The 70,837-nt window shown below is 39.3% G+C and overlaps 5 protein-coding genes and 3 long non-coding RNA genes across 9 annotated transcripts in view; 2 read left to right on the top strand and 6 right to left on the bottom strand.

The window, feature by feature from the left end:
• The window catches only part of LOC120296194 (probable LRR receptor-like serine/threonine-protein kinase At3g47570), a 2,155-nt gene extending 722 nt beyond the window's left edge, over positions 1–1,433 (bottom strand). The window contains exon 1 of the mRNA XM_039317887.1: positions 941–1,433. Coding sequence (XP_039173821.1) covers positions 941–1,433 — 493 coding nt within the window. The remainder of the gene's footprint in view (positions 1–940) is intronic.
• Positions 1,434–21,194: 19,761 nt separating this feature from the next.
• On the top strand, positions 21,195–22,157 carry LOC120295333. The gene is made up of 3 exons (XR_005552672.1): positions 21,195–21,340; positions 21,540–21,632; positions 22,112–22,157. It is a non-coding gene; the product is annotated as an uncharacterized LOC120295333 (long non-coding RNA).
• Positions 22,158–22,314: 157 nt separating this feature from the next.
• On the top strand, positions 22,315–25,266 carry LOC104453040. Of its 2 annotated transcripts, XM_039316705.1 has the most exons (6): positions 22,315–22,361; positions 22,450–22,555; positions 23,154–23,290; positions 23,640–23,953; positions 24,368–24,510; positions 24,600–25,266. In XM_039316705.1, exons 1-4 carry the CDS (start codon positions 22,321–22,323, stop codon positions 23,863–23,865), a joined length of 510 nt encoding a protein of 169 aa, XP_039172639.1. In that variant the 5' UTR covers positions 22,315–22,320; the 3' UTR covers positions 23,866–23,953; positions 24,368–24,510; positions 24,600–25,266. The 2 variants fall into 2 exon arrangements, with proteins under 2 accessions (XP_039172639.1, XP_039172640.1); XM_039316706.1 differs by lacking the exons at positions 24,368–24,510; positions 24,600–25,266 and adding an exon at positions 23,434–23,475 and having other exon boundaries at positions 23,640–24,240.
• A 2,739-nt stretch (positions 25,267–28,005) lies between these two features.
• Positions 28,006–31,843, bottom strand: LOC108954120 (CRM-domain containing factor CFM3B, chloroplastic-like). The gene is made up of 4 exons (XM_039317886.1): positions 31,667–31,843; positions 29,450–29,626; positions 29,195–29,351; positions 28,006–28,466 (listed from the first exon to the last, which is right to left on the bottom strand). Exons 1-4 carry the CDS (start codon positions 31,841–31,843, stop codon positions 28,405–28,407), a joined length of 573 nt encoding a protein of 190 aa, XP_039173820.1. The 3' UTR covers positions 28,006–28,404.
• An 827-nt stretch (positions 31,844–32,670) lies between these two features.
• LOC104455209 lies at positions 32,671–39,362 on the bottom strand. Its single transcript, XR_005553003.1, has 9 exons — positions 39,260–39,362; positions 39,129–39,184; positions 38,866–38,908; positions 38,689–38,772; positions 36,184–38,407; positions 35,509–35,679; positions 34,997–35,056; positions 34,397–34,561; positions 32,671–34,313 (listed from the first exon to the last, which is right to left on the bottom strand). It is a non-coding gene; the product is annotated as an uncharacterized LOC104455209 (long non-coding RNA).
• Positions 39,363–39,503: 141 nt separating this feature from the next.
• LOC120286111 lies at positions 39,504–40,560 on the bottom strand. Its single transcript, XR_005552860.1, has 3 exons — positions 40,490–40,560; positions 39,661–40,401; positions 39,504–39,569 (listed from the first exon to the last, which is right to left on the bottom strand). It is a non-coding gene; the product is annotated as an uncharacterized LOC120286111 (long non-coding RNA).
• Positions 40,561–40,653: 93 nt separating this feature from the next.
• LOC104455208 (putative receptor-like protein kinase At3g47110) lies at positions 40,654–51,971 on the bottom strand. Its single transcript, XM_039317885.1, has 7 exons — positions 49,258–51,971; positions 47,631–47,736; positions 47,380–47,565; positions 45,858–46,116; positions 45,017–45,105; positions 40,821–40,892; positions 40,654–40,732 (listed from the first exon to the last, which is right to left on the bottom strand). Exons 1-3 carry the CDS (start codon positions 51,941–51,943, stop codon positions 47,547–47,549), a joined length of 2,811 nt encoding a protein of 936 aa, XP_039173819.1. The 5' UTR covers positions 51,944–51,971; the 3' UTR covers positions 40,654–40,732; positions 40,821–40,892; positions 45,017–45,105; positions 45,858–46,116; positions 47,380–47,546.
• A 9,230-nt stretch (positions 51,972–61,201) lies between these two features.
• LOC104453039 (pathogenesis-related protein 1) lies at positions 61,202–61,734 on the bottom strand. Its single transcript, XM_010067541.3, has one exon. It carries the CDS (start codon positions 61,697–61,699, stop codon positions 61,202–61,204), a length of 498 nt encoding a protein of 165 aa, XP_010065843.1. The 5' UTR covers positions 61,700–61,734.
• Positions 61,735–70,837: the final 9,103 nt, after the last annotated feature.

The following is a 70,837-nucleotide window of genomic DNA, read 5'->3' as shown; positions in this document are numbered from 1 at the left end:
GGTGAAAACAAAAAAAGAAGAAAATATGTTGGGTGAAGGCCTTAGCAGAAGTTTATGTGTTAACTTAATTCGAATGGTTGGTCTTTTGACTGGAAACATATGGGATCAACATGAGGCTCGTCATTTTCATGATATAAATTATGTTTAATACCTATACCACACTTTCTTTTAGAAGAACAGGCAAAAAATGAACATAGTGGGGGAAAAAGAAGAGACATAGAATGATTTGTTGACGGTGATGGATTTATACTTGTAAATGCGTAAATTTATCTTAATATGCTCTAACCAAGAAGTTCAGGGAAAGTGAAAGTTGGATAGAGCCCATCATGTTGTGAATTAGTGTATTCTCCAACGGTTTCTGGTGTAAATGTCATGTCATCTAGTATATTCTTCAAATATAAAATTATTGGTCATGAAAGGGTCTGCCGTAAAGGAAAAATTACTTATAGTCAAGACCTTAAGTCATGACATACCAAAAGAGAATCGCAATCCTTTTTAATGGCATGAACGTGATATGAGACAAAATACAAATTATAAAAAGAAAATATAAATATGAGATGACACAATATGCTTAATCTATTATGGATTCACAAGTTTTGTCCAAAAGTTTCCAGTCATTGATCAAAATTACGATGGTTTATTCTCATCTTAATTTCAATTACAATTAGAACGAGCCACTATTAATCTTTTCGTACAAAAGATACATGTTTTCTTTTTATGCGGAAGTTATTAATAAGGGAAAGAGGAATTGCGTCTTGAGAGAGAATTGTCGGAGCATACAAAGCATAACATAACATCAAATCATTGTTTATTCAAACTTTTGACTTTCTCTCATATTACTATCGCAATCAACCAAAAACTAATCGAGAAAAATATGACAGTTTCATATCGGGAGGCACATAGCCAATGGATCCTCCGATTGCGGTTGAAGTTGAACCACCTTGGTCCGGAACTCTTGTGGTTTCAATAGACATTGTTGAAATGATCTTTGCAAGCCCGAAATCTCCAACTCGAGCCACCTTGTCAATGTCCAAAAGCACATTACTTGGCTTCAAATCTCCATGAACGATTGCTGGATAACAATCCTTATGGAGATATTCGATTGCAGTAGCTATGTCGATGGCAATGTTTAACCTCTGCACTAGTCTAAGATTTCTTGATTTGCTACACTCATCATCTTGTCCTATAGTCCTAGGGTGCAGCCACCGCTCCAAGCTCTCATTAGCCATGAACTCATAAATTAGAGCTTTGAAGTCATTTCCTCGAAAGTCCACGCTCGAACGTACACTTAGTATCTTTACGAGGTTTCGGTGTCTAATGGTTCCTAGAGTTCGACATTCGGAGATAAAGCTCCTCGAAGCACCTCTTTGCGTTAGATTGAGCACCTTCGTCGCCACCATGGCACCACCATCAAGAATCCCCTTATAAACCATGCCGTATCTCCCTTTACCAATCAAATTGGTCTCGGAGAATCTCGGTCGCCCTCGAGTTCTTCATAAGAAATCCTCAAGAATTGGTTCTCGAAAGATAATGAAGTGGAGGCATTGGTTGTCGTTTGCTTCTTTTTGCGGTAGTAGATAGACAGACATAGAAGCAACAAAGCTAAACATAACAAACTGCCAACTACCACATATATTACTCTGGCCTTGGTTGAAGAAGACTTCTTAGAGCTTGGTGATTTGCAAAGAGGAAGCTTCAGACCGAGAACACCTCCACAAAGTTTCGTATTTCCATAAATCGATACAGAACTTGCATTAAGAAAAACTCCACCCTCTGAACTTGTCCTTCTAGTTGATTGAAGGACAAATTCAAGTACATGAGTAGTGAGAGCCCTGCGAGAAAGATCGGGATTGGACCAGAAAAATTATTATTGGAAAGGTCCAGCTCTAGTAAACCCCGTAATGGACGTAAAGCTTCGGGGATTTGACCATGAAAAGAATTAGCTTCTAAGTGAAGTCGTTCCAATACCAAGCACTCGCCAATGGACGCGGAATTAAGCCGGTCAATCTATTGTAAGACAGATCTAATATGCCAAGATTCTTTAAAGATCCAACTTGCAATGGAAGAGATCCACTTAAATTATTATTTGCTAAACTGAAGGCGATCGACAAGGAAGAAAGACCCATGATTTCGACAGGAACTGAGCCAATTAGGTTATTGTTCGAAAGATCAAGCCCAATTAGTTGCTTGCAGTTGCCGAGACTCTGCGGTATGTAGCCTTGGAAAATGTTATAGGAAAGGTCAAGGATACCCAACGACGTAATGTTACCAATCGAAGATGGTATCTCTCCCAGAAACATGTTCCCATCCAAATAAAGTTGCTGCAAGTTGGAAAGTGCTCCGATGGAATGAGGAATACAATCAGTTAGAAAATTATTACGTAAACACAAGAAAGACAAGTTGAAGAGATTTCCGAGGGCTAAAGGAATAGATCCTTGGATCCGATTGTCTGACATAGAAATTCGATCAATGCTGGGGAGAGATTGAAGAAGGATCTCGGCAACGATCCGTGAATCAAGTTCTCCATCATCCCGAGAGTTTCTAAGTTGGAACAATTAACTAAAGAAGAAATGAAACTCAAGTCATCCTGCAAGTGGTTACCAGACATTGTAATCAAGTAAAGGCCCTTTAGCCTTCCCAGATTTTTGGTATTGGCCCATGGAAATTGTTGTAGGAAAGGCCAAGTGACTCGAGACTGTGGCATTCGTTAACATTGACGGAATCATACCGGTGAACAAGTTACCACCGGCGCTAAGTAAACGGAGAGAAGAAGTGGTGCCAACATCATTGAGAAAGCTTCCCGACAACTGGTTCAACCTAACATCGAATATTATAATGTCGAGATGTTTAAAATCCCTGCTGGAACCTCACCGGTTAGTTTGTTGGAAGATAGTTGGAAAAGTATCAATCTCTTGAGTCTGGACAATTCCTCAGGTATTTCTCCGCTTAACGCATTTTCTCCCAGCGAGAGCTCTCGTAGCAACGAGAGGTTTCCAATCGAACGAGGAATAGGACCTACAAGACTGTTCAAACAAGCCCAAGCCTTTGAGTCTTGTTAAAGAACCAAGATCGGAATGAATTCCCCCCACAAGCTGGTTATTTATGAGATTCAGTTTCTCGAGGTTCGAGCAGCGGGAAAGATTGGAGGGTATCAGCCCACCAAATGAGTTGTTACTAAGAACAAGAACACTGAGTCGAAGCAAATTGCCAATTTGTGGTGGGATTTCGCCATGAAACCTGTTGTTCTGCAGAAATATGACCCTCATAAAAGAGAGGTTACCTATGTGAGGAGATAGAAAGTCATCCAAGCCTTGTGATCTCAGGACCAGAGATGTGACCCTCCCGGGATGTCTTTTGCTGCACAAAACACCTTGCCACTCACAATGATGGGTAGAATCATTCCAAGAGTTCAAGACTCCAAATGGGTCTTTGTATATTGCATTTTGAAGGAGGCTAACGCGAGCCAATCTGTTTGGTTTTGCGAGTATGCTCCAGAGATTGTGATTGAACTCCACCACCACAAGAGAATAGAGCTGAGAATAAGAAATAGCTGCTTCCCCATCTCGTCCAATGATCCACTTTCAGTTTGAGCTAAATTTATAAACCTACTCTCTCTATGCACAAATCAATTATTGACTAACTCCATCATGCGAAGTTCCGTAAACTTTCTCTCTCTTGAAGACTGAAGACTGAAGATTGAATAAATTATTATAAAATAATGTGGAAACTAACCAAAATTTGTAATTAATTAATGCAAAATCACCGAGAAAATAAATGAGACACAATGAAAAAAACCTGAGATTTCCGTGGTTCAGTCCAAAAATCGATATCTATGCAGCTGGAAGAGTAAGCACCTATAATCCACTAAAAATCAGAGAAAAATAGAGTTACAATTACTTACAAGTTCGAGTGTTTTCCATGCCTTGATTACATATAAACTCACAGTGTTTATTAATAGAACGACTCATTATGCGACTTGCGTCACAAAATCCACCGATTGTAGAACTCCGTGCGATCGAAGAAAGCGTTACTGGTGCGTCCCCTTTTCTTCTTCGCTAAAGAGAGAGTCCTCTCGTGCGGGGATATAAAATAGAGACTTCAGCAGTACGTCTTCTTTAGGACATTAGAAAAGGCCTAAACTGGACGCGTTGAGTGGAGTCCGACTAATGTTTGCTCCCTCGGTTAAACTTGGATATCTATCTTCAACAGAACCAAACCTTCAATACATTTAATAGTTAAGTAGCACCGCCCAACAAATCAAAATATGATACTGATTAAAAAGGAACACCATATTTTGAACAAATCAAAATCCTTTAAATGAGTTGGGTCTCGTACCTACTTCAAACTCAAGCCACAACTTAATAATTGGTGCCTCATATTTCCCATCAATTTAATAACGATTGGGAAGAGGAATAGGATAGGGACATCTAACTTATTTCAACAGAAATAGCATGTAATTGACGAAAATTACCCCATAGGAAAAATAAAAAAGAGAAATGGAATAAGCTAACAATGCATATAACCATAAAACAAGAGGAAGACTAATGAAATTTGGGGCATGTATGTTATCCTAGGATGCATGCCCTTTCCTCTTAGTCCTTAAATGGAACTGCTTGATGCTCTCCAAAATATCATTAGTCTTCAACCAAAGGCTTCATGGCCTCGGAAAAGCTTTCTCATACGTAGGATTTGAATAACAAATAGAGAGCAGACTTGTTGAACCAACTCATCTTATACGATCAAAATTGCAATTTTATCCTTCCAATGTCACTAGACCTAGAAGAGAAAGATTTCTAAGAAATCAAGGAGAACAGAGCGGAGGTTTGGGAATATTTCCCTTCTTCCGACTTTCCCTTTTATTCAAACGTCACCTTGCCTCATGTAGCTGATGTTAAGGGTTATACAGGCATTTTCATTATCAGTATGGCCAATAAGTATAGCCAATAAAGCATATTACAGATTGCACGAAATATTAGAGGGCTGGCAAAATTTCCTTTTATTTTTTTTCCAGAAAATTTCCTTTAATAGAACTTGCCCCATTTATCACTTTTCCCCTTTTTACAAACTAACGCCGATCCCACTCTTATTTGACGACATGCTGTACAGCACATAGTGCACCATTTCATTTACCGAGAAACTCAAGTAAAGTCTTAGTACATGTAGTGCTACTCTTATTTTAGTGTCTTGCTAGCTTTCAATTTTACCATAAAAATAAAAACAAAGAAATGTCAGATACTAAAATTGTTTTATGAATTTGACGTGACATATTGTTATTAGTTATCGAATATGACTTATAGTACACTCATAGTCTGCTGTGCGGTTTAGTATACTAATATTAACATATAGTATAGCATCATCTAATGGGAAACACCATAAAAAAGTTGAGAGCAATAACAAAGAAGAAAGGGAGGACAAAACCAAATAAAGGACAAATTAGTGCTTCGTGTTCCCTGTCAACTACGGGAGGATTGAGAAGTCCAAGGAGACAAAGACTGAACATTCCATCGAATGCATTTTATTACGTTCTTCTCATTGGGCCCCAACTCATTATTACATCCAGTGTCTTCAATCGATCTCATTCAATTGAAAAACACACCCAACTATACTACTTACAAATCACAAATATTCTCTTCAAGCGGCAAGTTCATGAGATTTTATCTATTAGGGGAAAAATTCAGATAGAAAGTGCTCCTTACAAGGTGTTATGTACTACCGAAATTCTAGCTACAATCTACCTACAAACACGCTACTACTATGAATAAGCCAAAGTTCCAACAAAGGAAAGAGGCCCAAATTTTCAATGCATTCACACTTACAATATGTTTAGCATCTACTATTATTACATGTAGAAAAATGTCATCAAATGACGAAAGTATCGTGATTTTTAAGGAGGACATTGGGCATATCACCCTCATGGAGTTCGTTTCACCCTTCCTTCATGGTACTTATTCACAATCAGTCAAATGTGAATATGTGCAAGGATGAGAAGTCTTTGTGTCTTGAAAGAAGATCTACAAGGATGTTCTTCTCTACTTTAGTGTGCTTGATTTCAAAAGAGTATTTTGAAAATCATAATAACCATTGAACAAATTGAGGATAAGTGTGACATCCAGATTTTCGGGTTCTAATTTCGACTGGATAAATGGGCCGTTTTCGTTAAGTTGAAGCCGAGGATTGTGAAATTGAGGAGTATGAGGGATTCTTGGATAAAGAAAATAATCAATTTGATAAGTAAGATATCAATTGATTTTGAGAGTCATTTGAGAGAAATTCAAGAGGGAAATTGGATGCAATTGCAAGTGGGGATCAAGAACTCTAAGTTGGAAAATCCTTTTGAGAATCTATGAGCTTATTTAAAAGAAATTGGGATTAGGATTTTCTATTTGAGGAAATCCTTTTATTTTTGTGATATTCCCATTTCTTTTCCCTTTTTAGCCAAACACTCCTTTTTCTCTTTTCTCTCTCTCTTTCCTTCTTTCTTTTCTTTTTCTTTTCTCTCTTCTCCCTCTCTTTTCTTTCCCATCGTGCGAAACCCCCACCGACTCCCTCTGCCGGTTCCAACTTTGCTTCCCACCTTTTTGACTTTTCAAACTTATCCTCTCTCTCTCTCTCTCTTATCCTTATCTCTCTCCCTCATCCACTCGACATCTCTCTTCCTCTCCTTCTCGGGTGGTTCGAGCGAGTAGAAGCAGAAAATAGAGACAGCAGCTTGCCGTCGCTACTCCACCCCGCCTCACGCCGCAAGCCGTCCTCGCCGGCGCATCACCAGCTCCACCGCTCTGTCGTTCGTCTCCACCTCTCCCTCACCCATCCCAGCCGCCATTGGCACCTCTGTCTTCCCCTCCGTTCGCTGCTCGGGGTCCCAGTTTGGGAGGACACCGGTGGAGCAAGCAGCTGGCGTTGATGGACCGGAGCTACGGTTGTCGCCGGTCGCCCGTCCCCGCGCGAGCGCGCGTGCAGCCGTGCTTGGCCGCGCCTCTCACCGCCCCGCCATGCAACCCCAGCTCCCAACCGCCTCTGTTCAGCTCCGTTTTGGCCAGCTCAGGCCACGATTCAGCCATCTCCGGCCACCATGCGCCGCCACGTCGACCCGCCGGAGCTCCACCCGACCCTAGCTGCCCTTGGCCGCCTCAATCGACCCCGGAACGGCCCCAACTAGCAGCGCACAGAGTGCAGAAAATGGGTATTATAGCAACTGTTTGGCCCGTTTTGGCCGCCTTCTCGAGCTCGGATGCTCGGCCCGCTTGAGGAAAGTCGATCCTCGCGTCGAGCCCATCGTTTTGAGTGAGTTTTACTCACTAATGCCTTCTTAGTGCGCTAATTATACTTAAAGGTTGATTAGTGTTAATTAAGTGTAATTAGGTTGTTAGATTAGAATTAATTAGTGATTATTAGTTAATTGCTTTGCAATTAGTTGTGTGATTAGTGTAATTAGATAGAGAATTGCCTGTAGTATTTATTGGATGCTTCTTGGGATTTTTTCCGTCCCTTATCGGGTGTTAATTAGGCGATTCGGGCCTAGGTGGAATTTTAGGAATTAAATATTAATTTTTGAAATTAATTATTAATTATTTATTTATTTATTTATTTCCCGGAAATTCAACTGGGATGGCTAGTGACCGGGATTTTATGCGATGATCGTGGTGCGACCGCCGTTTATTTAATTGAGCTTCATATTGTGATAAATTGGAATTATTGTGTTTATTTATTTATTTTTGGAATTAAATTAATTATTTATTTATTTTTCCGAAAATTCAACTTGGATGGCCAGTGACCGGAATTTTATGCTGATTGTCGTGGTGTAGTCCGTTTATTTAATTGAGCTTTATTTTGTGCGGAAATGATTTATTTGTGAATTTAGGATTTATTCCTAATTTAAATAATCTTGGAAAATTAATTGAAATTATCCGGCATCGTTAATGATGCCAAAAATGTTTTAGTGGACTACAGAAAATGGTAGGATTTATAAAAAGGAAATTATTATATTTTGGGTAGGGCCGATCGTGTACCACACACGACATTTTATCGGAAATGATAAAATCGGTTATTTGATTGTTTGCTTGGAATGGCATGTATACCGGCTCGATGACTCTACGGAGCATCTGAAGACAGTACGGTATGATAAATTGTGTGTATACCGGCTCGATGACTCCACAGAGCATCTTGAGACAAGACAGTATGATCTACCGGCTCGATGACTCTGGAGCATCTGGAGAGAGTACGATATGATAGATTGTGTGTATACCGGCTCGATGACTCCACGGAGCATCTTGAGACAGGACGGTATGATCTACCGGCTCGGTGACTCTACAGATTATCTTGAGACAGTACGGTATGATATACCGGCTCGATAATCCTATAGATCATCTTGAGACAAAGTACGGTATGATAAAGGGTTGATCAAGAGATAATTTGGATGACATGTAATCGACTAGGTCGATTGATCAATGATTCGATCCAGTGTGATTCAATGTGATTGATCATTGTCTTGATTTGATGTTGCGAATTGATTGATTGAATGGAAATGACCGTGAGTGGTCTTGTTGGCGTGTAATCGATTAAGTCAATTAGATCGATGCTTCGATCTATGATGTGATTGCTTGGGTGCCTATTTGATCTATGCTAATATGCAGGTGGAATTTGAGGCCAAGGTAAGTCCTCTTGACTCATGTTGTGCATAGGCAGCCCTAAGGTGTATTAGTTTACTAATCGGGTCTTAGGGGGTAGAACTTGCTGAGACGTTGTCTCAGTGGTTATTGAATAACCATTTTAGGACCTAGATGAGGAGCCTAAGGAGCATGAATCTGATGAGGAGATCCCTGTTGAGGAACCCAAAGAGGAGTACGTGGAGGAGGACCTCGAAGATAACCCCAAGTACGAGCCGGATGAGGACTGAGATCCCGTCCTGTCTTGTCAGACCTTGTTTGTATGTGAATAGGTGTTAGACCAGAGTTGCGTATATATAGTATTGTAGAATACTATGAGATGCATGTAAAAAGATGTAGTTGTGAATTTTCATTAAGAAAAATATATGGCCTGCTTTTCTATCCTATTACTTTATTGTCTGGGAATTATAACCGCTTCCGCATGTGCTATTAAAAATGAAAGGGTTGGCGATACATAGTCATGGGATATCGCATTTTAAAATCGACCAAAAGAAAGGGATGTGTGCGTGTCTGAGGGTCGGGGCGTGACAATAAGAAACTATTTTGGCTTTAAACTTCATCATATGGGGAAAGGATGGCTTCTTATTTTGACAAAGAAATGCTAAACAATAAGATGGAATTTTATTTCCGTAATTTCATAATTAATGGCTACGGTTCCTTTCAATATAGAGTGGTAGTGAAGTTCGGCGGGTGAAAACCATCCCCTCTTATGTTCATAGATATATCTCTTTCATCAATTCCTTCAAGTAGAACTACAATCCAATACTTTCACTATCATCAGATCCCAAGATTCGCTTGCCATCAGAAGGAAATTGCAATGGGGGAAGATACAACAACTTCTCCTTTGACACCTCAATTGCACTGGTATGATCTCTTTCCCATGGGAGTGGATTCCTCTTTAAGAGCTTATTGCAATGCATGCATAAATTTAGAGGCTTTTGGTACAAAATCTCTAAGATAATTGACAATCCCAAGAAATTGTTGAACTTGCCTATGAGAAATATTCTAATCAAGAAACTCTCAGACTTCTTGGCCAATAGGATCACTAAGGTAGTATGTCCATTGAACTCATATGAGTCTAATTAAGTTTAGATTATGTAAATCCCACATGGAATTTTACAACCCCAGTTTAGAACTATGATGCATTAGATTGACATGAATCCAGTGCATTTTAAAATGTTGCCCCAACATATATATGTGTGTGTACATAGTTTTAATTGACATTTGATTTTTTTTCAAAAAAATTACAGAAAAAGTGGTTTTTCTCCATCATATCCTATCACTTTTTGTTAAACAGTGATCAACTTGTTTAGTCAATTAGTAACCCATCAATTACGTGAGGACTAACAAGCACATGGAGACGATCACCGAACATTCCATCAAATGCGTAATCAATGTGTCCCTCTCAAATTATGCGCATGCTACTTTAGTGACTATTAAATAGTGTTACTTGTTCATTTCTTCTATTTTGGTTCAAGATAAGTTGTTCAGAATAATCTTCACAAAATCTGCAAAAGATCCCTTTTCGCGACAATATAGCTTAGTTTTAAAATGTCGCACTTATTATGATCAAAAACATAAATATGAATTAGATTTGAAATATCTTATTTGAGGTCAATTTGCTTCACCAATATGTAACTTAAGTTTTGGACTCCATTTAAGATAAGGATGATGTGGAAGAGATTGTGAGAAAGGAAATAAGAAATAAACAGAGTAAGATCAAATAAAAGAAATTAGCTTCGTATTCTGTTTATCTTTCTTTCCAATGTTATACAGATCTCCTCTCGAGCTCGTCTCAAGCTGACACTGAAGTATGCTGTGAACATCTTTTGAATGCAATCACAAGAATTAAAGGGGCCATAAAGGAATTGAACATATTCGAACTTTATAAGGATGATAAAACAAATTTTAGCTTTGAAGGCGATCTACATGCAACTACTAAATGATGGAAGGGGTCCAACGATCTATTAAGCATACAAAAGTCAGATGAAATTAATCTCTGAAGGTTACATCGACAAATCTCCATCTTCATGGATTTTATTTCAGTGAGAATTTTGACTCTAGTGAAATCAAAATTAATAAAAATAAAATAACCGTGGGAGAAATAATGAAGATTAATGTGAGAAATGTGTAATTACAATATCTTTTGGTATGACAAGTTAAAAACCATTCGATTAGCTTCAACGATTCTCCAGCAAAACTTCAATGGCAGCTTGTAATAATGCTTGAGAGGACTTTCGTGTAATCTTGAGAAGGAATGACGAGGGAATAGGAAACTATATCTCAATTATTAAAGTTGCCCCTCTCTTTTCCATTTTTAACAAACTTTGTTGGAAAAGAACACTAGAAGTACAAAACTTTGGTACAACGATTACTTTAGTGTCATAAACTTTTTTCGACCACTTAAGTGTCATAACTTTCGTATACCTTAACTCCTCACGAAAACGGTGCCTCATGTTCCATCAAATGCGTTTTATCATCTTCTTTCCATTGCTGCCCCAGCTCATTATTACATCCAAAGTGTATTTAATTGAAAACATGCCCGGCTATACTTGCAAAGTACAAATATTCTCTTCAAGTGACAAGTTCGTGAGATTCTATCTAGTAGGGAAAAATTAAGATAGAACTGCTCCTTACAAGGTGTTATGTACTAACAAAATTCTCTATCTACAAACATGGTACTACTGTGGAGGAGCCAAAGTTCTAACAAAGGAAGGAGGCCCAAATTTTCAATGCATTCACACTTACAATATGTTTAGTATTTATTGTTATTACATGTAGAAAAATGTTGTTTGACAAGGAAAGTATGGTGTTTTTAGTAAGGACATTGGGCTAATCTCTCTAATGGACTTTTTTTCACCCTTCCCTCATCGTACTAATTCGCAATTGGTCAAAAGTGAACATGTAAAAGGATAAGAAGTCTTTGGTTCTTGAAAGAAGATATACGAAGATTTTTTTTCTTCTTTAATGTGTTTGGTTTCAAAAGAGTACTTTGAAAACCATTCTAACCATCAAACAAGTTGAGGATGAGAAACTATTTTGGGTTTAAACTTCATTTGGGATGGGGAAAGGACGGCCTTTTTTTTTTTTTTGACAAAGAAATGATAGGCAATTATATTGAACTCAAACTCCTTTATTTCATATTTGATGGCTAAAGTTCTTTGAATGTAGAGTGGTAGTGAAGTTTGGCAAGTGAAAACCATCCACTCTTATGTTCACAAATGTATCTCTTTCCTGGACTTCGTCAAGCAAAATTACTATCCTATACTTTTCACTATGATCAATTCACAAGATTCGCTTGCCATCAGAAGGAACTCACAGTTAGGGAAGATGCATCAAATATGATTTATTGTCCACTCGTAGTTTGCTATGTGGTTTTGTACACTAAAATTAATATAGAGGATAGTATTGTGCAATAATAAACACCATAAAAAGTTGAGGAGAGAGAAAGTAATATTAAAGGTAATAAGAAAGAAGAAAGGGAGGAAAAAAACCAAAAGAAGGACAAATTGGTAGACTGAAGGCCGAAGACTTGACAAATTGGTGCCTCATGTTTTCCGTCAATTACGGAAGGATTGAGAAGTCCATGGAGACAAAAACTGAACATTCCGTCAAATGCATTTTATGTTGTTCTTGTCTTTGCTACCCTAGCTCATTATGACATCCAGTGTATTCAATCAAACTTATTCAATTGAAAAGACGGCTGGCTATACTTGCAGAGTATAAATATTCTCTTCAAGCCACAAGTTCATGGGATTGTATTTATCGGGGGAAAAATTAGATAGAAGTGCTCCTTACAAGGTGTTATGTACTATAGAAATTCTAGCTACAATCTATCTATAAACATTCTACTTTTGTGAAGGAGCTAGGGTTCTAACGAAGGAAGGAGGCCCAAATTTTCAATGCATTCACACTTACAATATGTTTAGCATTTATTATTATTACGTGTAGAAAAATGTCATCTGATGAGGAAAATATTGTGGTTTTCAAGGAAGACATTGGGCATATCACCCTTATAGGGTTCTTTTCACCCTTGCCTTACGGTATCAATTCGCAATCGGTCAAAAGTGAACATGTAAAAGATGAGAAGTCTTTGATTCTTGAAAGAAGATTTACAAGGATGTTCTTCTCTCCTTTAATGGGTTTGGTTTTCAAAAGAGTATTTGGAAAACTATTCTAGCCATCAAACAAGTTGAGGAAAAGAAACCAGTTTGGCTTTAAACTTCATTTGGGATGGGGAAAGGACGGCTTTCTTAACTTTTGACAAAGAAATGATAATCAATCATTTTGAATCCAAATTCCTTTATTTTATATTTTATATTCCGATGTTGAAACAGATCTCCTCTCAAGCTCGTCTCAAGCTGACACTGAAGTATGCTCTAAACTTCTTTTGAATGCAAGCACAATAAGTAAAGGGGCCATAAAGGAATTGAACATATTCGAACTTTATAAAGATGATCAAACAAATTTTAGTTTTGAAGACAATCTACATGCAACTACTACATGATAGAAGGGGTCCAACAATCTATTAAGCGTGCAAAAGTCAAATGAAATTAATCTCTGGAGGTTACATTGACAAATCTCCATCTTCATGGATTTTATTTCAGCGAGAATTTTGACTCTAGTGAAATCAAAATTAATAAAAATAAAATAACAGTGGGTGAAATAATGAAGATCAATGTAAGAAATGTGTAATTACAATATATTTTGTCATATTTTGGTATGACAAGTTAAAAACTATTTGGTTAGCTTCAACGATTCTCCAGCAAAACTTTAATGGCAGATTGTAATAATGCTTGAGATGACTTCCGTGTAATCTTGAGAAGGAAGACGAGGGTATAGAAAACTATATCTCATTTTATTAAAGTTGCCCCTCTCTTTTCCCTTTTTAACAAACTTTGTTGGAAAAGAAAACTCCAAGTACCAAATGATTACTTTAGTGTCATAAACTTTTTTTTCAACCACTTAATTGTCATAACTTTCGTATACCTTAACTCCTCACGAATTGGTGCCTCATGTTCCATCAAATGCGTTTTATCATGTTCTTTTCATTGCTGGCCCTAGCTCATTATAACATTTGGTGTATTTTATTGAAAACACACCTAGCTATACTTGCAAAGTACAATTATTCTCTTCAAGCGACAAGTTCATGAGATTCTATCTATTAGAGCAAAACTAAGATAGAACTGCTCCTTACAAGGCGTTATGTACTACCGAAATTCTAGCTATAATCTGTCTACAAACATTGTACTACTACGTAGGAGCCAAAGTCCTAATGAAGGAAGGAGGCCCAAATTTTCAATGCATTTACATTTACAATATGTTTAGTATTTATTGTTATTACATGTAGAAAAATGTTATATGACAAGGAAAGTATAGTGGTTTTCAATAAGGACATCGGGCTAATCTCTCCAATGGAGTTCTTTTCACCCTTCCCTCACGGTACTAATTCGCAATTGGTCAAAAGTGAATCTATAAAAGGATGAGAAGTCTTTGGTTCTTGAAAGAAGATATATGAAGATGTTTTTTCTTCTTTAATGTGTTTGATTTCAAAAGAGTACTTTGAAAACCATTCTAACCATCAAACAAGTTGAGGATAAGAAACTATTTTGGGTTTAAACTTCATTTGGGATGGGGAAAGGATGGCCTTTTTTTTTTCAGACAAAGAAATGAATACCAATTTTATTGAACTCGAATTCCTTTATTTCATATTTGATGGCTAATGTTCTTTGAACGTTGAGTGGTAGTGAAGTTCAACAGGTGAAAACCGTCTGCTCTTATATTCACAGATGTATCTCTTTCCTTGACTTCTTCGAGCAAAATTATTATCCAATACTTTTCACTATCATCAATTCGCAAGATTCACTTGCCCTCAGAAAGATCTGGCAATGAGGGAAGATGCATTAAATATGATTTATTGTCCACCCGTAGTTTGCTATGTGGCTTTGTACACTAATATTATATTAGCATAGTATTGTGCAATAGAAAACACCATAAAAAGTTTAGGAGAGAGAAATCAATATTTAAGGTGATAAGAAAGAAGAAGGGAGGACAAAACCCAAAAAAAAAGGACAAATTGGCAAACTGAAGGCCAAAGATTGGACGAATCGGTCCCTCATGTTTTCCGTCAGTTTTCCGTCAATTATGGGAGGGATTGAGAAGTACATGGAGATGAAGACTAAACATTCCATCAACCGCGTTTTACATTGTTCTTGTCATTGTTGCCCTAGCTCATTATGAGATCTAGTGTTTTCAATCGATCTCATTTAATTGAAAACACGCCTGGCTATACTTGCAAAGTACAAATATCCTCTTCAAGGGACAAGTTTGTGAGATTGTATTTTATTAGGGAAAAATTAGATAGAAGTGCTCCTTACAAGGTTTTATGTACTACATAAATTCTAACTACAATCTATCTACAAACACTCTATTTTTGTGAATGAGCCAGATTTCTAACGAAGGAAGGAGGCCAAATTTTCAATGCATTCACACTTACAACATGTTTAGCATTTATCATTATTACATGTGGAAAATTGTCATCTGACGAGGAAAGTATTGTGGTTTTCAAGGAGGACATTGGGCATATTACCCGATGGGTTTCTTTTCACCCTTCTTTACGGTATCAATTTGCAATCGGTCAAAAGTGAACATGTAAAAGGATGAGAAGTCTTTGGGTCTTCAAAGAAGATTTACAAGGGGGTTCTTCTCTCCTTTGATGGGTTTGGTTTCAAAAGAATATTTGAAAAATTATTCTACCCATCAAATAAGTTGAGGATGAGAAACTAGTTTGGCTTTAAACTTCATTTGGGATGGGAAAGGACAGATTTCTTTTTTTTTTTCTTTGACAAAGAAATGATAACCAATCATATTGAATTCAAATTCCTTTATTTCATATTTGATGGCTAAAGTTTCTTTGAATGTAGAGTGGTAGTGAAGTTCAACAGTGAAAACCGTCCACTCTTTTGTTCACAGATGTATCTCTTTCCTTGACTCCTTCGAGCAAAATTACTGTCCAAAACTTTTCACTATCATCAATTTGCAAGATTCACTTGCCATCAAAAGGAATTGACAGTGGGGAAGATGCATCAATTTCTCCTTTAGCACCACAACTGCACCCGATGCTCTCTTTTCCATTGGAGTGGATTCTTCTTCAAGAGCTTTTGCAAACGATGCATAAAAAAAGGCTTTTGGGGTGAAATCTATAGGATAATTAACAATTTTAAGACACTGTTGAACCTAATTATTAGAAATATTCCAATCAAAAAAATTCAAGAGTTCTTGGCCAATACGATCACCAGGGGAGTATGTCCATTAGTCTCACGTGAAAATTAACCACCCCAGTTGAGAACTATGATGCACCAGATTGGCATGAACACCCATTGCATTTCAAATGTTGCCCTAACTTATAAAGTGTCTAGAAATGCAATGTTTTATTGGGCATAGTGAGACAAGTATTATGTTACTTGTAAATTTCTTTCTAAATGACACGGTGGCTGCGTGGCTTGGGCCATGTCATCAAATAGGTGTGAAGTTGGTAATCAATCTAAAACATGATATTATAATGGGAAATAAACATAAAAAGGGTAGGATCAATGAATGAAAATTTAACTTCTTATATTGTTATCTTTCTTTTCAATGTTGTAACAAATGTCCTCTCAAACATCCCCTCAGCCTAGCCAAATTTTTTTTTGGACTTAAAATAAATAAATAACTATATACTTTTCACCTTAAAAATCACTTTATTATCTAATTATTTTGAACTTGTTCATGACTTTATTAAACTATTTTGAACATAAACAACGAACTTTCTAAAGTTTTTAGATTTTATACCTTTATTGCATATTCTATTTTTAAAAAATTAATTTGGAGATGGACCATTTCAGGCTTGAGCATCTCAAGCCCGAAGGCTCGGACTGGCCTTAAAAAAAGCGGGAGCCCGAAATCCCATCAGGGCCTATTCTAGCCTGTCCAATTTGGGCTTTCGGTCTTTATTGCTTACACCTAAAATTAAATGCCACAATGGAAAAAGTGCTACATCATGATAGTCATCTCTTGAATCTTGATAAATAGCTCATAATTATGAAAATCAAGTAAGTGACCGAGAATTAAAAGTGTACCTATAAAATTAATAACTAATACCGTATATGCTTTCTTTGATTCCAAAAAAAGTGGCCGACCAAGAAGAGGTGGGCAATTACTTGTTCAGTCGATTGTTTGCTCAACATTGAGGGTAACTCACTAATAGTGTTTGCGGGGTGAAATTTTGACACCTAGTGACATGTCGACATTGATATGAGACATTATGAGGTTATGTCAATAAGGAATATTTTTGCAACTTGGGATAAGACGGTTGATTCAATGATTCCATGTAAATATAATGTTTAGCGAACATTTGAAAAGTACCTCATATTTATGTAAATTATGTAAATGCTCAAGAAATAAAAATGGATCCATAAATTGAATATTGAATAACAATTTTACATGGTTTCTTTGATTTCTAGAAAGTAGCGAATGAAGCATCTAAATACGTTAGTCCATTATATCTTGGTTTTAAAGTCTATCTTGGGCACTGGATAAAAATTGGATTTACTTGACTCGTTAAGGTGTCTCCTTGTTGTAGTGGAGACAAGCAAGACAAGGGAGAGAAGAAAAAGGAAAAAAGAAAAATAGAAAGAAGGGGACGGAGGAAAGATGGACAAATCGAGAAGATGATTTTGGGGTTTCCATGGAGATGAGGCTTGATTTTGTCATGTTTATGCAAGAAGATGATGCTTTTGGTATGACGAATTAGTTCATCAATTGAGGTGAGAATCAACAAGTTCCAGCTTGATTTAAGCTTGTTTCATGGAGAATTGCTGCTCAATATGTGCTGGATATAGGTGTGTGTTGCTGACTTGTATCATGAAGAACTAGATTCAATTTCTTCCTTCGGAAGCTCGGTTTTTAAGGGTCGTAAGTCATAAGTGCTTTTTTTTAATAGTATTTATGCATTTTTATAGACCCAACACATTGGTAAAAATAACACAAGTACCAACGTTGTCGAGAAACCACTGGGATTCACCCCACGGCCACCCTTCCAACATGGAAGGGGTGAGGTGAGTTCAAATCCCCACCTTCTCGGGGATGGGATGGGGTGGGGACGCATAAGTTTCGGGAGTGGGTTTTAGACTCCCACGCCCGCAAGGTAGGGCAAAGTCCGAGTAAGTGTAGAGTTGGAATAGAGTGACCGACCAAAAAAAAAAAAAAAAAAAAACGTTGTCGAGATTTTAAGTAACTACGCTTATATGCTAACATGGTGAATAAAACCATCTTTTAGGCTTTTTCTGATTTTCAGAAAATGCAATTCATTTTTTATTATTTTATATTTTTGAATTTTGATTATTATTATTATTATATTAAAATAATAATATAACATTATATTATATCATCTAAAACGGATCCAGATCGGACCCCCGCGTTTGACCCGATCGAGGCTAGCCTGAGCGCGCAGCCCAGGTCTTCTGCTGAACTGGGCTTTAGCGAAGAGGCCCAACATGCCCACCTGCAAAGAAACGCAAATAATAAAATATAGCCCAACCCGGGACCAAACAAACCCTAGCGTAGAACCAGGGCCAACCGGGTCAACAGGATCCGCGTTCCGACCCGACTGGGCCCTCCTTGGCCGCAACAAACGCCACGGCGCCGAGCGTCGCCGCTCGTCTCGGCTCAGCCGAGGGCGTGCCGGGGCTCCGAGTCTGGGCGGCCAGCCAAAATACGTCCCGGCACATCGAGACGGTGGCCGAGGGTGCGAGGGTGTGGCCGTGGCGGGATCTCATGGGATAACCGAAACGGGCCCCCTCCTCCTTTGCTTTGTTCGACGATGGCGGAGGGGACGGAGCGTACGCATCGAACCAACCAGACGGGCCGACGCCCAGAAGCCCTGCTTCGCCGGGATGCCTCGATCGGACGAGACAATGCCCGGACAAATCAACGCTGGCCCGAAACAAAGACGCGAAAGCTAGATCTAGTTCAGGCGTTTCGTCGAGCGGGTGGAATGCGCCATGGAACATGCCACTCAACCGAGGCTCAAACCCGAGCCGCAACCCTCGACAAACAATCCAGGACGCACCCAGCAAACAAAGGAAGGTCGGGGCCGGAGCTCGAGTGAGCTGGACGACCGTGAGCTCCGGCCCGGCGCGGCCAAAACAGGGCACAAGAACGGGGCTGGGGCCTACCGGAGCTTCGGCGGTTGAAAGCAGGCGCGGCCGTGGGTCGATGGACGAGTGTGCTAGATGGCACACTGCCTAAGGAGGCGTTCTCTTTGGAGGACAAGTGTCAGTTTGTTTCCTTGCCCCAGAAAAAGATTCGACGTTGAAGTACGGTTCGCGTTTCATTCGGTCTTCTCAGCTAGTGAAACAATTCTATTGCCAAATGTTCTTACTAGAGATTCGACCCATTCAATTCCGTACAAGTAATCTCAACAATGGCAGCCCAAAAAGACTAATTGTTTGGGAGAAACTCTCTGAAAAAATATTGGGTGGGTCTTACCCTCCACGTAGGCTTAGGGTAAGACCATTCAGCGATCAACACGTGGCTCCACGTAGGCGACGGCGTCAGTGGTTTAAAATTTGCGCGCGCCGCTCCTGGGGCCCACCACTCTGACGATCTCTCTCCTCTACAACCCTGCGACCTGTTGACTCGTCCTCTCTCTCCTCTCTCTCTTTCCCCGTTCTCCCCGTTCTCCGTTCCGTTTTGCGGGAGAACAAAAGTCACAGTTGCTTCTCTCCGAATGCACTTCCCTCTCCTCTGCTCTCTCTCTCCTCCGCCGTTGCCCGCAACGCCTCCTCCGCCGTTACCCGTGACGCCGATGCCGACGCCCTTTCCACCTCCGCCCGACGCCTCTCTGCTCTCCTCCACTGGTTGCCCGCGATGCCGACGTCGACACCTCTGCTCTCTCTCCTCCGCTGGTTGCCTGCGACGCCGATGCCGACGCCCTTTCCACCTTTGCCAACGCCTATACTCTCCTCCGCTGGTTGCCCTCGACGCCGATGCCGACGCCTCGCTCTCTCTCCTCCGCCGGTTGCTCCGCGACGCCGATGCCGACGCCCTTTCCACCTCTCGCCGACGCCTCGCTCTCTCTCCGCTGGTTGCCCGCGATGCCGACGCCGACGCTCTCTCTCCTCCGCCGGTTGCCCGTGACACCGACGCCGACGCCCTTTCCCCCTCCGCCAACACCTCTCGCTCTCTCTTTCGCCAAGTTGCGCAATGCCGACGCCCTTTCCACCTCTCGCCGACACCTCTACTCTCCTCCGCCGGCTGACCGCGACGCCGACGCCGACGCCCGCGCTCTCTCTCCTCCGCCGCTGCTGCGACGCCAACGCCAACGCCCTTTCCACCTCCGCCGCCCCCTCGCTCTCCTCCACTGGTTGCCCGCGACGCCAACGCCGACGCCTTTTCCACCTCCGCCGACGCATCTACTCTCTCTCCTCTGCTGGTTGCCTGCGATGCCGATGCCAACGCCTCTGTTCTCTCTCCTTCACTGGTTGCCTGCGACGCCGATGCCCTTTCCACCTCTGCCGATGCTGACGCTCTCTCTCCTCCGCTGGTTGCCCTCGACTCTTCTGCCTCCGCCGTCACCCCCGACTCCGACACCGTCACCGACGCCCCTTCACCTCCCTCTCACAACCTCTACTCTGCTCTGTCCTCTTTCCTCTGTGGAGTGCCCTTGCCGGCAACCCCGACGCCAACGAACCCCTGCTCGCGTTTTGGCCTCCCTCCGCGAACGAAGGTCACTCGCCGCTCTCTCCCTCTCTCTTTCCTCTGCGGCGCCCCGCTCCCGAACATGGAGGCCGCCAACACCGTGCGTCTCCCGCCGTAGCCTTCCCAAGCCCCACCGATAGGCACCCCATTGGCGACTCCCGTATGTCCGAAGGTTCTTTCTTTACTAGAACATGCTTATGCAAAACGTGGATTACTGATAAATTTTTGCCCACTACATTGCAGGTCGATGGCAACGACCTTGGTTGACTACTACATCAACGTTGTTCCTATTGCGGTATGAACAAATTATTTGTCTTGGCTATTACAGATCACACCTCTTTATGCAACTTCATCAATTGATAAGTTTGAAAACCATCTTAACTATAACACCATATAAGAAAGCTGCAAGTGTTTTATTACACAACGACATATTCATCAATTATTTGTCTTGACCTATATTGCTTCTTGATTGAGGACCGTGCTCTTGCTACGGTTAAGGGGATGCCAGAGTCGCTCCTGTTTTCACGTGATTATCTCTTATGGCTATAGGGCGGAATCCCCATTTCTGAGTTTCTTGAGTAATGTATGCTATTGGCAATGATAGGCTATGTATCCTATATTTTTGGTCAAAATAGGACTTTTATATTACTATTACTTTTTTAATACGTTGACATGCATCTATTTGCACAGTCCACTGAAGTAACATCAGAACATTTCTTAATGGTTTCTAAAAAGCTGTTTCATGGATTCTCATAATTCGACTCATGCATTCAAGGATCACCGAGTCATCTTAAGTTCTGCTCTAAGGTACTTAATCTGGTTTGGCCTCATGCTCTCACTCTGTTTTTAGGAATTTGTCTACCTCAGCCATTATGGAAAGAATTCCAAGCAGGTGGCCACGTCCTGTGTGGCATCCTCCATGGAAGAACTACAGGGTGAGAATTGTGGCCTAATTTTTCTGGCAGCTAGAAGAAAGTTCTTGTTTTGTTTCAGTAATAGTTATGGTGTCATGTGATAATTATACATTTGAATTTATCATACAGCTGTGTCTTGTCCATGTTATCGTATCTGCAGTTATTTGCTCGCTTACTTGGATTGTTATGTGTTTTGTTTTCTCCTTTTTGTATGTGCAAGGTCATAAGTGGGCATTTGGGATGGGTGAGATCTATTGCATTTGATCCTAGCAATCAATGATTCTGCACTGGCTCTGCAGATCGGACAATTAAGGTATTAAGCTTTTACAATTGTGCTTTTTGATGATTCCTGGTCTTCTTTTGTTTGTAAAATTTGCTAATCATAGATGCTCACTTTCTAGTTCTTTTGGTTAAATTGAACAAGATGATTGTTAGAATCATTGATTGTTAGAATCAGAAAAAAGTTGATCACTCTTTTCTATGGCAGCATTTTGTTCTAAAACTTTTTGAAGTTGTATCCTTAATTCTAATGTTATTTCGAATTGCATGATCTCTGTGATTTAATTGTATAAAGTACAATTTGAGATGGAAATTGCTATTAAAAGTTTTGAAATAGATGAGCGTTGACATTGTAGAGATGAATTTTAAATGCCCCCAACCAGAGGGGGTCTTAAGTTGACTCTTTTTCTCTTCTTTGCATGCATTCTGGTTGACCATATGCTTTCTTCATCAACTTCCCTTTTTTGTGAAATCTGCCCATTTAAGCATTCTATATTGATATTCTTTTCCTAGATATGGGATCTAGCAAGCGGAAGGCTGAAGCTAACGCTGACAAGACATATTGAACAGATTAGGGTGAGTGCTTGACATAATAAATGATTAGCAGTTTGAACTTGTTTTGGCTAGCTACTTTTCAGATTCTGACAGCTCCAACTCTATACCTTATTCAAATTACAGGCCTTGCAGTGAGTAGTAAGCATACTTATATGTCTCTGCTGGTGATGACAAACAAGTTAAATGCTGGGATCTTGACCAGAATAAGGTTGTGAATCTATCTCCTCATCAAATATGAAGCACTGTGTTCAATTAGTTAAACACATTTTAATAAAGAATGCTATCTGCTATTTCAGGTTATCCGGTCTTATCATGGTCTTTGTACTTCCAGATCAGAATCATGAAAGCGCCGTGCTTCAAACCAAGCCTTCACCTAGGAAGCTCATCATTGCCAAGTCACTTGTAAATAAGCCTTGATTGATGTTTTACTTTGTCTTACTGTACTGGATGTTACAAAATTGCTTACGGGTATTACCCCAAGTGAACTCAATTACAGCCATGCTTAATAAGTATTGCCATGTTGAGGATCAGTAGAAACTGATCCTTGTACATACTTCACCTTCTTGTTCAGCCCACTATTCCAGATTTTATTTACCTGCAGTTGAGCAAAACTCAAGGCATATTCCACGACAAGAAGATGAATTGTTCTTTGGTGAAATAGGAGTTAAGATTGCCCTCGTCTTCCTTAACAACTAGTTCACACTGGTAAAATCGAAAACTGCAGCTGTGCTTGCTGTTGCAATATTACTACGGTCCTGTTACTTGAGGATCTCCACTTCCGAGGGCCCTTATAAAAAAAGGCATAGGTGTACTAAATTGGAAAATCAGCATTTCTTCCTGCAACGTTCTCTTGTTAAGTCGATTTCACATTCTTCTCATAGTTGACTACTAATATTGTGATAGTGAGGGAAGAGGTAGGGATTCTTATGCAACAACTGCCTACTTTCTCTGATTTTTTAATTTCATATCATAAAATCGAGGTGCTTGGTGGTGTAAACAGGTTGCTGCTGATTATAAAGCAGCTAGCTTCGATCCAGATATTATGGAGCGCCGAAGGACACAGTCAGAGACACTTTCTGCCGTATTTGAGATAGATTTTCGTATTCTGAAGCATACTATGCAGTCAATTGTGCCCAGGTGATTTCATGTGTCATTTTGTATGGTTTTGACACTATAGTGAAATATTCGAACATGGTAGGGCATATTGGTCTTGGTGCGTAGTACCATGTCAAAGCAAATGTTTTATCAGACACTGAAACTGGGGTTTCAATATTGGTCAGGTCTTCAGATTGACATGAAAAAATTCATAGGACCAATTTAAGGTGTGGTTCTTAATTATAAGTGATGCTGTCCATTTGCTGTGTTGATTTAATCTTTCTCTATAATCAACCTAAAATATGTGCATAAAGTTGAGTTAGAAATTGTCTTTGTGAATGGTATCTAACGGGATACTGTGATCACTTCATTCTTTCTGTTTGTTTTACAGACCTAATGGAGATACTGGTACAACTCATGTGACTGAGGCTCACCCACTCCTTGGACCATGTTTGGATGGTCTAGGAAAATTTTCTCACCTGATTGACTTGGATTATATTGGAGATCTCATGAATTACCTTAAAAAGCTTGCATGTTCTTGTGGAAAATCGGACAGTTCAGGAAAATGCGTACCGTCTCGGAAAGACTTTGCTGTTGCATCATTGCTTTTAAAGTAATGAGGAACAATCTCGATGCTTTGAACGTTGATTTGCAAGATTTTTTTGTTCAGCTATACAACCTCATACTTGAATACAGGCCTGGAAGGATAGCACTTCTATGTTGGGTGCTCAGTACCTTGCTGTCAAGTTTGTTTTTTGAGGTCATGTGCTCATGCACTTTCAGTTACCAGATTTTATTATAAACCATAGCTCTAAATGCAGATGACTTTGTTCGGAGATGAAATAGTGATCTATTTCTCATGACCACAACACTTTTAACTGTAATTAATATCTGATGTCTGAAGCAGAGATCATATCCTTGCTGTCAAGCTGGTTTTCTAGACTCATCTGCTCATGCACTTTTGTTCACATGATTTTCTTTATAACTGCAGTCCTAGATGTTTGTGACAGAAAAAGTCATGCAAGAATTATTGACTTTGTTATAATGAACAAACCAGATTGGCAATAGTGTCTTTCTCCCTTTGTATGGTTACTCATTGATATCTGATGTCTCAAGCAGAGATCAGGGTGAGGTGCTAGCTGAAGCTCTAAAGATGATGCTGTGCAATGATAGGCACTCACTTGACATGCAGAAGGCTGCAGCATTCATAAAGCGTTTAGCCACATTCTTGTTATGCTTTGAGTCTGCAAAGTCCATGGCTGGTACCCTCTTGGTATCCCATGCCAATTATTTCTTTCCTTGATACTAAGATTATCATTCTAATTGGTTACTTGTTTGCCCTTACTTGCAGCCTTGGTCACTTTAAAGCATCTCCTATTAAATGCCGGGTTTTGTTGGAAAATGATCCTGGAGGTGGCTCAGTATCAGGTTCTGTTGCGGTAAGCAATTTACTGCTTCCATGCAGAACCCTTAATTGATGCATGATATGTTGGATTTAAAATGGAGATGAAGGAAGTAAGGCTAAAAGGTGAAGTGTCTCCTTTCTCCGTGATGCAATTTTGGGTGCATAAGAGAGATGAACGCATGCTGTCAAGGTTCAAGAAATCTCGTCAGCCAAAGATGCCACGGCTAAATCAGAAAGTTCCTTGGCCTAGTGCTCAGGCTGGCCGGTATTACATTAGCGTCACTGAGCTACTGAATTTAAGGCCGCTCATGGGATTCTGGTGAATAATTTATTCAGAAGAAAATTTACAGAATACCATTGAAAGAAAGATTATGAGCCCATGGTGGCAAAAAAAGAAACAAAATGATAGGAGACTTTTCTATTTAGGGGATTGGAGAAATCTCATGAAGTTAAATTATAGTGAATTCGATTGTGTGGCACAGAAGACCTTGTAATACTTCAAATTACACAATGAAAGATCTCCCTTCTGTATCTTTATCTGTAATTTTTCACTTTGGGTTGTCAAAATCTGGTTTACTTCCCATATTCGAATGCAAGGCTGTTATTTCACTCATAGTTCCTGTACCATGCTTATCAACAACATCAGTTTCAGGTTATATATATATGAAGTCGGCACGAAACAGGCAAATGCCATGCATACTTTCAAGCATAGATCTACAGGGCACGAGAAATGACCTAAATAGCCGGAGTAGTTTCTTACTAGACTAATAGTTTTTTGTCTTTGCTACAGTCTCAATGACCACTAGCATCAAATCCCGGGGAATTTTGGTCTTAGAACGAGATTGCGGTCAGCAAATACTTTTCATATTCAATGCCAACTTGTGATTATGTTACCGAACATTACAAGTTTTGAGAGATGATTCAGATGGAAAATTTTCAAAGTACAGGAGTACCAAATCTGTAGAAATCAATTTTTATTATGCTGCAGAGAATTGCGAACTGACATGTTGTTTCAAGCATTTTCTATCGACAAACAAGCAAGGGCTTCTCTTGCAAGTCCCTCAAACGTCTTGAATGGACGAACTTCTTTCTACAAAAGGATCACAAATTCATTGCATGCTCAAAAATTGCACTAAATGACATTGGGAGACCAAGAGTTTTCTTGTTTGATGTACAGAATTTACACTAAATCAACATATATAAACACACTAAAGACAAGGCGATGAACTGAATCAAGATATCTCATTCACAAACGGCGAAAAGAAGTTCGCCAAAAAATCTCAATCTAGATGTCCAAAAGAAGGGGGAAAAGGGAAACAAGAAAACAAAGGATAAACAAACCCCCCCCACCACTACAATTGAAGAATAGATTGACGAGTTCATTAAGCGGCGCAAGCTCCTCTTTGTTGATCAACTGAAATTCCTGCATCAAATTAAAGACAATCAATACTTGCCATCACAAGTCTTTTTTGTACTAGACTCTCGTTGTAAAGCTAATAACCTAACTAAACTACTGCTTGTGACTCATTAATATAGTAATTGAAAGTGTTTCCTTGACCCAAACTTAATAAGACTAAGAACATATCAAAGCCAATCTAAAAGGTATGATAGAATCATATGGGTAAGTCATATCTGCAAAGCTTAGCAGCTATGCTTACTTACCCATGTGACGAGAACAAAATGTTTGAAACATGTATTTAGATGAACTTCTTCCTTCAAGTTCACGATTTTCTGAAAATGTGAATGGTAGATATGGGCGTAGACACGGAACAAGCGCTTGAAAATGGTTTTGACAACATCTTTGAAATTGCTCGGAAATGAAGCCCCTATAAACATGTCAGCAGGGATAACTTAGTGCTTATCTAGTAAAAAGCAACTAACAAATTCATTAAATTTCTCTATGTTTTGAGTATAGAGTAAGCATGGATCTCCACCAATTCATGACAAGCCTTTGGCTTTCAATGCACCAAAAACTCTTTTCCACTAATTTGGAACTTGTATCCTAGTCCAGCAACCATACCCCAATCAGGAATTGAAGGCAGGGAGGCTGCTCGGGTTAAATGAGAGGTCTAGGCAACAATTCATAAAGATTGACATTGATATAGAATATAAAAAAAAAAAATGTTCAACACAATCAGGCCTGAATGTTGAGGCATGACAGCTCTGCAAGTCCTTTGGAGGTAATCCTTGAGTAATGCTTTGGAATGAAGATAATATTCTGCAGAAAATAGATCGAGTCACATCTGAATGATGATCCGAAAAGAAGAAAAATGACAAAAGTTCTACAAGTACAAGTTCAATGATTCTCTGTGTAAGAACTTCTGCTGCCTTCTCAACAGGTGCACCTTCCAGCATGTTTTTCTCATTCTCTAATTCATATTTGAAAGTACTCCAAGAAGCAGGCCACTGGATAACTTCCAACCTGACCAATTGTTTTAGAAGCAGCCTATGTCCAAATATTGAAGGCATGGTCAATCAATTCTATAGCACATTATTGTGATATTTCAATATGCACAGCCAATTACCCACAACAATTCAGAGATGGTACCTGAATTGGGAATTTTCTGAGAGATTTTTATCCTCTAACGACTAATTAAGAAGGCTTGATTGCTTAGGATCATAGAGGTTTAGATGTTAAATATTTTCTCATATCCACCAAACAAATACACCATAATTTATTGTATGCACAAGAAGAAAGCTAGAGTTTCTGTGGATAACATTATGATAAAGCATTTATCGAGCATGATGCTTATTGATAGGTGTGACTTTCTACTGCATGACCCGGAGTCCATATATATAAGCTTCATAGTTCACTCTTCCAGCAAAAAATATTTGATCACTTCAACATAGGGGAAAGCAAGAAAATTAACCGATAACATGGGATGGCACTGCATTTGCAACGAGTCTCTTTTCAAGAACCCATTAGCTACATGATTGTCCTAGAGAAGCAAGTCAACCGATTAAGTGTTACAATTAAATAAAGGAATCTGGTCTTTGAATTCAAAGAGTTATAAACTCAAATCGGTAAAACATAGTACAACTGCCACGTAAAATACTCTTTAGTTCATCACACGTCATTGACTGGCACCAATTTGCATCAAAGTAATTGAAATATGGTTTGACTGATTAAGTGTTCCTCTAAACTTGCGAAATCACAAATTTGACACCATCAAGAACTCCTTATGTATAGCATTCTCCATGCAACCAATCAAAATCACAACAAGGCATGTGGGACGTTCGGCCAGGAATGAAACAAAAGCATGAACTTGAACGACAGAACTCCACCAAAACAATTCATCACAAAATTAGAAGCTACCATAGTTCTTACCCGGCAAGCAATGACCCACTTGCCGTCATTCCAGTCCTGGTGAAGCCTCATATTAGACTCATTGAGAATTTGTTCTTCATTGGATGTGCTGAAGTAGACAACATACTGAGAGCCTTTTAGAACTTTGGAAATTACACCGACCCACCATCCGTCATTGTACCAAGCATCAACTTTGTCGAGCTGCTTGAAACGCCTGGCTGGAAGATGAGGAGGGTAGGGCCTGATATACCGTGAATATTTTTCTTCCCTCAAAGGTTCAGTTTCGTCATCTGTTTTCAAGGTTAGGTATTCGACCAGATACTTGTCATTTCCTATATAGTCGATGACAATTGCAGAAAACCAAGAACCCTCATAACCTTTTTCATCACTGCTGACCTCCACAGTTTTACCCTTTCCAAACTCGAGGGTGGCAATGATGTCCCTTTATCGAGTCTTATCTTGAATTTTATCTTGTGAGGCTTTAACTCCATCGTAGATGACTTCTCCTGCAAGTCAATTTTCAAGAACTACAAATGCGTTAGAAGAAAGATGGGAAAGATGGCAAAAATATAAAATTTACTCAATGCTAGGTCTAACTGAGCATATGGAGTCATTCAGCCACCAAAGATACATAACTTGCCAGCATGTGCCAGCTAATGCCAATGGAGGCCAGAGGTAACGACACTTCAGAAACATTACCTAAACGAAAGTCAAGAAAATGATATCAGATCAACATGTATCAAAAAGATTACTTCAAATTTATCTACGCCGAAGCCAGGGAACACCTACGAACTAACTTTGTCGCCACCAAAAATTTTGCCCTCCTTTTCTCAAGCTTCCGGGTACTCCTTGATCTTGCAAACTCACACTCATCTAAATTGCATACGCAAGATAAAAGTCCAACCTGGGCATCCACTATCTACTACTCACAGAGAAGCTCGATAGACTATTGTCAAGGGCATAACAATCACAAGCCCTTCAAAAACATGAATGCCCTGCACTCGAAAGAGTTTGACCTACCCACAGAAGAATAAAAATTTGATTTAGTAATTCTCATATGCTCTTGAACACCTATGAAAATCATTACATCTACCGCATGCTTCTTAGTATTCAGATTTCCCATTGGGCACGGATGAGACACAAGTATAGTTCTTTGATGGCAGAGATATAATTGCTGAATTCGGACAGAAATCATCCAAATTCAGGCATCAAGTGGAAGGTCTGCTATTCTTACCGATAAGCAGGAAGGGCTTCATACTCAGACCAATCTTACGTAGTAAAGATCTCTCCTCATCACTTATGGTTTCCAGATCAACTGGAAGGTCTGCTGGTCTAAGATTCTCCTGCACTTTTGCTAGAGCTTTCTCAGCCCTTTTGACCTTCCCTTTAGCCTGGAAAGAAGAGGAAAAAATAAATGGAAAATGTGATAAATAATTAAGGAAATGGAGCAGAATTTTATAGCATAAGTTTGTTCAATCTCATAACTTACAAGAGCAAGTTTCTTCTCAAGATATTTCAAGAATGCAGTGTGCTTATTGAGTGATTCATCTCTACGCATTTGCTCAACATCTTTGCTACTTATTTCATTCCCCCACCGAGAGGTGGCAGCCAGAGTTTCAGTAAGAGTGCCAGCAACAGTTTTGTGTGGAGAATAATCACCACAAATCTATATGTTTCTGTTTGTTTACCTAAGACATGGGGTATTAATAAGGGGCACTTCACTACCATATTTGCAATAAGTTTCAGCACCGGAGGCAATTGCCAGGAAAGCTTATCAACTCCACAAGTGACAAAATATCAGCTGGAGCTTCTTCCACAATGCTTTTACCTTCTTTACACTTTTTTTTTCTCTTTGGAAGGAATTGCATCAAACATTCTGGGGCTGATCTCCCTGGAAAGGATATGTGCTGTGCCCAGACATAATCCTGGCGATCTAAGCACAAACGAACCAGCAAAATAGGAATGCTGGACAAGGAAAAACTAATCACAAGAACGTTGACAACAGAAGTTGACTTCTAGTTAACCCCAATTTCTTGCATCAAATCAGTAACTTCTGCTACAAGACCATGATCTTCCTATATTTTTGCAAGTTTCTTGATCAACCGTGTTCATTCAGTTTTGACATATATTTGCATGACAAAACTAGCTATAGAAACCACGGAACAAAAACAGATTATGAATGAATATAAGCTGCAATGGAGTTTGATTTCACATATTCACCTTCCCATCAATGACAGAGTTAAGTATCTTAATTAACTATATATTCTAAGGGAATAAAATATCCCAATCATTATCGTTTATGAGTAAAATGACATAATCCTACTACTAATATGCATGGGCTAATAATGAGAGACATTGGGACTAAATTCCACATGAAAAACAAATAGTCACTTAATAAAACTAGATGAACAAATGCCTCCAGCTTTGTCACTAACCATCTCTACCTATTACTCATGCTACATCAGGTGAAGAGGAATCGGAGCTTTTGTTGCCGCATTCATTGCCTTGCATGAGCAAAACTCTACAAAATTCCTAGGGTAGACTGAAGGTTGCCTAGCACTTTCAAGTATCTCTTCATCAAAACGATGGCACAGTTCTTCAGTGGAAACTTTAAGGATCCTGAATATATAAGCAAGTAGATAAATCAAATCAATTTATAAGAAATACAAGAAAAATCACCCAATCAGGCTAATAGTTAGATCGAGGTAGCTACACGAGTGCAAGACTACAATCCTAAAAGTGCCATTTTCATTTTGAATGCCAATACCACTTTTTATCTAAACTCCTGAAGCCCACCTGGACTCATCATTCAGGTCCCCACTCAAGTCAAAGATAAGCAGTGGCATATTCTAAGCATTGAGGAATATCAAATATTCCATTCGAGCAACTTTCTAGGATTAAGTTAAAGCTCCATATCTGAAACAATACTAAAGTAACAGTATGTACTGCCGCACCCTATCAAAAACCACTTCTCTCTCCAGAATATTTGCCCAAAACCATAAAAAAAAAAAAAAAAGCAAGAAGCTGCTGACTGCTTGCCCAAAACACATGGAAACACTCACGTCCGCACATGCATGTGCACATCAGAAACAGCTGACTGATTCCCTGAACATCTTTCATCTTCTCCAAGTTCATCATTGTTTAATCACCACTAAATAAAAGACCGAAGGCAAAGGGACAGATGACTTAACACTCGATTCTGAGACACTTCTCATCGGCATCTCGTTGAGCGAAACCATCAATTACACGCCTTAAACATCAAGCAAGTGTGAACAACAGATAGGTTCCTCACAATCTCACGCGAACATTTTGGCAACAACTACAATAGACAAGCTCATGTACGATTTCAGTCACTGCCCGATGCTAACATAGGCCTAATATCGAAACCACCATTCAAGCCCAATCAAGTCGGCACAAGCCATCATACATTACAGCTGCCGTCACGGATTCAAATTTCACAAGCATTCCTAAGTCCACACTAAATTTTCAAAAAATAAAATGCATATCGCGGCATAGTCTCGAACCTAAAGCCGCCGCCGCTCTTTCAAACATTGCGCACCGAGCAGCACAAACCTCCGCCGACACCTCGAGGTATGTTCACTTGATAGAGAGTTCGAATCTCCCGGAAAGCACATTCACTTTCAGGCCGGCTGATCGCGAGCAGCGAGTGAGGAAGAAAGGAATCGGACCTAGAACAGGTGCTCACTTGGAATGGCGACGGGGAGAGGAAGGGAAGGGGCGAGGGCGGAGGTGGAGGGGCGTGGCGAGTCGGGGGCAGAGGCAACCGGAAGGGGCGTCGGAAGGGGCAACCGGCGGAGGGGCGTCGAGGCGGAGGAGGCGTCGGCGTCGGGTCGGGTTCAAGGGCGGAGGCGGAGGCAACCATCGGCGTTGGAGGGGCGTTGGAGGCAACCGGCGAAGGGCGTCGGGGCGGGCAACCAGCGGAGGAGGAGCAGAGGCATCGGCGTCGATGTTGTGGGCAACCAGCGAAGGAGAGCAGAGGCATCAGCGGAGGTGGAAAGGGCGTCGGCATTGACATCGCAGGCAACTAGCGGAGGAGAGAGAGCAGAGGCATCCGCGTCCGCGTCGCGGGCAACTAGCGGAGGAGAGCAGAGGCGTCGGTGGAGGTGGAAAGGGCGTCGGCATCGACGTCGCAGGCAACCAGCGGAGGAGAGAGAGCAGAGGAGAGGGAAGAGCATTCGGAGAGAAGCACCTGCGACTTTTGTTCTCTCGCAAAACGGAACGGAGAACGGGGAGAACGGGGAAAGAGAGAGAGAGAGGAGAGAGAGGACGAGTCGACAGGTCATAGAGGTCGTAGAGGAGAGAGAGCGTCAGAGTGGTGGGCCCCAAGAGCGGCGCGCCCAAATTTTAAACCTCTGACGCTGTCGCCTATGTGGAGCCACGTGTTGATCGCTGAATGGTCTTACCCTAAGCTTACGTGGAGGGTAAGACCCACCCAATATTATCGCAGTCTTGTTTGACTGTAAGGAACCAAACTTACTTGGCAAAAGACAAAGATGAGGGTATCCTTCACTTTGTGAGCATGACCGTTCCTACCATACTCCAATTTCAGTAAAAGCTTATACCACGGAAATTGAGAACGGGCAGGACACTCATTTGATAGGCAGGCTAAAGACCCAAAACTCCACTGTTAGGAGCAAGAAGCCAGCAAAAACCCTTTCGTATAAAGTGTTAGTGGCTATGCCTGTATCAATAAATTCTTCCACATGATACTTGTGATGAGAGGTTCTCTGCAATTGAGAAAATCACCCTACCAGTGCATGCTCGAAGGGTAAGGATAAACGACAGGTTTCGGCAAGTGAAGAAATCCCAATACACATCTAAAGAAACCGAGGATTTGAGTTGACAAGAAAAAAACAGGATCTCGAAGCTTGTGACCAAAATTTTTCACATATGTTGCACCCAATAATAACATCCAGGAACTCTTACCTCCTACCAACCGGAGGCCTATGCATAAGGTGGTCAGTTGGAGTCTCGGTAGCCAGTGCTACTGCACCAGGGGTGTTCGAAATGATAAGATTAACCCATAGAAGCTGCAAGCAAAGAGAAAGGTTGAGAAGTAGAGTGAGCAAAGAGAAGCAGAAATGGGTAGGGGCACCCACACGTGGGCGCACGCACACCCATGCTAGAGAGAGAGAGAGAACGAGTACCTGCATGCAGCAACAACGTTAAAGATAAGAGCTGCAACTTTAAGTGTAGCTGACACTGAATAAATTTCTGAATATTTGCATATACAAATGTTCCCCACCAGATAAATTGAGGTCTGTCAACCATCTCTACACTTTCTAAGGATTAATCAACCAAACGCACCCAGATTCAAAATCGTAACCCACAATTAAGTTGACAATGTGAAATCAAATAATCAACTAATTAGCAAGTCAAAAAAGATTTGCCACCGCCCAATTCTATTTTCCAAATCTGAATATTTTCCAAATTTGCAGGTGAAGTTTTAGTATTGTGAAGTACTTGTTTGAGGAATCTGGACTACGTATCTGAGTCAAGTAAATATGCACAGTACCATCTAGTAAAAAAAGTAGACAACTTTCCAGAGAGAGAACTCTCCAAGTAACTAATGTACTGAAGCTCCACTATAACTCATTACCATTAGTTGACACCACTTTCCAGAAAAATTCAATCAAACAATAAAGTCTGTCATGAGGATGCTGAATTCCGCTTTAGAAATTCAGGCAGACTACCCATTATAATGTTTGAAAACTCTTTTGCAACTACCATCCCTTGAATACCATTGCAAGGCCAATATCTGCCTGAACTCCAAGATAAAAGAGATATCCAAGCAACAAAATTATTGGTTGAAAAGAGTTCAAAGTCAAGGCACAACAGAAGTGCATGGGTATAAGCAGACCAAAAAAATGAACACTCGAGAGCCATTCATGATGATGAAAATTTTTCTAAAAACATGGCAAACTAAGATCCCACATTATTTTAACACCTTGCAATCTATTTACCTTGTAGTAAATATAAGAACAAGACAACTTCCAGACATGAAGCGACTTGAAGGCTACAACCAAATTTACCAACGTATTGCAATTCATCTTAGCACAGAAAGATACCATGAGGCATCCAGGGACTTCAAGACTATGAACCAGTTCTATTAGAAGGATTTCAAGGCATCTGTCTGCTATATCTGCTGAATAGACGCTAGAATGACAGAAGTCATGAATTAATAGAAAAGGTGATAACATTATTAGGACATTATTAAAGGAACCCTCCGAAAAACCATTAGTGCCATCCCCAGTTACAGCTACAACGTTTCCTCGCTTTCCCAATGCTTGAAAAACCAGCAGCTTCTTGTTAGGAGATGATCTTCCCATATCCTGTTGCAAATCTCATAAAGACTATAAGCACACCTTCAAATAGAAGACATGATTAATTACACAGAAGAGAAGCAATTCCATACTGATATCTTCTCAGCAACTTCTTCTCTTTCCTCAGCACTTAAGGAACGGAAAGTTTTTCCTTTAATAAGGTTTGGCGCAATAGCATCTGCTTCTGGATCTAGTATCCCGCATTCCAAAGCAATTGCTTTGGCAATTTGGAGATGGTCAACAGTAACCATTTGTACCTATCACAAAATAAGATTTAATCACATACTGAGGTCACGTCTAGATAAGTACCTATCCTCAATCTGTAATGCTGCCGCAAATTACTATTTGGAATCCAGCATCAATGATTAGCATCCTAAGAAAATATCTTGAAAGCACCCTTTACTGAAATGACTAAATGACAATGTACTTCTCAATCGCAATCGTAAACAGAATCTCTATGTCTTACCCTTCATATCAACTTCATTATACAACAATGAATTATGGTCAATCCATTTTCCAAAGAAAAGCATCGAACCAACATAAATATCCAATATGACCACCTAAAAGGATGCAAATGATGAGAAACTCAAATTTTGAGTTCCTGAAGTAATTAAAAAAGAAGCAGCAGAAGGATGAAGGATCATATCCCCAAATAAACCAACTGAAAAAATGATAAAATAATATTAACATACCTTAACTCTAGCAATTTGGCATAGTTTCATGGCATCTTTTACTTCAGGACGACAAGGATCCTGCATGGTATGCGTGTGCAAGAGAATTCATCATTCTTACGATTAAACTGCATACATATTAAGAGTAAGTACAGCAAATGATTAACAGCGCATCCGGCCAAATGTAAAAAAATATTTTCTTCCTTCACTTGCCAGCCACTTGTACTGAGACAGAGTTCTATGGATTCCAGCAAAAGTTATTTAAAAAGTTGGATCAACCAGCTGGTGTCGATGAAATAACGAACACATTAAATTTCATTAGGTCCCCAACAAGAACTCTTCAAAGTCATGGAATAGAACTGAATTTTCCAAAGCAGAAGTTTTCTCTGAATGTTAGAAAACCTCCAAAAATTTAAGCATTCCTAGAGTCATATCATCTTGCAGGGAACCTTTCATAGCCAGAAATAAGAACAAATAGAAATCAATGATGTCCTTTTCACTTAATATCTTGTTCACTGCTAGACAAGAATTACCTTTATGCCCACAATAGTCGGTAAGATAAGCTCATCCTATGGTAATGCCCACTTGGTTTACTGTTCTTTATCTAGAGGAATGTCTTTTATGTCATATGATCTATATGCAATGGCAACACAGGGAAGACTATCAGTAGCCATATCTTCAATAGCCTTTCTGAAGTACATCTTCTGCAAAACAAGAGGAAACTCACTTAACGATCTTCCATCAATATCATTAATGACTTGTAACAAGGCAAGAAAACATGAAGAAAACAATTTACCACCCTGACTCTGAGACTATGCAAAAAGCCTAATCATGGATATAAGTGTAACCATGAATATAAAAGCAACAAATGTGAAATACATACATAATACAAGGTATTCAAGAATGGTTGCGTAGGAAAGAGTAGTACAGAGGATTCAAGATCTGCCTCCATGGAATATAATGTGTAATGCGCAAAACTTCCAAAACTAAATGGTCAAATTTGGATCAGGAAAATGTCAAGGCATAATCCCACGAAGAACATAAGTGCAATACCAGAATATGTGCTCTGCTGTCACAGAAAAAACATGGCATTTATGAAATGTAGATTTGTCAAAATTATTTCAAACTATAATAGCACTGTGAAAGATTTCGGCAAGGAAAAAGCTAGCAGCTATTGAATTGCTATACTAGCCAATTATTTCCCAAACCTGATCTTTATCCATTGCTACCACTTGACCATTTGCATCCTTGTACTTTGTACAAAAAGCCAAAACTATTTCAGCAGCTCCTTTCTGGTGCATGCAAACCTCTGAGTCTTGCTGTGCTTGAAAGTTTAAAAACAATCATTAACGATGGATTTACATTGCATCACAGTACAATTGTAGTATAAATCTGCAGGAGATTTAACATTGTGGTAACTCAACCCAATAACTGTGCACACTATAGGTGTGCATCATAAGCAAGTACCAGCCAAGACCAAAACTTAATTTTCTTAAACAGCAAATTCTTTTTTTTGTTCAAACCACCAAAGAGTAGTTTAAGAGAAAGAAATAAATGATTCATGAACCCAACAGTAAATGGCCTTTACACGGCTATCATATAGAAAGGATGCATGGCTTTGCCCCATAGTGATGGCTAGCAAAATCTCAAATCTAATATAGGATCCAACTACTGTTCAATCCAAAACTTAAGGACTAATATCCAGATCTTATTATTTTAGCATATTAATGGGATTGCATCCAACATGACAAAATCAGATGATTGTACTATGAGAACTTGTCAATATCATTAAATCTGCAGATATAATCTTTGGAAATTTAAGCTCAGCAAACCTCTAACTATTTACTTTCAAATGATAAGTACTTTAGAAGTTTCAAAGAACTTACTAATCCAGATTCAACCGCAATATAGTCCTTCAGACACCCCAAACCAAGCCATCACTAAGTAAAATCGTGATTTGAAGTTTAAAAAACCTTGGTTACCTTGCCCAAACTGCTGAGTTTTGTACCACCTTCTTTTTCAATCAAGTGGGTATTCCACCATTTTACTGTGCCTTAGAATCTTAACTCCTTTGTTGTTAAGACCTGCTTACAACGTAAGCACAAAGAAAAGCACCGCACTAATACTGCCTTAAAAGTAAAGCTGTTGAAGAGCAAAAACAACAGTGTCCTGACTGTCTGGGAGTTAGTTTCATGTACAAAAGCAACTTTCCCAAAACTTTAGTTACTGTTATAGCAGCTCGGTACAATCTCAAAAGGTATTGCAATGACACAGATACTGTCTGCATGACTAGATCTTTTTATCTGTGCCAATCCACATGACAAGATTCACACTCTAAATAACAATAAGATACAATGTGCATATTGTAGCAAATGTCCTCTTCAGCAGTGCACATGTGATCAATAATGCACATGTGATCAATAAAACTAAGGAATGAGAAATATATCAGCTTTACAACAACTCCACCTCGTTTTTTCTCAGAATTGAAAGGGAAAACATGAATTATAGAGGAACTTGACCGAACAACTTCAATTTCCATCTCCAGCTGCAAATGAGGCATCGTGAGTAGTCTAATGACATCACTCGTCAAACAAATAGATGAACTAGAGATAGGAGTGAAGAGCATAAGTAAGCGATATAAAACTTAAGCAAGAACCTTGATCCCCCACTGTAGAATGGCCTTTTCAGTTGGCAAAGCAGACAGCTCTACATCTCACACTGTCTAAAGAAGTAAAAACACATGAAGTTATCACTGGTCGCCATTATTAAACAGCCATTACTGATGTTGCTGTTAAAATGCTGATCCAATTCCTAGAGTTTTCTAGCATAGGGTATTTGCTAGAGAAATATGAAAAAATCCAAAATAATCTAGTGCTTGGCCCGCAAGAAGAATCTGGAGTCTACTAAATTTGAGTGGAAGAGTCCATAAAATTATCTCTGCAAATGGCAGAGATGTTTTCCTTGAGGAGTCGGTTGTTGAAGTAAAAAATTGTAGGATTAAAAATCTACTAAAAGTTATAAATTGTGGGCCATAAGTCGGTGAACCTTGCTTATAAATAGCAAGGTGTGGAGCGTAGCAGACCAACAAGTTCAGCTCCTTCCCTCTTCTCTTTGTAGTTCTCATCAAATAATAAAGGCCTTCCTTTTGTTCCTTTGGGCTCCCTTGCTGCTACTCTCTTACAAAACATTCTTGTTGCTTCTTTGCCCAATCAATTCTTACACACATTGTTCTTAGTTCCCTTGCTCCCTTGATATATTACTCACATATCAAGCACACGCTTCCACTAATACCAACAGTTGCAAACCCACCTTAGGCGCATAATTCTGAGCAATGGCTTCAATCAGTAGAGAAATAAGAGAAGTTGATAACTTTGAGGTGCTGTCCGGAGGGTCAACTTTTCTTCCACCAGTATAAGCCTTGACAACTGTCATCTGTCACAGGAAGGACATTTTCTTCACGTTATAAAGAGTCTCAAAGTTTCCTCCAGAACCACAACTCCTTTAGTCAAGGTCATTCCCTGGCTATTGTCTCAAAAATGATGTTATCGACAACATCCTCATATGATGTCTGTGTGAGCACGCGCATGTTTCACTGCTACAATAGCTGCAAAGCTCTTTAAGAGTTCAAATCTACTTGCACTCAGATAAATGGCAAATAAGGAGTTCTTGACACCATGCTTAGATCAGCTAAAGCAACCTGTAAAATAACGTACCTGATTTAAAGTCAAGGTTCCAGCTTTATGACTACAGATAGTTGTGGCAAATCCCATAGTCGGGCATTCAGAAAGCCATTGCACCTGAAATTTTTACTGTTGGTTTTTAGGAATTCCATTTTACTGCTATAAAAGATTCAGATGAAGGTCGCCGTAAGGAGTAGAAAATCTACATACCATAGCTTTTTCCACCATCATTTTTCTCATCGAGTAAGCTAGTCTGCTCATTGCATCAAAGGTACAAAGTGAGAGTATGAACATTGTACACTTCCACATAAATCCGTTTAAAGGCCAGCAGATGATTACAGGAAAGAAATACTATCCAGCTATATCAAATTCTAAAAAAACCAATGAGATAAAAAGCAACAGAAACATGGACAGGACATCACCAATATAAATGTCGTATTAAGAAGTCTGTTCTTCATAGTGGACAAACTTACGTCAGTTTAGCAGCTAAAGGAAGGCCCTTAGGTACTGCAACTGCTACAACGGTAACCTGGAAGGCTCAAAAGTTACTGACGAGCTACCTAAAATTAATTTACAAAAACTATTCCATCAGAAATAAACTTACTGCTGCAGTGATTTTTTCGATCACTCCATCTACAATAATGCTAGCGATAGTCTTCCCAGCCTTAAACTGAATGGTGCCATTTGGATTTTTCGTATATCCAGTAAAAATCTGCACAAAGGTTGAGTTTGTAAGATCTATTATGTTTTAAAGATCTATTACGGTTTCAGTATGTGGAACGACTTCAGAGATAGAGGAATTAATAAACTGAAATTGCAGTTTCTGTTTATATTACAATAACAGTTACCTTGCTAAAAGAGCAGCCAAAACAGCAACAGCTGCATGCAGTCCAACAATGAAATAGTATACCCACCTAATATAAAAGCAAAGAAATCGGTATGACAACCAAAATCCATATCTTCCAAAAACAGGGAAAAAAATAAAAAGAGTTTAGAGAAACTAACCTGCCGGGGTGTCTCTTCCCCAGTATCTTCCAATATACTAGCCATAGGCAAACCCCACTCAATGTTAATACTCACACTCGTCACCAGACAGGCAAAAACAGAAAAGTGAGGCAGAAGACAGGTGGAAATAAGCCTTGATTTGTGATAAAGACAGACTTGGGATAGAGTAAACCTCCATCTCAGGAAGCACCATTTTTGGCAAACTAATTCTGATATCAGAGACAACCCTACGGCTAGAAATCCATTGAGAAACACGCAGGTAGTCATGACAGCCAGAGTGAAGCATATAAGTGCACGTTCAAAGGGACAGAGCCATCCATTCAATTCAAATTTGACTCACCTCCTCCTAACGAGGCCTCAAGGACAGAATAAACTGTATATTTTTAAATATCTCCAGTACTTTCTTGAACTCTTTTTTAAGGGGCCACCCTCTAACTCAGAACAGAGTTTAGTTGAGATTAAAAGAGTCATGCTCCTTTACCAAATTAGCTCAAGAACCCATGACTTTCAATTTTTCAACCCATATTTAGCAAACAACGAGGTAGTGTAGCAATATGTTTCAAGTAAATTAGCCTAATTATGAAGTGTGGATCTTCTCTGTGATGTGAAATAAAAGCACAGAGAAGTATGATGAGGAAAGCAAAGTAGAAGAATGGACAAAATACTTACAAGCATAGTGCCATTGCCGTCTGCAACTTTGCAGCCAGACATTAACAATGGTTCCCTTGCATCCTTGTGAACCTGATCAAAACAATAAAAGAAAATAAGAAAGGCCAGTTTGTTGATAGATTGATCACCTAGCGAGAGCATAATCTCCACGAGACATTACAATTTTGCACTCCCCATTCATGCTAGATTTGTCAATCGCCAGGGAATGACCAGAAACCAAGACTCTGTCTGCAGGAACCAGGAGATAAAAGTGAACATCAATTATAAGAACATATCACTGTCCTCATGAGGAGGTTACCAAATGCGGAACTGGTTTTAGTTACTTGCCTGGTCACCAATCTTAAGGAGAACAGCATCACCAACAATGGCATCATATATTGAAACTTCCATTCTTCTGCCACCTCTGACATCCATGAACATGCAACATTTTCATCCATATGCATACAGGAAAGAGAAGAATGTAACTCACACATCTCATATAAAGTGCCCACCTCCAAGCGTTTATCTGTTTTCTCCTCATTTAAGTCTTGAAAATGCAGGGGACTGTCTGTAATCGCTTATAGCTGCAGGCAAGAATCAAATCCCAATTAACAAACCACCCATTACGAATAATTTCTAAGTCATTGCATCTTACAGCAGTCAACAGCATCCATAGTGGAGCATCCATAGTGGAAGAAGTAAATTATTCGCCGCAAATTAAAACATTGATTGTTTTTTATTATGTTATTATTCTGCAACCTTACCAGAAGAAGTTAAAACATGCGGCATCATAACATGTCTCCTGAGCATATAAGTTGCGATCTGAATAATCAGAAGGAATCATGTGGCATGATAAGTTGCTTCTGAGAATATAATTTATCATCTGATCAATCAGCAAAAATATTTCCAGCATCGGCATGAAGCAATACTTGAAATTTTTAAAAGTGAATAGATACTAAATGAAAGATTTCAAATCTTAATACATGCGTTAACAAAATTCCAATACAAACAAGTCTTGTAATCTAACTCAACCTGACCTACAATGACGAGAAAAACAGCAAAAGCAATGCCCCACCCTCATACCATCCTTCCTTAATGCCCTAAAAGAAACACACCGAATAGATTGCATAATCGATCATTAAATAAAAAGTTATTAAAGTTTTGTAATATCAAGCAAAAAACAAAAAAACAAAAACCCATATGATTCATAAAAAAAAAAAAAAAAGCAAATGAATTCACATGTCAGATAAGGCTTAAGCACCGGTGTTCAGATAGGAGATACTTGTGTTCAATTGCTTTGACGAAAAATGAATAAATGATTAGTTGTAAACATTCAAGGGGTACATCTGGGTAGGAACTTATATTGTCCGTACGTGCCAATGACTTGTTTTTTTTTTTTTTTTTTGGTAAAAGGTAATAATATAAAAAGGAAAGGTCAAAAATACAAAAAATCACGGTACTAAAAACTTACACTCAAGATGAATAAACATAATGAGTGGAAGTATGCCATGACGTAAAACACAAGGCAATGCCTAAAAGAAGGCAAACAGCAAACTAGATAGGCACGGCATGAACAACCGGCAAAGAAACAAACACCTCGACGCAGAGGAGAGATGTCGGCTCTAGAGCACAAGAGCACTAGAGCATAGGGGTGTCAGTAACCGAACCGAAAACCAAACCGAACCGAACCGAACCGAAAAATTCGGTTTTTTCGGTTCGGTTTTCATTCGGTTCAGTTTTTAATGAAAACCGAAATTTTCGGTTCGGTTCAGTTTTTATCGGTTAACCGAATTGAACCGAACCGAGAAACCGAAAAATAGAACCAATAACCATTAAGCATTAACCAAACCGGCAAAAAGGCCAACCCTATTTCTTATTCTCTCCCCGTCTCCCGTCTCCTCTCATCTTGAAGGTGCGACGGCGATGGTGACTATGACTGTGACGGCGACGGCGACGGCGACGGCGACAAGGACGGCGACGGCGGCAGGGACGGCGACCGATTGAGGGACCGGTTGTTCCGCCACGCCCTTTTCTCTTCTTCTTCTCCTTCTTCGTCAGCAGCGGCGCGTCGGCGACTCGTGGAGCTGTGTGCTGTGCTGGGTCGAGCAACGGCGCTTCGGAGACTGACCCTTTTTGTCCTCACGACGCCACTCTACTACGTCAATGCCCCTCCTCAGATGGGCACTGGGCAGCGCCTACACCATTGCTGCTAATGCCATCGCTCGCTTTCAGGTTTGTCTTCAAACAGTTGAGGTTAATTGTTTTGATGTTATCGTATTGGGCAACATGTAAATGGAGCGAGACTCGGACTGGGAAGTTGCAGGGCTGCTAATTGTATATTGCGTGTGGTTTACTGGATAATTAATGATTTTTGCTGAAGAACCCTTTTGCATTGTCGGTGTTATGTAACACAGACTGCTAATAGATCCAACATAAATATTGCACCAAGTTTCAAAGTGATCAAATGCTTGCAGTGGTTGACTTCAAGGTTGATTTCATGTTTATAAGGTGCAAAGTAACGCAGATTCTTGCTATTTTGTATGGTGTTAGTGTTCTGGCTTTGGGTTACAGATTCTTAATTTGACCTCCTCTTTTTTGCCGTGTTTGGCTTAAATTATCTCTCTATTCCTAATATAGTTATGTTTGCCTTTCTGAAAAGGGTGTCCTGACTTTTTTTTTGTGTGGATTCCTGATTCTTTTCATCTGTTTTTCTTTTTCCCTTTGTCTCTTTATCTGTGTTTGGCTTAAACAATTATTCTTTTTCACAAAAGTATCAAGTTCGACAATTGGAAAAGGGTTCCAACTTCTCATTGTAGATTCTTGACTCTTTTCGTCTGTTTTCCTATTTCTTTTCTATGCGAACTTGAATTCTACCATCTTCCATAGATAGCATCCAATGTAGCTAAAAGTTTTGGGCCCTGGATCTGTCTCTGTTATGTGTCCTTGCCTTCTTCAGAGGGAATTTATCTATAATTATGCATCTTATGTAAAAATGGTTGCTCCTTTGAGGTTTATAAATATATTAATGTTCCTTTATATTGATGCAGTGTCATTGAAGCTCTCAAGGTGGATAGTTTGCAGAAACTTTGCTCATCATTAGAGCCCATACTTCGGCGTGTGGTAAGATAAATTTGGCAGCCGCATGCTATTCATTTATTGTGTTTCCATGTTCTTTTTCTCTTGGTTAATGGAAGAGTAGTAAAATTGGTTGATGAAGAAACTAGAGAACAGTGGTTATCGTGATTTGTGGGAGTGAGTGATATTCTGATTCTATATGTATCACTGTCTCCTTAAATTGGCTTGAGAGCCTTGAGAAGTGAAAATCTCATGTATAGTGTAGTATGTTTGCGTTTAGGGTGACTATGCATTAGCAATATCATCTTTGATTTTGCCAAATATCACGTAGTGACTATGATAGTTTAGTTTACACTTTTAATTTGGAGCTGAGGGAATGGATCATGCTTTTGCCTGCATAACGATATAATGTTCCTCAAAATTGGTCATAAAGGAATTTGCTATGTTTGAAGTTTTTAACGTAGCTTAAGAACTTACTTTCTGAAATATTGACCAGGTTAGTGAAGAAGTGGAGCGAGCTTTAGCAAAACTGGGCCCCTTCAAAATTACTGGGAGGTGCTATTTTTTAGCTTGGTGGAACCATAGTGATGACATTTTTGTATTGGCTTGACGCTCTGAGTTGTGAATCTGGTTTGCTTGAGAAGATACTCATTAGCTCTGTAGGGGCAGGTATGAATTGCCTGAAGGTTAAGCTGGAAACATGTTTGTGCATATGATTCTTCCATGGTTTATTTATTTATATGGTTGACCTCGCTTAGTGGGATAAAGCTTAGTTGTTGTTGTTTGTTTTTTGTTTGTTTGTTTGTTTGTTTATTCATACTTGACTATACAAGTTATTGCAAACGATTTGTTATTGCGTCATTGTAGAGAATTCCCAGGATTCTTATAATAGTTAACCATCATTACATAAGACTTGGGGGTAAACATGAACTGGGTAATGCATATTTCATGCTTTGTTTCAAGATAATAACAGTAGGAGAGCAAGCTCTAGAATTTAAATTTTGTTTTTATATATTCTCATGGATTTTCTTAATCTAATTTATTGATTACTTTAGACAATGCTTCAAGGAGTTTATACAGAAGGTAAGCCGTCCCAAAAAAAAAAAAAAAAAAAAAAACCGAAAACCGAAACCGAAACCGAAACCCAAAATTTGAGAACCGAAAACCGAACCGGCAACCGAACCGAACCGAACTTTCGGTTCGGTTCGGGACTTATTCGGTTCGGTTCGGAAATTTTCTCTAACGGTTCGGTTCGGTTCGGTTTTTCAAAACCGAACCGAACCGAACCGTTTACACCCCTACTAGAGCATTTCCTTGAAGCGTCAATTGAAACCAGGGTCAATTACGGGTCTCCCGAGAAGATAATGGGATCGATACCAATGACTCTTTGTGCTGGGATATACAGTAAAATATTCTTGATAAAGACCATTATATGCACCAAGCAACGAATACCTTCAGCAAAGCTTTCATATCCTTCTTTTGATGTTAATTACCTTTCGCTGTCAATTTGGGCAAGGATTGGCAACAAACCAAAAAAATAAAATAAAAATCAAGCTAAAGCAACCAGAAAGAAACTAAGACAAATCTCAATATCGCATCACCAACACTCATATTGTGAGCAGGCCAGTCTCACCTGTGTCTTTATTCGAAGTACCAAGGAAGCCACGGCAGCTATTATCAATATGGCCAAAGTACGATCTTGCCAGCTTTCCAAAGGAACATCTACATGATACAGAAGACAAAGGATGGAGCATTGATGAGAATTCCAACAACTAGATGACAAAAGTGGTTTGTGTACACTCTTAATCAACAAAACAAAATGTATGTGTTCAAACCGAAAAAAGAAAGAGGAAGAGAAAAAAAAAATGAACGAGGGTACACGTCAAAGAGATTACGTGAAAACTCCTTCGTTTGTCCCGAGGATTTGTATTTGATCCGAATGTGTTCTTTCGTGACAATAAATCTGTTGGTGTTTGTTTCGATAAACAAGCATACGTGCATAAGTAAATTAAGATCAAATGTTTGATCGCAGCAGAAGTGAAAACACTTATACACGTGTTTCCATAGCATTTACATGCATTTTAATAAAAATGCTTTGAAGAGCTAAAAGGACTAATCATATTAACCTTATACCGTGCTCCAAAATTTGGTTGAGAAGTTTCTTTGGGTTTTGAACACGAATGTCTAATGTCCTCATGGCAGTAGTTCTAAAACTGTTTCAGAGTATTAATTATTTATTAATCTGAAACTGTTTTAGATCATTAAATTGCCCATTTATTCTGAAATCGTTTTAGATTATTAGCGTCACCGTTAAGTTTTGAAACCGTTTCAAAACTTAATGTGACCTTACATCTGAAAAACATTTCAAATATTTAATTTAGCCATTAAGTCTGAAATTGTTTCATATCATTGATTTGACTATTGATTCCGAACTCGTAAAAAAGCACAGCTTGTGTCAAGAGAGATCGTGTCACCTTCCGTTCGCTCTCTCTCCCCTATCGCTTCAATGTCGTTTTGTCGTTCCTGCTTTCGCAGCTGTCACTCTCCCTCTCTCCTTTATGGGTGCAGAGCTCGACTGAACGTGAAGTTCATGCCTTTGGCAGGTCTCAAAACCTCGCATGGAGCTCCTCTCGTCATCTACAATTAAATTGCCGACACTGCTGAGGTCACAAGTCGTCTCTAGATCTGATGATGCCTCCTCCATATCTGGCCTGTCCATTGAGACTTCGTCGCCTGCATAGGAGGTAGGGGTCACACACGGTGGCCGCCGGTGTCAGCAACATGGCCACAGCAGAATTCCGTTGGTAACATCGCTCAAATTCGATCAAGCATTTTTTTTCCAATTGATAGTGACATCGCGCTCAACACGTGAGCTGCCCCCCTCTTCGTCCTCTTTGGATTTGATTGACATAGCCCCGTAATCATTCGGTCAAGCTTGCAGAGAGAGGACCGTGGGGAGGCGCGAGGGCAATGGCCCAGCCATGGCTACGGCTCGACGAAAGGTTTGATTCGCGGAAGATGACAGCTCACTCCTAAACGTTAGAGTTGTTGCATACTTGCAAACAAGATGAAATTTGTTTTTCAATTTTTAGCTTGTCTATTTGATAGAGTTCATATTGGTTTTTCATTTTTTTCCATCATATTGATAATTTTTGTAATTTTCATTTTTAATTTGATAATAAATTTAACTTGACCAACACATATTCTTATGAACATATTTAAGTTGGTTACATAGTTGGGTATGGATTTTGAGGCTCGGTATTGTTTTTGAGGGTTCGACTGAATATAGAGACATTATATAATAAATAGGTCTGGCTGAGTTTAACGAGTCTGCTCTATTTATAATTTATGTCTAAGCATTTGTAAAGTTGAGTGCCTTTTAAAAAAAATAAAAAATAATGTAGGTTTATTGGAGTCCGACACCTATCACATATAGTCTATCGAATAGGATTTTGGTTCCAAATTTATTTTTGTCAATTTTATGGAATCCGTGGATTTGCTAGTTTCTCCACACATCTATTACACTCTAGGATTTAATATCACAAGCTAAAGGATCTGTATAGTTTGATATTCAGTCTCGACCAACTTGAAAACCTCTCAAAATTATTAATCCATCATTTATTCATATAATTGAAATGGTAACCCGGGTTAAAGTGCATAAAATGAATTAATCAGATAATTCAAGTAATTAAGCAATGCATCGATGCTTTGGTAAACAACGGCATTAGATATCAAGAGAATCATGCAAATAAGCAAATTCATCAATTTTTACGTGGTTACTTAATGGAAATAGGTAGACTCCAACTCCATTGATCCACTTTCTACAATTTTAAATATAAGTATGGGTGTAATTATTAAAAATATACATAAAGGGTATGGGTAGGCAGCCTAGTTAGGGAGACATTCATGTGAATTTGCTAGCATTGCCTTTACATGATTTTCTCTGCTAGTGAAAAAATTCCAAGGTGCAACAAGAAAATTAACTTAGCTACATACCTGTCCTCTCTTTGATTTCATAACTTGCCTTGATCGAGTATAATTTCCTAATCGCCTCAGTCATGTCCATTCGATCCAGTGGTGATTCTATCGAGCATGCGACTCCAACTTCAAAAATGGAGATTATGCAATCTTTGATCCTCATCCCCTGCTGTCGATCACCGGCTTCACTCCAAAGCCTTGAGTCTACAATGTCCATCACTCAATCAAGAAGAGCCATTTGGACAAAGCTATGAAGGTTAAGACAATACCCAAAGGCCTCTTTAGTGGGTCTCTTTCCAATGAACATCTCCAATAATAGAATGCTGTAACTGTATGCATCCCCAAGTGTAGAAACTTGGTGTCTGATGCCATACTCTGAAAATTACATCATAGCATTAAATAAGAATGAATATACACTTTTTCTTGAAGATAATTGTATGAAAAAAAAAGTTCCTAAATCTCATGGGGTTTTGCTCGATGTCAATGCGCAGGAGCTTGCCTAAGACAGTTTTGAGGGCTTGCGCCAGTCACGCCCAAATAGAGTGATGGCACGCAAGTCCTCACTGACTTCACGTACGGGCTCGCTGTGCATGGTAGAGCGCAAGGAAAGGGTCCCAAAATGCCCCACTGGTTTTTTCTCTTTCATATCTTTTTGTTTGATTTTCGTTTAGTTTATTGGCTATAGCTGATGCTTAGCACCTATCGTATGCCAAAGTGGTAAAAATTGTTGCAAAAGTCAGATGCATCAACCGCAGAAAGATAAGACTTTAGGATTTGTAAAGTGCACCAAAGATCAGTCAGCAACGCAGAGCTCTTCTAGTCCAAAAAGTAGTGCACCCAAAGTTGTCACATTTTGCTGAACAAATTGCCTGAACATCAAGAGGGACTTTGTCATTTAGTAGGTGGGGGAAAAAAAGAAGATTATATATGTGGCGAAGGCCTTGGTGGAAATTATTTAGTGCATTTAGTACATCTATTAACTAAATTTGAGCCACCAGTTTTTAACTGGTTACACATGAAATACACATGAGGCTCATCATTTTTCTGATCTGAATTCAATTTAATACCTATACCACACGAGGCAAAGAAAAGAACATTGGGGGGGAGGGGGGAGAAGAGACTTGGAGAGATTTGTTGACGTGATGGATTAATACTTGTAAATGCATGAGTTTGTTTTGACATGCTCTAAACAAGACGTTTAGGGAGAATTACAGTTGGATAGAACCCATCGGGTAGTCAATTAGTGTATGTTGTATGATATTATCATGCATTTATGAGTTTGAGATCCCCAAGAATTTCTGCTTTAAATGCCGCATGATCTAAACATATATTACGAATATAGAATTATAGGTCACCTCAAGAAGAAAGGTTCCCCTGTGAGGAGTCAATTACTTATTGTCAAGACCTTAAGTCATGGCATACTAAAAGAGCACAAGTTCTCGTCAATTTCTCATATAGTAATTTACGACAATATTAGCCACTGTATGTTTTCACAGCATGAACATGGTATGAGATAAAATATGAATCATAGAAAAAAATGCGAATATGATATGATAAAATATGCTTTGTACATTTAGTGGCCCGGATTCACAAGTGTTGACAATAAATATTTCCAATTATTGATCAATTCTACGACGGTTTATCCTCATCTTAATTTCAAATATAATTACGACATACTAATATTAGTCTGTTCATATACAAATATTTATGTATTTTCTTTTTCTGCTGAAGAAAATAATTGAAAAAAGAGGAAATTATGTTGTGAGAAAGAGGTGTTAGAGCATAGGAAGCATTACAAGACATCATGGATCATTGTTTATTCAAATTTTTAACCCTCTCTGATATCACTATCACAACCAACCAAAAACTAATTGAGAAAATATGGCAGATTCATACCAGGGGCCACATAGCCAATGGATCCTCTAACTAAAGTCGAAGTTGAACTACCCTGGTCCTGAACTCCTGTGGTTTCGGATGACACCGTTGAAATGATCTTTGCAAGCCCGAAATCTCCAACTCGAGCCACCATGTCATCATCCAAAAGCACATTACTCGGCTTCAAATCTCCATGGACGATTGCCGGAGAGCAACCCTTATGGAGATATTCGATCGCCATAGCTATGTCGATGGCAATGTTTAACCTTTGCACTAGTCTTAGATTTCTCAATTTGCCATGCTCATCATCTCGCACTATAGTCCCAAGGTGCAACCACTCCTCCAAACTCCCGTTAGCCATGAACTCATATATTAGAGCTTTGAAGTCATTGCCACGAATGTCCACGCTTGAACAAACGCTTAGTATCTTCACAAGGTTTCGGTGTCTAATGGTTCCTAGAGTTCGACATTCTGAGACGAAGCTCCTTGCAGCACCTCTTTGTGTTAAATTGAGTACCTTTACTGCCACAATGGCAATGCCCTCAAGAATCCCCATATAAACTGTGCCATATCTCCCTTTACCAATTAAATTGGTCTCTGAGAATCTATTAGTAGCTCTCAGGAGTTCATCATAAGAAATCCTCATGAATTGGTTCTTGAAAGATGATGACATCCAAGCAGTGGTTCTTGTCTGCTTCTTTTTGCAGTAACAGAAAATAGACAGGAACAACAAAGCTAAACATAACAAGCTGATAGCGACCACGGATGTTGTTATGGCCTTGATTGTAGAAGACTTGCTAGAGCTTGGTAATTTACAAAGAGGAAGCTTCAGAGTTGGAACACCTCCGCAAAGTTCCCTATTTCCAGAAACTGATACAACACTTGCATTGAGAAAAACTCCGCTCTCCGGAACTTGTCCTTCTAGTTCATTGAATGACATAATGAAGTATTTAAGCAATAAGAACTCTGTAAGAAAGCTCGGGATTGGACCAGAAAAATTGTTATTTGAAAGATCCAGCACTTCTAGGCGTCGTAATGGACTTAAAACTTGAGGGATTTGACCATGAAAAGAATTAGCTTCTAAGCGAAGCCGTGCCAATCTCAAGCATCCACTGATGGAGGCTGGAATTAAGCTGGTCAATCTATTGTAAGATAGATCTAATTCTTCGAGACTCCTTAAAGACCCAACTTGATATGGAAGAGATCCACTAAGATTATTATGCGCTAAACTGAAGAGGATTGACAAGGAATAAAGGCTCACAATTTCGACTGGAATTGAGCCACTTAGATTGTTGTTTGAAAGCTCTAGCTCGATTAGTTGCGTGCAATTGCCAAGACTTTGCGGTATTGAGCCTTGGAAATTGTTGTCTTGAAGGAAAAGCCTATTTAAAGATGTCATATTACCAATCGAAGGCGGTATCTCTCCAGTAAACATGTTTCTGCTCAAAAAAAGTACCCGCAAGTTGTAAAGTGCTCCAATAGAATCAGGAAGGCTATCGGTCAGAGAATTATTCTTTAAACTCAAATACGACAAGTTGAAGAGATTTCCAAAGGCTGAAGGAATAGTTCCATGGATCAGATTGTTTGACATTGAAATTTGCTTAATGCTGGTGGAGAGATTGGAGATGGATGTTGGCAATGATCCGTGAATCGAGTTCTCTTCCACCGAGAGAATTTCTAAGTTGGAACAATTAGCTAAAGAAGAAATAAAACTCAAGTCATCCTGCAACTGGTTTAAACCCAATGCAATCACGTAAAGGCCCTTTAGCCTTCCCAGATTTTTCGGTATTGGCCCACGGAAATTATTGTTAGCAAGGTAAAGTCCCTGAAGACTGGTGGTATTCGTCAAAGATGACGGAATTATCCCGGTGAACATGTTATTGAGCCCTCCAAGGTAATAAAGAGAAGGAAGAGTGGTGCCAATATCAGAAGGAAAGCTTCCCCGCAACTGGTTCCAACCAACATAGAAGTAATTAATGCTAGAGATGTTAAAAATCCCTAGTGGAATCTCGCCGGTTAATTTGTTCGATGATAGTTGAAAATATATCAACCTCTCAAGTCTGGACAGTTCCTCAGGTATTTCTCCTTGAAACGCATTTTCTGCCAAAGAGAGGTGTTGTAGCAGCGAGAGGTTTCCAATCAAAGGAGGAATAGGACCTACAAGATTGTTCTTAGACAAGCGCAAGAATTTAAGCCTTGGTAAAGAACCAAGATTGGAATAAATTCCCCCCACAAGTCGGTTATCTACAAGATTCAAGGACTCGAGGTTTGAGCAGCAGGAAAGATTGGAGGGTATTGACCCACCAAAAGAGTTGTTACTAAGGTCAAGATTGCGGAGCCGAAACAAGTTGCCGATCTGTGATGGGATTTCACCGCCAAAGCTATTGTTTTGTAAAACCATGATCTTGAGGAAAGAGAGGTTACCTATGTGAGGAGATAAGAAGCCTCCCAAGCCTTGTGATCTCAAGATCAAGGACATGACCCTCCCGGGATGCCTTTTGCTGCACAAAACACCTTGCCACTCACAATGATTGATAGAATCATTCCAAGAGCTCAAGACTCTAAATGGATCTTCGTCTATAGCATTTCTGAAGGATGCTAACGCAAGCCGATCCGTTTGGTCTTGCGAGCAAGCGCCAAGGTGAGGGATTGAGCTCCACCACCACAAGAGGGCAAAGTTGAGCATAAGAAAGAGTAGTTTCCCCATCTCCTCCGGTGATCCACTTTCAGTCTAACCTGCATTTAACACCTCCGTCTTGCGCACAAATCGAGTATTGACTAATTCCGCTGAGGGAAGTACTGTAGACTTACAAGAACGTTCTGTGGTCCTCAATTTTACGTGGTCTATCTTGAAGATATACGTGTGTTCTCTGAGGTTTCAAAAAATGTACACCCTACGGTTTGAAGCCCATGGAACAATAGGGTGCAAAGCGTGGCAATATAATCAAATATTGTTATTATTATTTTAAATGCACTAAGACTATTTTATATATTTCGTAAAATAAATGATGTGGCATATTTTTATTACAATATGCAAGCATTTCAATATGAATTAAGTATCTTATATGTGGAACAAAATGTAGTTAGAATGGAGACGATAATTTCAAAATATTTGAACGTTGAAAACCTTTTTCCATCTCACTTTTAAATACACTGTTGAGAACCAGTCATTTTCCTTGAAAACAATTTTTTTTTTTATAAAAAATATTTCTCCATCAACTAATTTTTTTTTTCTCAAAAGTGATATTAATTTCCCTTTTCTGGTTAGATATTAGCTAAGGAACGGGCTAGGCCAGCCACACCCAGCCCGTGACTACCAAACGGCCTCGTAATATTTTCACTTTGATACACTATCTATCTGTCTCTTTCTCTCTTTGTCCTCTTATCGCCATATCCTCCATGGAAGACGTTTGGACAGTCTTCTTTCGTTTTAAAATTATTATTTTTGTGTCTGTTTTTTCCTCTCTTTTTTTTTTTTTTACTTTTCATGTTCAATCTTGAGTGGATGTAACAAGTTTAGGATAAATATATCACAGTAGATATAATTTGGGCTTTTTTGTAACTTTTTTCTTTAAAATAATCTATTGTCCGGGGCATTTAGTTCGCAAAAAACGACGCTGCAGATATTATTTTCTTAAAATGGTTGCACGTATTTATAAAAAAAATGCATTGAAAAAAATATTTTCACTCTAAATATGAATGTTTCGATTAATAGATTACCTTTTTTTTAATGATTTTCCGTAAATTGATTATTGAAGTCCCATTTTACTAATTATGGAGACCCGAGGGATGATGGTTGAAGGTGTGTAGGTGGGGAGTGAGAGAGAGAGGTGGTGGCGTGATGGCCTCTTGTTCTATTAAAATCTCCAGTCATGTTATTAGGTAAAGGCATTTAATTTTTGCCTCCGTCCACCTTCGCTTCCCTTGCTCCTTTTGGCAACGTGGCTGAGGAAAAAGGTCTGGATAACGCGCGACCGATCAGTGGGCCTAGATACTAGATAGTACAAACTTGATCTTTCCAGTTCAATCGGGCATTGCGTACTTGGTGTCCACAGACATGAATAGCCTGAAATTGTAGTTTCACCATTATTGATCCGACTCCGCAATGTTTGGATGCAGAACTTGACCGTGCCGCACCTCAAAAAGAACGATCCAGTGATGTCAGTTTTTTTCTTCCGGCAATTTAGTCGCTTCAGTATATTTCACCTCCATTTCAAATGTAAACGTCATTAAACCACGGTAAGTGTGCGATCTAGCCACTAGCCATCGACCCAATTAGGTAATCAGAGTTTAAAAATGGGATGAGAGAGTAAATAAGTGAGATTTTCACGGACCCCCTCTCCTAAGGGAATGAGTCCAATCGAAAACTCACAAGAAGGCCACTCGAGAAAAGTCAAGCAAAGGCCATGGAGATGAAGACTGAAGACTAAACAAATCGGGTGCCTCATATTCCCCATCGATTACGTGAGGATTGGGAAGTCAATGGAGACCTGAACATAGCATTGAATGTGTCATGTAAGGAAATGACCAAAATCATATGTGATTTACTATTATTAGCACATATAATCCCAAGAAGAGGTGGGCAATTACACGATTGGTCGATAATTTGCTCACTCAACATTGAGGTTAACTCACTAATTGTCTTTGCAGGCTGAAATTTTGACACCTAGTGACACGTGAATATCTATAGGAGACATTACAAAATTGTGATAATAAGAATTATCTACGCGATTTGGGATAAGACAGATTGATTTCATGGTTGCACCACATAGATATAATGTTTAGCGAACATTTGAAAAGTACCTCATATCTACTTAAATCATGTAAATGCTGAAGAAATAAAAGTGAATCCATATATTGAATAATGAATAAAAATGTTATATAATTTCTTTGATTTATAGAAAGTAGTGGAACAAGAGCCATGTGTCACAAGTCAATTGTTTGGATCAGACTTGTGCAGTGACTTAGGCTTCCTTAAATCAATCACTCATTCACCAAGATCATATAGAGATAAAGTTTTTAGAGAGAGAAACTCTAGGGGATAATGTTTATCTACTTTGAAGTGTTTGGATGGTTACAAATTAGGGGGAAGACACCCCTTCTTATACTAGAAACTCTCTCAATACAACCATTGATGCCCTTTCGATCTAACGGAACAAATTGCAGCTATCCATTTACCAACTACCGACAATTATGACAAGAAAACTCTACAAGTTGGTACAATTACCGTATCGCTAATCCCTAGTAATGTTCTGAAAGCTCTAGGAGATTTGGCTCGATCTTCTTTTATCATACACGATCTTTGGCGCATGGGAAAATTCGAGACCGTGACACATGTATGAAATGAGTTAGTCCAATTTATTTTGGTTTTAAGGTCTATGGTGGACACTTCGGAGAGTTAAGTGGATTTCATGATTCGTTAAGGTGGCTAACCTATTTGGGGCTAGGGATTGAGCTCCACCACCACAAGAGGGCAAAGTTGAGCATAAGAAAGAGTAGTTTCCCCATCTCCTCCAGTGATCTACCTTTATTGTTGCCTACATTTAATACCTCCGTCTTGCGACGAATCAATTATTGACTGATTCCATTAAGGGAAGTACTGTAGACTTATAAGAATATTCTATGGTCCTCAATTTTACATCGTCTATCTTGAAGATATATGTATGTTCTATGAGGTTTCAAAAAACGTACACTCTACGTTGAAGCCTAGGGAACAATATGGTGCAAAGTGTGGCAATATAATCAAATATTGTTATTATTATTTTAAACACACTAAGACTATTTTATATATTTCGTAAGATAAATAATGTGGCATATTGTTATTACAATATGCAAGCATTTCAATATGAATTTAGTATCTTATATTTGGAACAAAATATAGTTACAGTGGAGAGAATAAATTTTAAAAGTAAGATTTCAACATCCTTTTCCATCTCACTTTTATATACACTGTTGAGAACCAGTCATTTTCCTTGAAAAAGAATTTCATAAAAAAATATTTCTCCATCAACTAAGTTTTTTCTTAAAAACAATATTAATTTCCCTTTCCTGGTTAATATTAGCTAAGGAACGGGCTAGGCCAGGCACACGGAGCCCGTGACTGTCAAAATGGGCTCGTAATATTCACTTTGATACACTGTCTCTTTCTCTCTCTTTGCCCTCTTATCGTTATATTCTCAACGGAAGACGTTTGCACAATCTTCTTTCGTTTTAAAATTATTATTTTGTGTCTTTTTTTTTTTTTTACTTTTCTTGTTCAATCTTGAGTGGATATAACAAGTTTAGGATAAATGTGCCACAATAGCTATAATTTGAGATTTTTTTGTGGCTTTTTCCTTTAAAATAATTTGTTGTCTGGAGCATTCAATTCACAAAAAATAGTGTTGCTGATATTATTTTCTTAAAATGTTCGCTCGTATTTATAAAAAATGCATTGGCATTTGCTGTTGTGCGCTCTCAACACTCGTTTTCTGATATTTTATTCTTTATTATTTAAATTTTAGATATAGAACGAAGCTTTCATATTCTTGACAAAGAGTGGCTCCATTGATTCTTTTACATGAACATGAGAAAAGCAAAAGTCATCTTGGATCTCCTTTCTCTCTTTCCACAGGATTCCTTTTACATTTGCCGTGTCCTGGGTTAAAGTTTTCTCCCTTACTTTTCATAGTTTCTTTTGGCTTTTCATACGAAATTGGTTTAAAGTCCACGTCAATGATAAGCCAAGCACCAAAACCTGAAACATCATGCTTAAGTAGTCAAGCCTGATGCAATTTCAATTTTGTTTTTTTAACTTATGTTTCCACGAAAGCGAGTTCCAAAAATATTAGATGCATGAGTAAGATATTTATTTTCATTATGATTAGAAATTTGATAATAACTTCGGAAAATATCATAAGGTGCCTTTTTTATTTATTTATTGAGGTTAGAGAAATGCTAAATGTATTAAGAATATGCATTAATTCTTCTTTATTCAATGATTCGTCGAGTTTCCATTGGTCAACTCAATGAAACCTACAAGCTTGTTTTGAGTCCTCACACTTTTATTTCCCATTCAAATTATCTCCAAGTGGAATATCGCATCCTTCTTTTTAAAATACTTTTGATGCAACTACGAGCTAGTCAAGCTCGCCCCTTGCCTTACGATGCAAGAAATAAGGGGCGTCTAGTCCCAATCCCCAGGTCAATTATGGTCAAGGGAGAAAAGTACCAAAAAAGTTTTAAATCTATGACATTGGTACCAATTCAATTTTAAACATTTCAATTTGATAAATTTAGTCATAAAATTTTTCACTTTGATACCAATTTAATCTTTCTGGCTAATTTTGGCTGGCTGGCGTTAATGTAGATGCCAACCAACACCGACCATACAAGACAAATTTTAAATAAAATTTTTTATTAATTTTTTCTCTTCTTCCTCTTTAGGCTCCTTCTCCCTGCGGTGGTTGGCAAGGCTCTGGCAAGGCTCGCCAGCCACTAGGCAAGGCCTGCGAAGCCCTCACCTACTATCACGAGGGTTGCGAGCCTCATCCAGCCTTGCCCAAGGTCCACAATGAGGCGACCAAGGAGGGCTTTGTTGCCATTGCCTAGTGGCGGGTGAAGGCTTTGTAGCCATCACCCACTGGTTGGTGAGGCTCGTCAGAGCCTAGTTGGCCACTATAGGGAGAAGAAATGCAAGGAGGAAGAAGAAAAAAAAAAGAAAAAGAAAAGAAAAAGAAAAAATTAATAGAAAAATTCGAAAAATTAACAATTATTAAAAGTTATCACAATAGTGTTGATCGGACAGCCGACACCGGCTGACATCCACTGTAGCATAGGCCAATCAAAATTGGCCAAAAGAGTTGAATTTGTACAAATGTGGAAACATTTAGAACTAAATTGATCAAATTAAAAGGTTTATGACTGAATTAGTATTAATGTCATAAGTTTAGGACTTTTTATGTACTTTTTGCCTTTTCTTACGTTCATATGCTCAATCAAAAAATTAAACCCTAGCTTGGTTGTTTTCCCACCACAAAAAGATCTGATAAATTACTCTCATGAAGCTCAATCTAAAATAATTACTTCATAGGTGAAACCATAGGTAATCAAGTTTTGAGAACGTATGCAACGCGTCTTCTTCTCTGTAAAGGAAGAAAACTCGCACGACCGAGACAAAGAATTGTGAGTTACGAGCTTGTCGCTTCCGAGGAAGCAGTTGCAGAGAGCGAGAAATTAGGACACTGGCTGTCCGAATCGCAAAGCCCTGGGATCCGCCGACGTACTGCGTGTGGACAGGAAAGTCGGTCCTCAGCTTCTAAAGGAAGCCACACGCCCAAGAGAGAGAAGGCTCATGCAGTAAGCTTGGCAAGGAGGACAACTTCAACGTGTGGATCAGGGTTTCGTTCCGGAGTTTCTTCAGTACGGTCCCTATTATGTCAATTCATTTTGACATCTGCGCGCACATGATAGACTCTACGAAATCACACAATGGTTAAATCATCAAATTTGATGAGTCCTACAAACATGGAACCGACCATTTTCAATAATATGGCTCAATTTAGTATCGATGCCATGTTCATTTTATAGTTTTTCCCCTTACAATTTCATTATCTGCTTTACATCCTTTATCTCTGTTTTTAATTAAGGAAAAATTATCTCAACCCTTTAAACTTTGGAAGTGACATGCATTTTGTTATGAACTTTGAAACGTCGACCCTAAACTTTCACTTTGTTATGTCCTTAGAACTTTATCTGATTTTCCATTAACCACTGATGTAAGAACTTGAGATAACATAAACCGATTGATAGTTGGGGGACAAATACATCCCCCTCTATCCCCTTAGTTTGAAAAGATTTTATAAATTCTCCTTTAATCTATGTACGTTTTTTTCATGACTCATGAGTATTTAAAAACCATGAACTTTACACCTGAAATTTAAGATAACTATGCAAAGTATTGGTTTTTCCTCCCTATATTTGTAATTTTACAATGCATTATAACGGTCTCATTTTTTTTTTTTTGCGGCTATTTTCAAATTTGATGACCGAGTATCGAAAACTCTAGATTTTCACCCGTGTTCCCATTGTGTGAGGCCCAGAGAATACAAAGTGCAACTTGAAAATGCTAATATAACTACCTAGAGGGGGGTGAATAGATGTAAAAACAAATTAAACAAATAAATGCATAATAAGTTATTTTGCAAGTAAAGTCCAACTAAAAGTGACACTTCTGAAGTAAGTTTAGACTCAATTAAGATGGTTTAGAAATTCGTGGAATTAAGAAAAAGATTGCGATAAACAAATCAAAAGAGTTAAGGGAAGAGAAATTGAATACGAGATTTATAATGGTTTGGCTTAAATCAAGCCTACGTCCACTCTTACACGGTAACAGCTTTCTGGCTGGAATTCACTAAGGTATCAATAGAGAAATACAACGATTTGAGTACGAACACTCAGTAAAGGATTTCTTTTTCTCTCACTAAGTCACTCCTCTTGTGTTTTTCTTTCTTGAACACAATTTGTAAGCACTGTCGATAAAGAACAAGTGATTGGAAATGGCTCAAACTTTGGAATTTCAATTTTCACGCTCTACCCCAAATGGACTGAATGACCTCCTTAAATACTTCTCTATGCCTTTCTAACCGTTATCATTCTCTAGAGGAATTTCTTTCAATCAATCCGTTGAACATAATCAATTAAGGAAATCTTGTAGCCATTTGAAGATTGAAATGAAAATCCGATGATTTTGGTCGCTCAAACAATCAAAATCTAGATTTCCATAAATAGATGCTTCCCAAAAAGAAACTTATCTTCGAGATTGATTTCATCAATTCGTGATTGATTCCATCAATATATTTATAAAAGGTAAGTGAGATTCTTTGCCATAAAGCCAGATATTAAGGATAAATCTCGTATGTACCGAATCATTATCGAAAGATCAATAATCCTGAATCTAATTATATCTTCATTCTGGACTTGGTTTCAATTTGGATCTCGTCAGAGTGGGAAAGACTTCTAGAGTAAAATAGACTTTGATAACATTTCACGATATAACACAGAAGTCTAGTCTTCTTCAGAATAAGAACAAGAATAGGAAAGTTTTGTCAATATCAAAACCAGATAGGAGTTTTCTCAACACAAACCTAACGTAACCAAAATATTTGGTCACAAATGTTTAACATGAAGTCCATGCTTTATTCAACCATCCTGAGAGATTGGACCTAATTACGTACATCGATGATGGTGATTATCAAGCAACCACTGCTTGAATAACACGTGAGGCAGTTAGATGTGTACATATGAAACATTCAAATGTTTTGCATTAATATTTTTGGTCCATATCAAACGTTTTGCATATAAAATTAGCACATCTAAAAGTTAGGGCATCGTATGAATAATGATCTAATAACTTGAGCTTTGTCCAAAGTCTCGCCTAGCGGACAACCCTGGTAGGCATATAAAAAGATAACTAGTAATAAGTTGTCTCATTGATTGAGAGGGTTAATTTAGAAAGTGGTCGATTCTGTCTTCTAAAAAAGGAAGGTTATTACATGCATGGCGGGAGGAAGAGGTAGTTCTTGCTCGATCTATGGTATCAGCCTGGGTTGAGGTTGTAAGAGGTTGTCAATTGGAGGGAGGGACATGATGGTCGTCATAGAGGTAGCCAGTGGTAGACTTCATTTCCTTGTCTTTTTATTTTAATAACTACGTTAGGATATTGGGGGATTTGTTTCAATTTTTTAGTAGTTATCCACTTAGATATATAATATTTAGTAGTTTCTTATTAGTTTATCTATATCCTGTCTTAAACTTGGAATTTCATTAGGGTTTTTTAGACATAAATATAAATTATGTTCTCTCGTAATTTAAATCAAAAAATTTATCAATTATTTTACATCAAAAAATTCCATTGAAGCAGATTGAATATAATGTTAAAATACGATAGACAAAGATGATTATTAATTTTTTAACATGCATGCAGTTCTGCTGATGAATGTAAGAACCATGCTTTCCAATGAAACGAATAAAAGTTGTCACCATCCACCAGTATTTGTTAATGGGTTCGGACTTGAATTCTTTCTTTTTTTGTCTTTCTATTCTTCAGGTGAAAGTTTCAGACTTGTATTATGCCATCCCAATAGTCAAGATTTCTACAGCTTTCGCAATACTTTCCCAAATTATAGGTTAATCATTTTATCCACTTAGTCATATACAACAACCTAATATCGATTCCAACAATTGACTGCACAAGTGTAAAACTTATAAATCAGATTTCATTGACCGCAAATTTTGGCGTGTTCTTGTGTCTTAATTTTTTAAACATCATAATTTGATACAGCATGAAAATTTATCTTAGATGGTTATATCTAAGTACATAAAATCCTCGGGGACGAATTTTCCAACTGTGACGAGTCTATGACCTTTCTAGAGTACAAGGCTGCGATACGGATTGAAATATATACTTGGTCAACTAAAGGAGTTCAATTCATCAATACATAAAATTCATCGACGAATGTACCACCAAGTCCATATTATTAAATAATATTGGTCCATATCTTAATGTTCTTTGCTATGAATGATTAGCTTATTGACTAGAAAGTATCCTTATATGGTCAAGACAGCCATTGCTATGTACTACATACAATCAATAGAACGGCAAATACAACGAACTGAAGGGTGAAATGCGTAATAGAGATCATGCTTAGCTTCTCTTTCACAGTGTAATGAGGCCTCAAAGGGATAGTGATGTGCTCGAGAGCATGGAGCTGAGGAGGTTAGATCAATGATCGAAATTCCTTCACTTGAAAAATAGAAATTGCAAAAGAAAAAAAGAAAAATATAATTACTAAGAGGTTAACTTTCTCTTTAGTAAAGAGATTTACCTTCATCATTCATATGATGTTGTTTAAAAGCTCTTGCCTCATCCTAAGGAGGCATTATTTTGACATAATAGTTCATCATTCCACATATAATTTTTCATAATTTAATAAGGCTTCTGGCCATCAACATTCCCAGGAGGATCGTAGTTATAAGTGACCAAAGTACCGCCCGTCGCGCATTGAGCCTTTGCGCATCCAAGCCGAACAGAGTTGCGCCACACCACTTGAGTGTAATGCCCACAGACCTTACCTGGTGCGCATGAATTGGAATTGTAGTCGTAGTCAGGCTTTTCTCCGACCCACATGTTCACCGCTCCTGTGCCAGTAAGATCGGGGGAAGCCCACGCAAGGTTCTCCCCATAGGGTCCGCCTGAATGAATGAGTTGCGTGCAGTCGCTGGCATGCTTGTTGGCGTAATCCCTGGCATAGCCAGCGACGCTTTCGTCCCACGCCATCGGGCCCACACCAACCTGAGAGCGAGCCGCATTGTGGGCGGCGACATAGTCTTGGGGCGAGTCTTGGGCGATGGACAGAGGGATCAATGCTAGGGTTAACGCGACGAGAAAAATAAGACGCAGAGGGATTGTCATACGGGAACTCATATTGTGAGAGACCAAAAGAAAATTGGCGAAGGAAGGATCTCAGTTGATTGATGAAGAGAAAAGCAAAAGCTAAAAGGGTATTTATAGGGTGATCATGTGGAGTAATCTGTGCATGGAAAAGTCAAATGTTCAAAAATAGGCTGCGATGACTAGAGTTGTCGGCCAAATTGATTGATGAACGAGTATTGCCTTCATGTAATTATTTTCTCTCTTTCCACACAATTTTTTTTTACATATGTTGTCTCTTGGGTAAATCCCTACTCTTGATTGTTTTCTATTGGCCTTCGAAATTGGTTTCAAGTCCAAGTCTATCATGAGTCACGCAATAAAAGCCGAAACATCAGGCTCAACTAGTCAAGCTGATGCATTCTTGACTTTTCCAACTCATGTTTGCATGTGAGCGAGTTTGGAAAATATTGAATATGCGAGGGTGATGAATATTTTGGGTTATCATTAGAAATTTTGATAACTTCCGAAGATATTATATGCTTTGACATAGCAATAGTCGGTAATTGAAATTGTGGTGCATAGTTATTGAGGCTAGAGAAATGCTAAGTGTACTAAAAATATGCATTAAATCCACTTTATCAACGGATTCATACAGTTTCCATTGGCGGATTGAACGAAGCATATAACCTTATTTTGGGTCCTCCCGCTTTAATTTTCCATTGATTTATCTCCAAATGTGTTATTGCATCGTTTAATTAAGAAAATGTTCATGCAATTGTAATAGTCCTAACATTATTGTCTAGTTGAGTAGCTCCTCGTCCTAGGATGGAGGGGATAAAGGGGGTCTACTCCCAATCCCCATGTCAATTAGGGTCCCATCCTCTCTTAGAGATGGCAATACTGCAAACCACTTGTTGACACCTAATTTTTGCTTTCAAGTACAAAAAAATTATTAGAGAAAAAGAAAAGAAAAGAGCAAAATAACAACAAAAGAAAAAGAAAAAGAAAATAGAAAATAGAAAAAAAATGAATGAAAAATTACTTAGAGGGCGGATCGGGCCGGATCCAGCCTCAAACCGGCCCACCGCCCCCTATTCCTTTTCTTTCTCTCGCGCAAGGCCGGCCCACTCTTCTTTCCAGTTTAGCCCAGCCCACACCCAGGTTCTTCTTCTCTCAATAGCTAGGGTTTTGGAGAGGGGGGGAGTTTCTAAAAAAAAAGAAAAATAAAAGGAAAGAGAGAATAGAGGGAGGGGCGGGGGGAGTTCTCGGCAGAGGGAGAGAGAGCTCGAGAAAAGAGAGCTATACCGCCACCACTGTCGCCAACGAGTTGCCCAATCGATTCCGTTCGCCGCTGTCTTCCCCAGAATCCAGATCTGAAGAAATGGAGGGGAGGAGGGTAGTGGCGGCGCTGCCTGACGACGTTCGAGCCGTTGCCCTCCTTGCCGCCTCAACCCAACACCAGCCGAGCCACCTTGCTACAGCCCGTGCTGTCGCTCGCCCGCCTCCACCTGCAATCCAACGCCGCCGCAGCAACCTGCTGCAACCGGCTCCGTCACTGACGCCACAGTGACCACCAGCAGCTCGAAGCCGTGATGCCGCTGCAGCACCCACAGCCGCGATGACCATCACGCCAGCAATCGGAGCTCGAGAGAGAGCTCAACAAAAGAGCAACCCAGAAACGAGAGAGAGAGAGAGAGAGAGAGAGAGAGAGAGGCTCCGCCCCGTAGTCGTTCGAAGCATTCGCCGTGCCAGCCGCCTCGCGGTAGAGCCGCTCGTCCGCAAGCACCGCGCCACCACCGCTGCCGCCGCCCTCCGTCCCCGACGCCACTTGAGCTTCCACCGCTCACCTCTACCGGATTGCCACGGAAGCACCTCTGCACGAGCACCCTCCCGTGACGCCGAGCCGATCGCCACCTGCGTCTGCTCCGCAACGCAACAGCCTGCCCCTGCCCAACCGCGACCCCACCGCAGCTGCCACCGTCTCTGCTCGACACCAGCAACCCGTGCCAGCCACCGCACCTCGACCGCCCTGCCGCGCCGCCATGACCAAATTCTGGCACCACGTCGTCGTGCCTCCGCCGCGAAGAAGCCTTGGAGAGAGGAGGCACAAACTGGGTCTTGACTAGGTCGGGTGAAACCCCCATCGGGTAGGGTGTTGAGTAATTTGGGCTGAATGTTAGGGCTTGGTTTAGGCTATTTTAAGTAGTGGGCTTATGGGCTTTGTTTTAAAAAAAATTAACCAGACTGGGCCTACACATCAGGCCCAGTCCGGCTGGTTTCTGCTTTTTTCGGGCCGCCTGGCCCAATCCGATTCGGGCTCGGGCCCTGTTCACCGAACGGGGTCGGACCCAACCCGGGGATCCGACCCGGTTCATTTCAAATATATTATATTATTATAATATTATAATATTTTTTAAAATAAAAATATTTAAAAAATTAAAAAAAATTAAAAAATTTCGAAAATCCAAAAGTGTAGGTTCGATTAGAAATGACCATGTATTGCATTTATAGTGTATTTAGGCCTTAATTGCAAGTATATTGATTATATTGCGTATTTAATTTACCTGTTTAATTATGTTTGCAATTGCTTAGTGGCATGTGTTAACTTACTGCAATTAAGATCTTGATTGTTACTTTAATGATTACGCACCCGCATGATCACATTATATATTAGTGGATAAGCATAAAATCAATTTAAACTGCCTGCCAAAAATTATTTTGTTAAAATGAACAAGATTAGGTATCGAAAGGGCACTAATTGGTTAATTAGTGTAATCAAGTCTCCGAATCTAAATTCTCTAGTTGCGTAGGAAGTGAGACACGCTCCATGCCTCACTTGGTTTCTAGCTGACCCCAATAGGCTAGTGGCGACTCCTTTTGTGCAAAATTCCGAGAAAATATCCCAATGTCACGCGGGTATGGGCTTGGGAGAAGCGGCGCCTAATCATGGGCCTTAGGCCCGTCTTTTAGGAAATACCCCTAAACCTGTTCCCTTCCCCCGAGGTTAGGTCGCGACAGCTTGGCGACTCCGCTGGGGACATGGTTTTAGACCTTAGATGACTTAGGCCAAAATTAATCTTGTTCAAAAATATTTTTGTTTAGCAGCGAAGATATTATGTGCATCCTTAACATGTCGAATGTTGATTGTTTATGGGAGTTATAAGGGGTGGTGATTTCTAACCTTTGTTTTGTAGGGGGTGCAAGAGTGAATGGTTTATTTATGTTTGAAGTGCTGATTGTTTTTAAATTGTCATGCATGAGTTCCCTGTATTGCACTATACTATAGCACACACTACCTGCCGCCGGACCTAAGCTGCATAGGATCATTTAGGATGGTGTTGAGGTGGATACCACTCCGACTACAAGCACGTAGTACGAGTCGCCCACTTAACCCCGAAATTTCTTTCTTGATGTCAGAGGTCCCCACCCTAGTCTGCGAGCATGCGACATGGGGTCAATCCTTTGACAAAGCCGGAATCATGGGTAACACGACCTAGCCACAAGCTTGTTGGTTCAGTCCTGTGATATTGTGGCTTTATTTTGAGCCGTATAGAATAGAAATCGAACCACATTCCATGTGCATGTCTATGTAATTTTAATAAAAAAAAAAGCATGAGACAAAGGTTGGCACCCATTGTAAGTATCATTTCCATTTTTATTTGTTCATTTTGTATTGCATTTTCATCTTGAAATTCGCGGAAATCAATCGGATGCCCTCGGTGATGCAAGCTTATGATTGAAAAATTGGCAATCACTTTTGACAAGTGAGCATTTGAATGCAAGTTCTAAACATTTTGATTTGGCTCTATTGAACACATGGTTTTGTTTAAATTTCTAGTTATGGGCTCAAAAATCATTTCGAAAAAAAAAAGGAAGGAAAAAAATTTCAATTTGTGATTTTATATTGGTGCACAAAAATTGAAATTGCATGTTTTATCATACTTTCTCATTCTCACATTTTGAGACTATAATGCAAATCATTTTGTGTACAAATTCCTTAAAATAAAAATCACTTCATTTTTCTAAGAGTAAAATCACAAATCAATCTTTCAAAAATCAATGACACTTTTGCATACGAAACTTTTGGAATCAAAGTGGGTATTCGATTGACGGCCATGTATTGATAATTTTAATGATGTCTTCCCTTATGATAAAATCTTGGAGAAATACTAAAATCCCATAATAAGGATTGTGGGGCATGTATCGTCGCCTCGATTTTATTGTAAAAAGCAACCTCATTAAGATATCATTTTCTCTCATTCATGTACTGACATTGTCATCTTTTTGCAGGTTGTGTGTAATGCTCCATGACATTCTCGTGTTTGACCACATAGAGAAGTGAATCAAGAACTAGGACAAGAGTTGATTTTTACTTTCATTTGAGCAAGAGTTTTTCGTATTTTATTATTGTCTTTACTCTTGTTAAGAGTCGTGTTTTCCGTTTTGAGTTTTGATTGTCAAACCAATTAATGCCTTTGTAAATCATGCGACTCATTTTTAATGATGGAATTCAGTTTCATGCAAATCATCATCATTATTTAAAAAACAAAAAAAAAAAAAAAAAAAAAAAAAAAAAAAAATCAAAAAATCAGAAGTGTTTTAAGTGAACCTATATGTTTACCTTCCAAAATGAATTTCAAGAAAACGTTGATTAATGCCCTCTCTTCACGTAGGCGTTTTCTTGGGCTCATCGAACTCGAAGAGCAAGCATGCGTTAAGGTTTCATCGGCACCAATTTTCCATAGAGGTGGAACGAAGTTGAATTCCATTCTGAGAAGTTTTGTTATTCGCAAATGCCTTAGATGCCAAAACAACACATTGATCTCGTTCACTTTACATGATGAGACAAATGAAAGGAGTTGTCAAATATCCAAAAGGACAAATTCAAAGGAAGAGTAAACTGTATCGATTTCAATTATTCATTTCTGATACCGTTTCTGACTTGATTTTCTTTTCATTGTCAAGGAGACATAAAGAGTACCAAGTTTTGTAATGTTTCAACAAATGCGATGGAGCATTATTAAGTCCTGTTCATCTTAAACAAAGAAGGATTCAAATGAAACGGAGGTGCAATATTATTCCTTCCTCCATGAGAGATACATTGGGATGTTGATCACTTGACTTTGTAAAGGATATAACTTGTTCCTAAACTTGATTTCTCTTTAGTATAAAAAATGACATATCATTTTCTTTGGTATAGGACAGACTCGAACGGAACACAGGTTTGTCATATAAAGAGTGGGAGAACAACGTTTGATTTAAAGAAAAATCTCTCATTCATCCATCAATGAAGTGTGCTGGAACAACATTGCCAAATTCATTAGAAAGGATGTATCGTTCCTCATTTGAACCTAACTAAGAATGGAGATAACTTGTTTCATCTCTTCTTACAGGGTGATATATAAAAAAAGTTGCACCTTGACCATAGAAGCAGCGCCTTCCACCAAGGAATCAGGAAGACATCAAGCACTTAAAGGCGGATGCAAGGGAATGGTATTGTCAAGTTATCAAATATCCACGAATGTGAATCCAAGAGATGTTAGTGCCCAAAAGATGAAAGCAAATGAAGGGTAATAATGTATCGTTTCCAACATTTCATTCCCTAAAAATTTTTACACTAACATATTCTTTCATATTCTTTACAGGTTTACCGGGTCACCACACAACAGGTAAGTGCCATTCTTCTCAATTTTTTTTTAGTAAAAAAAAAAGGTAAAGAAAAAAGAAAGAGAATTTCCATTACAAAAAGATCCTTTGGCGCTTTCCTAGAAATAAGCACAAAAATGAAAAATTGAAAACAAAAAATTTCTTCAAACTTTTTGAGCATCATTTTTATTTCAAATTTTTTTTTTTTGGTTTTGGGTTATTCATTTAAAATCAAATTTCCTTATGGAGATTGATCTACTCAGATGATCTTGACAGAGTGAGATTGAGACATTAACCATGCCAAACAAGAAGTGCTTAGGATGAAGAAAGACAAGCCCATTTCCAAACACGTCCTTCAAACACTTTTGAGAGTTTAGTGAAAAACGACATTCTCTTAGAACGATTGATTCATTCGCATTGAGCGCAAAGATCAAAATGATAAAGGTGTTTCCTTCATCAATCCCAAGCATTGCACTAATCTCTTCCTACCCCTTTGGGCAGAATAAAGATGATCATTCAAAGTACCCCTGTTGAGGACGACCCTATATTGGGGCAACATAGGAGGTTACGGTCGTGTTGTAAAGCGAAAGGTTGAGAAAGATTCTATTACTTTCACTTGCATCAATCTTCTGTTGATAGCCTCAAATGAATTCTCATTAGATCTCAACTTATCCCAAAGTGAAGAAGAGCATTTCCTTCTCTACCCAAACACTGATATCCATTGCTTTAAGCAATAATTTCTTTGTGTAAGCCCTAACTGAGCCTATATTGCCGTCCTTTCAAAAGACATTTTTGATCGATCAGATTGTGCTCATTGCGAATGTTTCCGGAAGCCTTCGACGTAGGTTATGTGAGATACCTTCAACAACCAATTATCTCCCACATGAATGGATGGGATCAAGTAGCCATTTCATTGAGAGTGCGCGAGAAACCCTTTCTAACTAAGAAGCTCTAGTTTGGCATGCTTAATGAACCTTTTTCTCGAGTCATAGCCGTTCTGATAAGAACTTGTCTCCTAGAGAATTTGATGATTAATGATATATCCATGAGCAAGATGACAATTTTGCGTCACATGAGGTTGATGAACATCGAATGTTTTTCTAAAGCAGTCGGACTTAGCTTGATTATTTTATTCAACTATTGCTGCAATTTGCCAATATGTCTCTTGATGACATCTCTAATGACATTTGCTCAAGTTGAGTTTGACAAGATTCATCGGTGAAGCCATGCAGTTTTCTAAGGGGTTAGCGGGTGCTTCCCTAAAAACCAAAGGTTTATGGTCAGCCTTAAACCATGTCGTCTCCAAAGGCTTATGGTTAACCTTAAATCATATCATCTCCAAGATTGGTGGGTTCATCCGTAAACCACGCTTGTTTGCCTCCTAATCAAAACCCGTTTGTACATGGTGAGACTATCATACCCGGTCAAAACTCGTTTTTACACAATGAGACCTCAGTCATTTCCTCCCTTCTTATGACCCGGAGAGCTTTGTATCCTAGAGTCTTCATCACTTCTTATGACCCGGAAAGCCTTGTATCCTGGAGTCTTCCTCATTTCTCATGACCCGAAGAGCTTTGTATCCTCGAGTCTTCCTCCTTTCTTATGACCCGGAGAGCTTTGTATCCTGGAGTCTTCATCACTTCTTATGACCTGGAGAGCCTTGTATCCTGGAGTTTTCCTCCCTTCCTATGACCCGGAGAGCTTTGTATCTTGGAGTCTTGATCACTTCTTATGACCTGAAGAGCCTTGTATCCTGGAGGTTTCCTCCCTTCTTATGATCCGGAGAGCCTTGTATCCTGGAGTCTTCCTCATTTATCATGACCCGGAGAGCCTTGTATCCTGGAGTTTTCCTGCCTTCTTATGACCCGAAGAGCTTTGTATCCTGGAGTCTTCATCACTTCTCATGACCCGGAGAGCCTTGTATCCTGGAGTCTTCCTCATTTCTCATGACCCGGAGAGCTTTGTATCCTGGAGTCTTTCTCATTTCTTATGACCCGGAGAGCCTTGTATCTTGGAGTCTTTCTCATTTCTTATGAACCGGAGAGCTTTGTATCCTGGAGTCTTCATCACTTCTTATGACCCGGAGTTTGTATCTTCTTCATCACTTCTTATGACCCGGAGAGCTTTGTATCCTGGAGTCTTCATCACTTCTCATGACCTGGAGAGCTTTGTATCCTGGAGTCTTCCTCATTTCTCATGACCCAGAGAGCTTTGTATCCTGGAGTTTTCCTCCCTTCTTATGACCCGGAGAGTTTTGTATCCTGGAGTCTTCATCACTTCTTATGACCCGGAGAGCTTTGTATCCTAGAGTCTTCATCACTTCTTATGACCCGGAGAGCTTTGTATCCTGGAGTCTTCATCCCTTCTTATGACCCGAAGAGCCTTGTATCCTAGAGTCTTCCTCATTTCTCATGACCTGGAGAGCTTTGTATCCTGGAGTTTTCCTCCCTTCTTATGACCCGGAGAGCCTTGTATCCTGGAGTCTTCATCACTTCTTATGACCCGGAGAGCCTTGTATCCTAGAGTCTTCCTCATTTCTCATGAATCGGAGAGCTTTGTATCCTGGAGTCTTCCTCCTTTCTTATGACCCGGAGAGCTTTGTATCCTGGAGTCTTCATCACTTCTTATGACCCGGAGAGCTTTGTATCCTGGAGTCTTCATCACTTCTCATGACCTGGAGAGCCTTGTATCCTGGAGTCTTCCTCATTTCTCATGACCCGGAGAGCTTTGTATCATGGAGTTTTCCTCCATTCTTATGACCCGGAGATCTTTGTATCCTGGAGTCTTCATCACTTCTTATGACCCGGAGAGCTTTGTATCCTGGACTCTTCATCCCTTCTTATGACCCGGAGAGCCTTGTATCCTGGAGTCTTCCTCATTTCTCATGACCCGAAGAGCTTTGTATCCTAGAATCTTCCTCCCTTCTTATGACCCGGAGAGCTTTGTATCCTAGAGTCTTCATCACTTCTTATGACCCAGAGAACTTTGTATCCCGGAGTCTTTCTTTATCTTATTGACAAGACGTGCTTTCATAGTTATAAATCCTTTCTGTCGACCTAACGTGTGCCTATGCACTCAGGGTCTCGCTACCACATAAATAATTTAGGTGTCTTTTGTCTTTAAATGCAACCTCTTCGAGACAACATTCAAAGAGGGGCAGCTGTTTACACCTAATTTTTATTTTCAAGTACAAAAAAATTATTAGAGAAAAAGAAAAAAAAGAGCAAAACAACAACAAAAGAAAATAGAAAATTGAAAGAAAATGAATGAAAAATTACTTAGAGGGCGGATTGGGCTGGATCCAGCCTCAAACTGGCCCACCGCCCCCTATTCCTTTTCTTTCTCTCGTGCAAGGCCGGCCCACTCTTCTTTCCAGTGTAGCCCAGCCCGCGCCCAGGGTATTCTTCTCTCAGTAGCTAGGGTTTTGGAGAGGGGGGAGTTTCTAAAAAAAAGAAAAAGAAAAGGAAAGAGAGAACGAAGGGATGGGGGAGTTCTCGGCAGAGGGAGAGAGAGCTTGAGAAAAGAGAGCTATACCGCCACCAC

This window comes from Eucalyptus grandis, chromosome 7 (assembly GCF_016545825.1).
Source record: "Eucalyptus grandis isolate ANBG69807.140 chromosome 7, ASM1654582v1, whole genome shotgun sequence".
Taxonomy (NCBI): Eukaryota; Viridiplantae; Streptophyta; class Magnoliopsida; order Myrtales; family Myrtaceae; genus Eucalyptus; species Eucalyptus grandis.
The sequence above is the reverse complement of the archived record's forward strand: the minus strand, read 5'-3'. Positions and strand labels throughout refer to the sequence as shown.

Bases quoted from the DNA above. Each gene is read 5' to 3' on its own strand.
- LOC104453040 (XM_039316705.1), top strand. From the start codon at position 22,321: ATGACAAACAAGTTAAATGCTGGGATCTTGACCAGAATAAG. The intron at 22,362-22,449 runs GTTGTGAATCTA...CTGCTATTTCAG, and splicing joins GGGATCTTGACCAGAATAAG to GTTATCCGGTCTTATCATGG. The intron at 23,291-23,639 runs GTGATTTCATGT...TTTGTTTTACAG, and splicing joins ATGCAGTCAATTGTGCCCAG to ACCTAATGGAGATACTGGTA.
- LOC108954120 (XM_039317886.1), bottom strand. From the start codon at position 31,843: ATGGTTGCCTCCGCCTCCGCCCTTGAACCCGACCCGACGCCGACGCCT. The intron at 29,352-29,449 runs GTAAGTTATGAG...TCTTCTTTCCAG, and splicing joins TTGAGAAGAAACTTGCTCTT to GCTAAAGGGAAGGTCAAAAG. The intron at 28,467-29,194 runs GTAAGAATAGCA...ATTGACTTGCAG, and splicing joins GAAGCCCTTCCTGCTTATCG to GAGAAGTCATCTACGATGGA.
- LOC104455208 (XM_039317885.1), bottom strand. From the start codon at position 51,943: ATGGGGAAACTACTCTTTCTTATGCTCAACTTTGCCCTCTTGTGGTGG. The intron at 47,737-49,257 runs GTATGAATCTGC...TGTAATTTTCAG, and splicing joins CATTGGCTATGTGGCCCCTG to AGTATGGCATCAGACACCAA.
- LOC104453039 (XM_010067541.3), bottom strand. From the start codon at position 61,699: ATGAGTTCCCGTATGACAATCCCTCTGCGTCTTATTTTTCTCGTCGCG.